Below are 72,089 nucleotides of genomic sequence, written 5' to 3'. Positions count from 1 at the left end.
AGTCTGCAGTGGATTCCTGCTTCTTTGACACACTTGCCACATCAATGGCCAGTTCCTCGAATCATTTCAGAACTTCCAGCTGTGCCAGCCCCCCTTCCAACTGTTGTTTTAGTCTCCTGAACGTTCATCTCCCATTTTTACCTGCACAGTGATGTACAATACCATCAACACAATGGCTCTCCCTCTCTCCAGTGGCAGATTTTCATTCACATACAATATTACAGACTTAACTCCAATCTCCTGACCAGCAGCGCCATGGTCCCTTTGCTTATGGATCATACCTTGCTCGCCCACAATGAGGAGACCTCTATATGCCCTCTCCTTGGCACTCTGGCACTGCTGACCAGAAGGCAACCTTGGTCTCTCCTGCCACTCACCTTGCCAAACCATTGAAGTGGTTTCGGCACTTTACTCAGTGTCTCCTCTGCTGCTGACCTCATGTGCCACCTCCAGCCATGCCCTGTCGGTCAATCTTGAGGGCCTCCTGTTACCACTGACTGTCTTGTGCACACTCGCTGCCTATAGGAGGACCTCCAGAAAATAGTCTGTGAAACAAAATGGGCTGGAAGGTGTGGCGGGGTGGATGCTCAGATTATTTCTCCATTTTGTGGACAACCAGCATCCTCAGTTATTGCTACCACTCACCTTTTAAACTGAACCTCTTCAAACTTGGTCCGACCAATTTCCAATGTCAGCTGATGTTAATTACGTGAATTTAGCACTTCGCATAAGAAAATTGCAGGGTGCATTTTTTGGTCAGTGTGGAACCAGGCCCAGATATCATTACGTCTTTTGTATTCTGCCCTCAGAATTGAAACCCTACCTTCAGTAACAATACACAACACCCACTACCACTCATTCAATTTTACAGGAGCTCTTTGAGATCATTGGTTGTTGACATGAGTTTAGCTGTACATTTTCAGATTGACTGATGGAGGCACTTCCCACGAGCAGAATATCTGCGTTAAGGTCAGCAACCGGTTCTAATGATATAACTTAATAATTCTGATAATTGCTCAATAATTTATTTATTTTTAAATTTAGAGTACCCAATTCATTTTTTCCAATTCAGGGGCAATTTAGCATGTTCAATCCACCTAGCCTGCACATTTTTTGGGTTGTGGGGGCAAACCCCATGCAAACATGGGGAGAATGTGCAAACTCCACACGGACAGTGACCCAGGGCCAGGATCGAACCTGGGACCTCGGCGCCATTAGGCAACACGGCTAACCCACTGCGCCATTGTGCTGCCCACATAATTGCTCAATAATAATCTTGGCAAATTGTGCATTTATTTTAAAGATGAAGTGAGAGTGGAATGAAAATAATAAATATGTAGGCCGGGATTCTCCCGCAATCGGCGGGGAGGGCCGTACCGGCGCCAAAAAGTGGCGTGAACCACTCCGGCATCAGGCCGCCCGGAGGGTGCGGAATCCTCCCCACTTTCAGGGGCTAGGCCGGCGCTGGAGGGTATGGCGCCGCGCCTACCGGCGCTGTTGGGCGTCCGCCAGCCGGCACGAGTTGCCGCATGCGCAGGGGGTGTTTCCTGCGCATGTGCAAGGGGTTTCATCTCCGTGCCAGCCATTGCAGATCCTAACAGAGGCCGGCGCGGAGGGAAAGAGTGCCCCCATGGCACATGCCCGCCCGCAGATTGGTGGGCCCCGATCGCGGGCCAGGCCACCGTGGAACCCCCCCCCCCTCCCCCCGGGGCCGGATCCCCCCGCACCCCCTGAGGACTCCACAGGCCGCCCTCCAAGCCAGGTCTCGCTGGTATGGACCTTGTCTAGTCCACACCTGCGGGACTGGCTGAAAATGGGCGGCCGCTTGGCCCATCAGGGCCCGGAGAATTGCCAGGGGTGCCCTGCCCAAAAACTGGCACCGGAGAATTTGGCAGCCGGCATTGGAGCGGTGGGGCGGGATTCACGGCACCCCCCGGCAATTCTCCGACCCGGCGGGGGGTTGGAGGATATCGCCCATAGTGTTTGTTTTTTATACAAATAACTATATTAATTAAAGCTTTTAGCACAGCCAATTAATTTCCACAGCCTCTAACACTGTGGACGGGATTCTGCGATCCTGAGGCTCAGTGTTGATGCCGTTGTGTTTCTCGATTGCGTCAACATGGCCTCAGGATCAGCAATTCTGGCCGCTACAGAGGGCCAGCATGGCACTGGAGCGACCCACGCCGCTCCAGCTGCTGATCCTGGCGTGAACTGGGCGCCGCAGGGCCCGCGCATGCGCAGTGGCACCGGCACAATTGCACGCATGCGCAGTGGCTCCCTTCTCCACGCCAGCCCCAAAGCAACATGGCGCAGGGCTACAGGGGCCGGCACGTAGGAAAGGAGGCCCCCAGCCAGAGAGGCCGGCCCGCCGATCGGTGGGCCCCGATCGCGGGCCAGGCCACATCGAAGGCCCCCCCCCCCCCGGGGTCGGACCCCCCTCACCCCCACCACAGGCTGCCCCCGGACCCTTCCACGCTGAGGTCCCGCTGGCTGCGAGCAGGTGTGAATGGCGCCGGCAGGACTCGGGTTTTTTACGACGGCCGCTCGGCCCATTCCAGGCCGAGAATCGACGGGAGGGCCCCGACCAACGCCGCACCAACCACGCTGGCCCCAATGGCGCTGATCTTCTGCTCTGCGGAGAATCGCGTCCCGACATTGGGGCGGCGTGTTGCAATTCGCGCAGGTTGCGGGGATTCCAGGGTTGATCCCAGAGTTGAGGGGATTAGATTATGACGAGAGGTTGAGTAGACTGGAACTGTACTCATTGGAGTTTAGAAGGATGCGGGGGGATCTTATTGAAACATATAAAATTATGAAGGGAATAGATCGGATAGATGCAGGCAGGTTGTTTCCACTGGTCGGGGAAAGCAGAACGAGGGGGCATAGCCTCAAAATAAGGGGAAGTAGTTTTAAGACCGAGTTTAGGAGGAACTTCTTCACCCAAAGGGTTGTGAATCTCTGGAATTCCTTGCCCAGTGAAGCAGTTGAGGCTCCTTCTTTAAACATTTTTAAGAAAAATAAAGGGATTCGGGGATATGGGGCGTCATTCTCCGCCGGCGGGAGTCTCCGTTCTGCCGGCGCCGGGGGTTTCCCGACGGCGTGGGGGTGCCCCACAATGGGAAACCCCATTGACCGGTCGGTGTTACGGAGACTCCCGCCGGCCGGTCGGCGCAGAAATGTGGCGGGGCGGGTAGGAGAATTTCGCCCATGGTGTATGGGCCGGAGAGTGGAGCTGAGTTCACAAAGATCAGCCATGATCTCATTAAATGGCGGAGCAGGCTCGAGGGGCCAGATGGCCTACTCCTGTTCCTAGTTCTTATGTTCTTATGATTCTCCGGCCCGGCCTGTGTCCCAATTGCCTGGAACTTGCCCACTAAAATGTTAACCATTTGATCCAATTGTTTGAATGCATTAACTTTGTTTCTATTTAAATTTCAGGTACCCACACCTTCTACAGGAACACAGAGGTCAATTTCTAAATTGATCCAGGATAGCGAGGTGCCTTAGACAAACAAACAGGAACATTTTATGTTCGAAAGGTGACAGAATAGGTTGAGAACATGGTTAACAAAGCATACAGCAGGACGTCCGGTGGCGGCTATGAGGGAGTAAGTCGCACATTTGGTGGCTCCCGCTCTGGCCGGGCTTTTGGACCTTTTCCCCTGACTTTTTCATGGCTTTGAATTTTGGTTTTGAAAGTGCGGACAGTTAGGCACTGGATCCACACAGTGGTGCATGGAACGGAGAACCCCAAGGGACCGTAAAGGAAGAAATAGAAAGATAAGCAAGGGCTGGGTAGAAGTGGCTGCTGAAGGTTACATGGCCGATGTTCGGACCCCTGCTGCGACGGCCCAGCCATCGATGGAGGAGCTGATGCAGGCCATCCAAGAGGGCTTTGCCAGACAGAAACAAGATTGTCTCGATCCAATAAAGGAGTCAGTCGATCGGCTGGAACGCAGGCTGGATACCCAGGATTGGACGATCCAGAAGTTGGAGAAAGCGTTGGCGGACCAGGAGGAGCACCAAGTGGTGGTCGAGCTGGAGGTGGGGATGCTGAAGGATCAGCAGAAATGACTGTTAGAAAAGGTGGAAGATCTGGAGGACAGAGCGCGCCGGCAGAATCTGAGAATTGTCGGTCTGTCTGAAGGGGCTGAGGGGGCTGATGCGGGCGCTTTTGTGGTAAATATGTTCCAGAAGCTTCTGGGGGAGGGGGCTTTTCCCCGGCCATTGGAGGTGGACAGGGCATACAGGCGATGGCGAGGAAGCCACGGCCGGGGGACCCCCCAAAGGCGATGGTGGTTCACTTCCACAGATTTTTAGATAAAGAGTGTGTCCTCCAGTGGGCCAAACGTACCAGAAGCTGCAAGTGGGGCAATAGCATATTGTGCGTCTATCAGGACATGAGCATGGAGGTGGCCAGAAGGAGGGCAGGCTTCAGGCAAGTGAAAGTGATCCTGTTTAAGAAGAAGGTGAAATTCGGGCTCCTCTACCCGGCGTGCGTTTGGGTCACACATGAGGACCAGCACCACTATTTTGAGTCGCCTGAAGAGACGATGGACTTTGCCAAGAAGAAGGGTCTGGCCCAGAACTGAGAACTTTTCGGACTTAAGCGGCAGTCTCTTTCTCTTTTCTTGAACAATGTATATATGGTTTGATTGTTACCTTTTTTCTGTTTTTGAAGTTTGGGTGAAGATGGGGGAGTAAAAGTTATTCGTTTTTTGTCGGATTTTTTGGTGTTTTGATGGGGGTGGTTGGTGTGGGCTTTTTATTTTGTATTACTTTAATTTGCACTATTGAGGGGGTTCTTTGTGGGGTCTCTGTCTGTTTTGGGTTGTGTCCTATGATATTTAGGAGATTTTTCGGTTTTGGTTTGATGAGGGAAGTGGTTTCAATGGGCGGGGGGGGAAAGGATTGGGGAACAATAGGTGGGAGACTTTTCGGCACCAGAGGTGAGGGTCACCAGGCTAGCTGGGTGAGCTAGTCTATCGAAGCACAGTGTGGGGGGGGGGGGTGTATTGGTTCAATACAGGGCTGGGGTTGGGTTATAGGGTGATGTTGCTGGGGGTGGGGAGGGGGGAGTTACTCTGCTGACGAGGGAGACAGGGAGGAGGTCGGGGGTGGGGGCTACCTGGAGGCAGGCAGATGGAGGCAGTGGTCAGAGGGGAGCTGATCTGAATCCAGGCTCATAGGGACAGGATGGATAGGGCAGAGACGAACCGACTGATCAAGGAGATCTTACGGATAGATAGGAGGTATGCGGTGACACCAGGGTGTGGAACTGTTAAGGGAATGTCGGAGGCTGCAGGCTGAGTTTGGGGTGCTGTCCACGGGCAAGGCAGTGGAGCAGCTTAGAAAGGCGAGGGGGACGTTGTATGAACATGGGGAGAAGGCCAGCAGAATGCTGGCACAGCGGTTGAGGAAGAGGGAGGCGGCCAGGGGAATTGATAAGCTGGTTGACAGAGATGGGAACCTGGTAGGGGAATCGGCTGGGCTAAACAGGGCGTTCAGGGACTTTTATAGCGGACTCTATCGCTCGGAACCCCCCATGGGGCCTGAGGAGATGAGACGCTTTCTGGACGGGCTGACTTTGCCAAGGGTGGGCAGGGAGCTGGTGGATGGGTTGGGGGCTCCGATTAGGGCCAAAGAAATATCTGAGGGCTTGAAGGCAATGCAGTCGGGTAAAGCCCCGGGGTCGGACGGGTTCCCGGTGGAATTTTGCAAGACATTTTCGGGGATATTAGGGCCGTTGCTGGTCAAGGTTCTTAACGAGGCGAGGGATAGAGGGGTGCTGCCCCCGACGATGTCACAGGTCACCATTTCGTTAATATTGAAGCGGGACAAGAACCCGGAACTGTGTGGGTCCTATCGGCCGATCTCGTTGCTTAATGTGGACGCTAGGTTGCTGGCCAAGGTGTTGGCCTCCAGGATTGGAGATTGTGTGCCAGAGGTGATTATGGAGGACCAAACGTGATTTGTCAAGGGTAGGCAGTTGGTGGCCAATATAAGAAGGCTGCTTAATGTGATTATGATGCCCCCGGAGAGAAGGGAAGTTGAGGTAGTTGTGGCCATGGATGCGGAGGAGGTGGTCGACCGGGTAGAGTGGGACTATCTATGGGAGGTGCTGGGACGGTTTGGGTTTGATAGGGGCTTTATCGACTGGGTCAGGCTGTTGTACCAGGCCCCGGAGGCTAGTGTAAGGACGAACAGGACGACCTCGGACTATTTTAGGCTGCACCGGGGGACAAGACAGGGATGTCCCCTTTCCCCATTGCTGTTTGCGTTAGCCATAGAGCCGCTGGCAATTGCTTTGAGAGCTTCAAGGGGTTGGAAAGGGCTGGTTGAGGGGGGGGGGGGGGGGGGGGGAGCATATGGTATCGCTATACGCGGATGACCTACTCCTATATGTAGCAGATCCAGGGGCAGGAATGTGGGAGATTATGGCGATTCTGGGGGAATTTGACCGGTTTTCGGGATACAAACTGAATATGACGAAGAGTGAGATGTTTGCAGTCCAGATATGAGGTCAGGAGGGTCGGCTGGGGGAGTTACCATTCAGGTTGGTGGGGGACAATTTTAGATATCTGGGGATACAAGTGGCGCGCGACTGGGGCTGGTTACACAAGTTGAACTTGTCCCGGTTGGTTGAGCAGATGAGGGGTGAGTTTCGGAGATGGGATGCGCTTCCGCTGTCACTGGCGGGGACGGTGCAGACGGTTAAGATGACAGTATTGCCGAGATTTTTATTTGTGTTCCAATGCCTCCCGATTTTCGTCCCGCGGTCCTTTTTTAAGAGGATCAACAAAATCATTTTGGGCTTTGTTTGGGCGAGTAAGTCCCCACGGGTGAAAAAGGTGATGCTCGAGAGGAATCAGGGGGAAGTGGGCTTGCCCTGCCAAAATTTTGTAATTATTACTGGGCGGCCAATATTGCGATGGTAAGGAAGTGGGTTGTGGGGACGGGGGCAGCTTGGGAGTGGATGGAGGCAGCTTCATGCAGGGGCACCAGCTTGGGGGCGCTGATAACGCACCTTTGCCGATCCCACCGGCGACATATTCCACCAGTCCCGTGGTGGTGGCGATCCTCAGGATCTGGGGTCAGTGGAGAAGGTACGTTGGTGCAGTGGGTGCATCGGTTTGATCCACAATATGTGACAACCATCGGTTCACTCCGGGGAGCCTACATGGGGGATTTCGGTATGGCAAAGAGCGGGGATTGAGAAGATGGGGGACCTGTTTCTGGAAGGGAGCTTCCCTAGCTTGAGGGCGCTGGAGGAGAAGTTTGGGCTGGCAGCAGGGAATGACTTCAGATATCTACAGGTGTGGGACTTTCTGCGCAGGCAGGTATCATCCTTCCCACTCCTGCCACGAAGCGTGATTCAAGATAGGGTAGTGTCTCGGGGCTGGGTGGGGGAGGGGAGTGTCTCGGACATCTAGAAAGAATTAATGGGGGCGGAGGAGATGCATATAGAGGAGCTGAAGTGTAAGTGGGAAGAGTAACTGCGGGGTGAGATAGAGGACGGCCTATGTGCAGAGGCATTGAGCAGGGTCAACGCGGCCGCTACATGCGCAAGGCTTAGCTTGATCCAATTTAAGGTGGTGCACCGGGCGCACATGACAGTGGCCCGGATGAGCAGATTTTTGGGGGTTGAAGACAAGTGTGTCAGATGTGCGTGTGGACCAGCGAACCATGTCCACATGTTCTGGGCATGCCCAAAACTGAGGAGTTACTGGCAGGCGTTTGCGGATGTCATGTCCAGAGTATTGAAGACAAGGGTGGAAATGAGTTCAGGGGTAGCAATTTTTGGGGTGTTGGAAAACCTGGGTGTCCAGGAGGAGAAAGAGGCAGATGTTCTGGCCTTTACCCCCTTGGTAGCCCGGCGACGGATATTACTGGCTTGGAGGGATTCTAGGCCTCCGAAGCCAGAGGCCTGGTTAACCGACATGGCGAGCTTTCCCAGCCTGGAAAAGATCAAGTTCGCCTTGAGAGGGTCGGTGTCAGGGTTCGCCCAGAGGTGGCAACCATTCATTGACTTCTTTGCGGAGAATTAATCGTCAGCAGGTGGAGGGGGGGGGTTTAGGGTAGCATAGAATAGGGAGTTAAATAGGCGGGCCTTGGAGGGCCGGATGTCGGCGGTTGCATTATGACTATTGTTCTTTGTACTCTATTTTTTATACTGTGGTTGTTTGTAATGCCAAAAATACCTCATTAAAATTGTTTGTTAAAGAAAAATAAAGTGTACAGCACCTCAGGCTTTGTTAATTGGTACATGAGAGCAAGGAGGTTATGTTAAACTGATATGGAACAATGGTTTGGCTTCAGCCAGACTATTGCATCCAGTTAAGGGTGCCAAACTTGAGGAAGGATGTGAAGGCATTAGAAAGAATGCAGAAAGGATTGGCGAGAATGGTTCCAGGAATGAGGAACTTCGGTCACTCAGATTGGAGAAATCAGGATTGTTTTCTTTGGAGAAGAGAAGGCTGAGAGATTTGATAGAGACGTATTTAAAACCACAGTGGGCCGAATGGCTTCCTTCTGTGCTAAAACAATTGTGTGATTTTGTGAAGGTTAGTTATCCAATGTAAGCTGGAGATGGATGAGGTCGCCGGGTCCCTCGTGTTTACTTGGGGAAAGTTAGACTACAAAATCAATGAGAAAGAATATAAAAATTAAAGCTAAATATAAAAAGACAGCATGAAATTAAACTTAGGACAAGGACGTAAGAAAGAGCCTGAGAGACATTTACAGATTTGTTTAAGTAAAAGTGTATAAATGAATTAATTATGACAAGCACTTGTGGAGCAAATGCAGTCCTTTCACTTGTAATTGAGAAATTGTTAAAAGGCTTAATGATATGTGTTCACTGTATGGTATGTGTTCACTGTAACAATATTACAACTAAACCTATACGGACATCTCACTGTCGTCAGTGATATTAGTGTTTTATAGGCCTGAATTTTAGTCACACAGCAGAGTTCCCAATTACATGGTTCATATCCAGGGATGATGCTGCCTTGGTCTTCTGCAGAACCCAAGGTCACATTTTATAGGGGTCAGGCAACTAATTGGTTACTATTGTGGCTGCCTTCGCTTTCAAGGATCACCACAAGGAGCTGTTGGACAATCAGAAACTGGCAGCCTAGCAGTCTCAACAGCACCACCAGGAGGCCACCAAGAAGAAAAGGAAGACAGTGAAGAATGCTGCCCTTCCAAACAGTTAAGTAGAGTCTGGGAGTGCTGGGGAAAGTCAAGCTGGCCCCAGTTGTAGGAGGAGGTTTGGTGAGAGCAGATGGTGTCGTTGCCATGGGAATGACCATTGCCACCCAGAGGACCCCTCGTATCCATTGGTGGGCCCCTCCCCACATCAAGTTTGCTGGGAGGCCATTAGGTAAAAATGCCAATGGAGGCATTCATTGATCACATCAATGGTTCAATTGGCCTCTGGACTTGGAGACTGTTCTCCACCTTCCCTGCCAGTGGTAAAATGGCACGCGAGCACCCCCACCCCTCCCATCCACCTCCCAACCCAGAGGTCTGGTAAAATCCAGTTCATAATATCAGCAGATGTGTCATTAGATGGGGCAAGCCAAGGAGCACCCTGGAGAGGTGAAACTCTAAAGTTATACATGTGCGAACCGCAGTGTTAAACCTGATGGAGGATTGTCCTGGTTGGAGACACTGAACGTCCTGTCAGCTCTTCTCGAATCAGGGACAGTATTTGAAGATGGGAAGGGCCCCTGTTGCTGATTTTCTCCTTGGTTCAATTGCTCTGTGTTATTACCTTTGCTCTCGAGTTGTTAGGTATCATAGAATTTACAGTGCAGAAGGAGGCCATTCGGCCCATCGAGTCTGCAATGGCTCTTGGAAAGAGCACCCGACCCAAGGTCAACACCTCCACCCTATCCCCATAACCCAGTAACCCCACTTAATGCCCATAACCCAGTAACCCCACCCAACATCCAGTAACCCCACCCAACACTAAGGGCAATTTTGGACACTAAGGGCAATTTATCATGGCCAATCCACCTAACCTGCACATCTTTGGACTGTGGGAGGAAACCGGAGCACCCGGAGGAAACCCACGCATATACGGGGAGGATGTGCAGACTCTGCACAGACAGTGACCCAAGCCGGAATCGAACCTGGGACCCTGGAGCTGTGAAACAATTGTGCTATCCACAATGCTACCGTGCTGCCCATTGCCCGTATCTTTATGATACCGCCACGAGGTTCAAGTCCGAGTAATGATCAATAATCCAATACACCGATTAGTAAGATTTAAATCAAAACACATTTATTATACACAGTAATCGCTACTCATGCACAAATTCTACGTCTAAGCTACTTCTACAACTAACAGGCCTATACTTAACTTTGGACTGGCTCACCAGGCCAGGGGAACAAATGGCCTTTCATTCGGGTTATGAGCCTGCGGGATTCGACGTTGGTACGGATTGGTAGCTAGGAGCGCCTATCTCGTAGCGAGCGTTGAATTAAGACTTACGATTGTTGGTCTTCACTGCACCGGTCACGGTCAATGTTGGTTCGTGTTGTTGGGTGACCCGGGCAGGAAGAAGAGCTGAAGAGGAGCTGCTGAAGAGTGAAGAGCTGAAGAGTGAAGAGAGCAATTTGAACTTGGGGCTTAACTCTTATAGTCCCCAGGGGCTTCCCGCCTTTCGGGGCGGACCCTGTACCTGGTCCCAAGTGATTGGACTTTGTCCCAATCGCTTGGTTCGATTATCTCCTTTGTGTTGGCTCCTGCTGGCGCCAAGGAGTCTGGCTTTGCTTTGTGTGTCAAAAATGTTACTTATTGTTCCCGGGGATTGCTCATCAGTATGCAGATGACTGTTACTTTGTTATGCTGATGGTCGCTGGTATCGATGTTATCTGATTTTTGCAGAGGTAGTACGTACTGCTCTTATGTAGAACAAAGATTGGTGAATCAAAGAATCAACAGAAATCTAGAAATAAATGGACCCACCCTGTAATTGTGAGCTTTGGGCTTCCAATCTCTAATTGATCTGGCAGTCAAAGTGTTCAGCATAGTAGGTATTGGAACACAGAAACAGAAGCAAGTCATTCAGCCCATCTAGTTTGTTACACTACTTGAACTGTCTTTTAACTCCATCTACCCGTCTCGGTTTCATTACTCTTAATATCCTTGCCTAACAAAAATCTAGCAACCTCAGTTTTAACATTGCCAATTCAACTAGCCCCAACAGCAATTTTTGGAAGGGAACTAGGTCCATATTTCTGCCACCTTTTGTGTGAAGAAATGCTTCCTGTAGTATTAGGATGTTAAGGGTTGAAAGGGTTAAGGTGTGGGACTGGAGAAACAGTACAGCCCACATGTTGACGTAAGAGTCACAGGACCAAGGCTCAAGCAGTGTACTAAAAGAGATAGCTGAGGACATTGTGGAGGCATTGGTGGTGATCTTTCAGGAATCACAGAAGGTAGGGAGGGTCCCAGAGGACTGGAGAGTGTAAGGTAACACCGTTGTTTAAGAAGGGAGGGAGGCAGAAGATGGGAATTTATAGACCGGTTAGCTAGCCTTTGGTCATTGGTAAGATTTTAGAGTCCATTGTTAAGATGAGATCGCGGTGTACTTGGAAGTGCACGATAAAATAGGACTGAGTCAGCATGGCTTCGTCAAGGGGAGGTCATGTCTGCCAAATCTGTTAGAGTTCTTTGGGGAGATAACAAGGAAGCCAGACAAAGGAGAACCAGTGGACGTGATTTAAATAGATTTCCAGCAGGCCTTCGACAAGGTGCTGCCAAGGTGACTGTTAAATAAGTTAAGAGCCCATTGTGTTAAGGGTAAGATCCTGGCATGGATAGAGGATTGGCTGACTGGCAGAAGACAGAGATTGGGGATAAAGGGGTCTTTTTCTGGCTGGCAGCTGGTGACAAGTGGCGTGCCTCAGGGATCGGTGCTGGAACCACAACTTTTCACAATATACATTAATGATCTGGAAGAGGGAACTGAAGGCACTGTTGCTAAGTTTGCAGATGATACAAAGATCTGCAGAGGGACAGGTAATATTGAGGAAGGAAGGGGGCTACAGAAGGGCTTGGGCAGGCTAGGAGAGTGGGCAAAGAAGTGGCAGATGGAATACAATGTGGAAAAGTGTGAGGTTGTGCACTTTGGAAGCAGGAATGGAGGCAGGGACAATTTTCTAAATGGGGAAATGCTTCAGAAATCAGAAGCACAAAAGGACTTGTGCGTCCTTGTTCAAGATTCTCTTAAGGTTAATGTGCAGGTTCAGTCGACAGTTGGGAAGGCAAAATTTCTTTGTATCTGGGTCCTTTCAATGTGGCATTAGTGGTATATGTAACATTTCACAGAATTCTGCCAGGATCTGCATTCACCAGGTAACTAATGGAATTTATCGTAGGTTTTCGGAGCTTATTAGTTTTGACACATCACCTGTGAAGATGAAGGAGAGGTCCATTGCATTCCGCAGGATTGTTGGTTTCACAAAAGTAATCGGGGCTGTCGATGGAACACATATTGCATGAAAGACGCCAAGAAATGATACTGTTTCATTCATCAACAGGAAATGGTTCAATTCTTTAAAAGCTATGATCGTGTGTGATGCACAAATGAGGATCCTCGCTGTAAATGCAAACAACCGGAGAAGTGCCCATGCCTCTTTCATCCTCGAAAACCCAATGTTACACCGGTCCATGATAACATCACCACGAATTACAGAGTGGCTACTGAATGATAAGGGATTCTCACTGAGAGAATCCCTACAATGCAGAAGGGGGCCAATTGGCCAATGGAATCTGCACTGATCCTCCGAAAGAGCACCCTACCTATGCCCACGCCCCCAACCTATCTGCGCAACCTAACCTACACATCCTTGGACACTAAGGGGCAATTTAGCATGGTCAATCCACCTAATCTGCACATCTGGAGGAATGTGGGAGGAAACTGGAGCACCCGGAGGAAACCCATGCAGACAATTGCAAACTCCAGACAGTCACCCAATGTTGGAATCGAACCCCGTTCCCTGGCGCTGTGCCATGGTGCTGTCAGCATGGCTTATGACATCATTCTGGAGGACCAACAATGAAGCACAGGAATGATTCAACCATGCACATGTAGCAACACGTCAGTTGGAGGAGAGGTCAATTGGTGCTTTGAATTCACGTGGGCAGCACGGTAGCATAGTGGTTAGCACAGTTGCTTCACAGCTCCAGGCTCCAGGTTCGATTCCCGGCCGGGTCACTGTCTATGTGGAGTCTGCACGTTCTCCCCGTGTCTGTGTTGGTGTCGGCTGGATTCTCTGGTTTCCTCCCACAGTCCAAAGATGTGCGGTTTAGGTGGATTGGCCCTGCTAAATTGCCCTTAGTATCCAAAAAAGTTAAGTGTGGGTTACGGGGATAGGGTAGATACGTGGGCTTGAGTAGGATGCTCATTGTAAGGGCCGTTGCACACTCGATAGGCCGAATGGCCTCCTTCTGCACTGTAAATTCTATGTTTTCCATTTCTGGTCAGGTCAGGGAGCACTTTACTGTATGCACCAGAAATAGTCACAAAGATTGTTGTAGTGTGTTGACCAACTTTTCCCTCAGCATAGGATTGAGCATGCACCCTGAAGATGACTTGCCACCAGAAATGGAAGAGCTAAAGGAGTGAAATATGGAGCCTGATAGCAGGTGTGCAAGCCCAGGCGCCAGGTGATGCAAGGGCAGTTCAAGACCGCTTGGCAGCTGCTGCTTTTGGACATTGAGCTTGTAAAATTGACAATTGATATGTTCACTCCCTCCCTCCTCACCTCCTGCCCAGATTCCTCCACTCCCTCCCTCTGCCTCAGCTCCCTCCTCCCCATTTACAAGAAGACAATAGAGCTGTTGTGTTTTGAAAAAATATATTTTATTGACCGCTGTGTTGAAGTGAGAAGATATATTTTATTACAAGAAATTTGGTACAGTTGAGGTAGTTATGTCATGCTGCAGCTGCTAAAGTTAAACATTAAATGTGTACATGGTTTCATAGTTCAGTATTTATAACATTAATTTTGTTAATAAATGTTTTCTATTAAACTTTGCAAACTTCTGAAAATGTTTTATTCAAACATCAAAACACAACATTTAAATATGAGATAATTATTTTTTTTAAAATAAATTTAGAGTAGTCAATTATTTTTCTTTCTCCAATTAAGGGGCAATTTAGCGTGGCCAATCCACCTAACCAGCACATCTTTGGGTTGTGGGGGTGAAACCCACGCAAACGTGGGGAGAATGTGCAAACTCCACACGGACAGTGACCCAGGGCCTGGAATTCGAACCCGGATCCTTAGCACCGCAGTCCCAAAGCTGACCACTGCGCCACATGCCGCCATAAATATGAGTTAATTATAGCAAATAACATAATTGAGGTAAACAAGACAGAAATATAATAATTATTAACACAAATCAAAAAGAAAATCAGGGGAGGGATTCTCCGGCCTTGCAGCCCCAGGTCTCTCAGTGGTGGGAGGCAGCACGCCATTCGCTGGTGCCGGGATTCTCTGTTACCTCTGCTGTCAATGGGACTTCCCATTGAAGCCACCCCATGCCGCCGGGAAACGTGTGGACAGGGGTGCATTGCCAGGGGGATCAAAGAATCCCACCTCCAGCGAACAGCTGGAGAATTCTGGTTCAGATGTTACAATACACACATCTTACATCAAGTTGGTGGCAAACTGCCACTTTCTTAATTATCTATTGAAGATGCTAATCTTGCCATCTCAGCAGCTCAGTCTACTGTAACAAAACGTCCTTTCACTGAAATGAAATGTAATTTTGCTGTGTCACCAGCTCATGCACTTGCTGAGAAGTCTGCATGTGCCGAGCATTGACCTCAGCGACTCTTTGGAGCTGCTGGGAGACTTTAGTTAACGATTCATCTTGGGTCCTTGTGCTGACCTCAAAACACCCAGACACTTTCGTTACAACGTCACACATTTGTCGAATGAGCAAGTCATCAGTGACATCTGTCCGATTTGCAAATTGCCGTTCAGGAAGTGCAGGGCCTTCCACTGTCAATGCCGAAGGCTCCTCACCTCCTGAAGGCTCTGAATGCTCTTCCTCCGACACAGCAGTCAAGTTATCGGAGGCCTCCCTGTCCTCCACCACTCTATCTCCCTAAACACCACAGTCAAAGTCTGAAATATCAGCCTGCTGCAAGGCCTCAGCCTCCTCTGCTGCAGCTTGAGCACTGCACTGCTACGATGCACTCGCTTCCATCAAATCTCGTGCAGGCATCGCTGCTGCTGCATAATAGTCACTTACATTCTGCTCTGTTGTCACCACGCCACCAGTGAAGGTTAAAGAATACACAATTATTTTTGCATCAAAATAACTGTCATCCTGAGAATATGATCAATTAACTTCTTACTTGACTTATCCCCAAATCTCCAGCACTCCTTGCTATGAGCTTTGACAGACCAAATGATAGCCAAGCAGGGGCTGTTTAGCACAGGGCTAAATCGCTGGCTTTGAAATCAGACCAAGGCAGGCGAGCAGCACGGTTCAATTCCCGTAACAGCCTCCCCGAATAGGAGCCGGAATGTGGCGACTAGGGGCTTTTCACAGTAACTTCATTTGAAGCCTACTTGTGACAATAAGTGATTTTCATTCATTTCATTCATTCATTCCTGTGGGGGGAGCTTCTTCCATTATAACACAAGACCAGGTCAGAACCATCTCCAAGGAAATAGCATTTTATGGCACGTAAGAAGGTTTTGAAAGAGACAGTCTCATTTACATTGCATATCTTTTATCAAAGCAGCCCCAAATGTGTACTGTTTTTCTGAGACCTTCTTAACTTTTGCATGCAAATTTACGTTTTAACAATTAATTTACTACTCTGGCTGAACGGAATAAATGTTTAAGTTTCCTTCTGGGCTGTCCTGGGCACGTCACAGCTGCTGACAGAATTTCCGATACTTGCTTCCGAGCCACTGATTGAACTTTCCTAGGAGGCTTAGGTTTTCCACGGCCTAGAATTTGAGCTTTCCTCTGTTCCACCTGATGCAGTGAGGTACCCAGGTCGTTGCCCATGAGGTGCTGACTTCTCGGGCAGGATTCTCCACCCCGCCAGCCCCGTTGTCCTGCACGGCACGCCCCCGCCAGCAGCAGGATTCTCCATTCCCGAATCGGCCAATGGGGTTTTCCATTGTGGTCACCCCACCCCATCAGGAAACCCGCAGATGTGGGTGCACTGCTGACAAAATGGAGGATCCTGCAGTCGGAGAATCCCGCTTCTCTTCTTCACAACCAAATTCTCAGTTGTCATATTTTGACATAAAGTATTCAAACATTTTTAAGCATGTGACACGTAAAGTCTCGAACAGCTATGTGGATACTGTCGGGGGAAATAGCCTATCAGGGGAAAACAGCAGCAGCCAGAGCAGTGGTACCACGGCTGGCTCTGATGTTCAGCAGGGAGGGTCAAAGCGCAGAAGAGCAATAGTCATAGGGGACTCTATAGTCAGGGGCACAGATAGTCGCTTCTGTGGATGTGAAAGAGACTCCAGGATGGTATGTTGCCTCCCTGGTGCCAGGGTCCAGGATGTCTCAGAACGGGTAGCGGGTATCCTGAAGGGGGAGGGCAAACAGGCAGAGGTTGTGGTACATATTGGTACTAACAACATAGGCAGTAAGGGGGATGAGGTCCTGCAGCAGGAGTTCAGGGAGCTAGGCAGAAAGTTAAACGACAGAACCTCAAGGGTTGTAACCTCGGGATTATTCCCTGTGCCACGTGCCAGTGAGGCTAGAAATAGGAAGATAGAGCAGCTAAACACGTGGCTAAACAGCTGGTGTAGGAGGGTGGGTTTCAGTTATCTGGACCACTGGGAGCTCTTCCGGGGCAGATGTGACCTGTATAAGAAGGACGGGTTGCATCTAAACTGGAGAGGCATAAATATCCTGGCTGCGAGGGTTGCTAGTGTCACACGGGAGGGTTTAAACTAGTAGGCAGGGGGGTGGGCCCTGGAGAAATAGGTCAGAAGGTGAAAAAATTGAGGAAGAACTAGGAAATAGGGCCACTATGGCTCTGAGGAACAGCAGACAGGGAGATGTTGCTGAAAACAGCGGGACTGGTGGCCTGAAGTGCAGATGTTTTAATGCAAGAAGTATAACAGGTAAGGCAGATGAACTTAGAGCTTGGATTCGTACTTGGAACTGTGATGTTGTTGCTATTACAGAGACCTGGTTGAGGGAAGGACAGAATCGGCAGCTAAACATTCCAGGATTTAGATATTTCAGGCGGGATAGAGGGGGAGGTAAAAGGGGTGGAGGAGTAGCGCTACTGGTTAGGGAGAATATCACAGCTGTACTGCGGGAGGACACCTCACAGGGTTGCGAGTCTATATGGGTAGAGATCAGGAATAAGAAGGGTGCAGTCACAATGTTGGTGGTTTACTACAGGCCACCCAACAGCCAGTGGGAGATAGAGGAGCAGATAGGTAGACAGATTTGGGAAATGGGTAAAAAAAACAGGGTTGGTGTGGTGGGAGACTTTAACTGCCACAATATTGACTGGGACTCACTTAGTGCTAGGGGCTTGGACGGGGCAGAGTTTGTAAGGAGCATCCAGGAGGGCTGCTTAAAACAATATGTAGATAGTCCAACTAGGGAAGGGGCTGTACTGAACCTGGTATTGGGGAATGAGCCCGGCCAGGTGGTAAAAGTTTCAGTAGGGTAGCATTTCCGGAACAGTGACCACAATTCAGTAAGTTTTAAAGTGCTGGTGAACAAGGATAAGAGTGGCCCTCGGGTGAATGTGCTAAATTGGGGGAAGGCTAATTATAACAATATCAGGCGGAAACTGAAGAACATAGATTGGGGGCGGATGTTTGAGGGTAAATCAACATCTGACATGTGGGAGAATCTCAAATTCTCAAAATCTCAAAATGTGGGCAGCACGGTAGCACAAGTGGATAGCACTGTGGCTTCACAGCGCCAGGGTCCCAGGTTCGATTCCCCGCTGGGTCACTGTCTGTGCGGAGTCTGCACGTTCTCCCCGTGTCTGCGTGGGTTTCCTCCGGGTGCTCCGGTTTCCTCCCACAGTCCAAAGACGTGCAGGTTAGGTGGATTGGCCATGCTAAAAAAAAAATTGCCCGTAGTGTCCATAAGGGTTGGGAGGGGTTATTGGGTTGCGGGGATAGGGTGGAAGTGAGGGATTAATGTGGGTCGGTGCAGACTCGATGGGCCGAATGGCCTCCTTCTGCACTGTATGTTCTATGTAATCTATGTAATGTCAATTGAAAGGAATTCAGTACCGGCATGTTCCTGTGAGGAAGAAGGATAAATATGGTAAATTCCACGATCCTTGGATAACGAGGGATATTGTAGGCCTCGTCAAAAAGAGAAAGGAGGCAAATGACAGGGCTAGAAGGCTGGGAACAGACAAAGTCTTTGTGGAATATAAGGAAAGTAGGAAGGAACTTAAGCAAGTAGTCAGGAGAGCTAAAAGGGGTCATGAAAAGTCATTGGCAAATAGGGTTAAGGAAAATCCCAAGGCTTTTTACACGTACATAAAAAGCAAGAGGGTAGCCAGGGAAAGGGTTGGCCCACTGAAGGGCAGGGGAGGGAATCTATGTGTGGAGCCAGAGGAAATGGGCGAGGTACTAAATGAATGCTTTGCATCAGTCACCAAAGAGAAGGAATTGGTAGATGTTGAGTCTGGCGAAGGGTGTGTAGATAGCCTGGGTCACATTGAGATCCAAAAAGATGAGGGGCGCTATTCTCCCCCCCACGCTGGGTGGGAGAATTGCCGGGGCACCGCGCAAATCGCGCCACGCCGCCCCGACCTCCGCACGCGATTCTCCCACCCCCCGGAAACCAGCGGCGCGCGATTCACACCAGGCCGCTCGGAGAACTGGCGAGTGGCGATTCTTCCCGCCGATGCCGTCCATCCCTGGTCGCTGCCGGTGGGAACTCTGCGGGAACGCTGGGGGGGGGGGGGCCTGTGGGGGAGGGAGGGGGGCTCCTTCACTAGGGTGTCCTCCGATGGGGTCTGGCCTGCGATTGGGGCCCACCGATCGGCGGGCCGGCCTCTCCCCCCCCCCCCCCTGTCTACCTCCTTCCGCGCGTGGCCCCAGAACACCGGCCCCATGTTGGTGAGGGGCCGGCGTGCGTAAGACGTTCCCCGCGCATGAGCAGGATGGCGCGGCCCAACTGCGCATGCGCAGGATTGCGCTGCCCCAATTGCGCATGCGCGGGTTGGCGCGGCGCCCATTTGGTGCTGCGTAAGGACGCTGGAGCGCCGTGAACCGTTCCAGCGCCGTGCTGGCATAGGTTGTGCCCAGGCCCTGTTCGCGCCATCATGAAATGCGACGGCGTTCACGACGGCGCGAACACTTGGTCTCCATATCGGAGAATTGCCCCCTTAGTGTTGGGCGTCTTGAGAAATATTAAGGTGGATAAGTCCCCACGGCCTGATGGGATCTACCCCAGAATACTGAAGGAGGCAGGAGAGGAAATTGTTGAGGCCTTGACAGAAATCTTTGGATCTTCATTGTCTTCAGGTGATGTCCCAGAGGACTGGAGAATAGCCAATGTTGTTCCTTTGTTTAAGAAGGGTAGCAAGGATAATCCAGGGAACTACAGGCCGGTGAGCCTTACGTCAGTGGTAGGGAAATTACTGGAGAGAATTCTTCGAGACAGTATCTACTCCCATTTGGAAGCAAGGGGTCGTATTAGCGAGAGGCAGCATGGTTTTGTGAAGGGGAGGTCGTTTCTCACTAACTTGATAGAGTGTTTCGAGGAGATCACAAAGATGATTGATGTGGTAGGGCAGTGGATGTTGTCTATATGGACTTCAGTAAGGCCTTTGACAAGGTTCCTCATGGCAGACCGGTACAAAAGGTGAAGTCACACGGGATCAGGGGTGAGCTGGCAAGATGAATGCAGAACTGGCTAGGTCATAGAAGGCAGAGAATAGCAATGGAAGGGTGCTTTTCTGATTGAAGGCTGTGACTGGTGGTGTTCCGCAGGGATCAGTGCTGGGACCTTTGCTGTTCGTAGTATATATAAATGATTTGGAGGAAAATGTAACTGGTCTGATTAGTAAGTTTGCGGACGACACAAAGGTTGGTGGAATTGCGGATAGCGATGAGGACTGTCAGAGGATACAGCAGGATTTAGATCGTTTGGAGACTTGGGCGGCGAGGTGGCAGATGGAGTTTAATTCGGACAAATGTGAGGTGATGCATTTTAGAAGGTCTAATACAGGTAGGGAATATACCGTGAATGGTAGAACCCTCAAGACTATTGACAGTCAGAGAGATCTTTGTGTACAGGTCCACAGGTCACTGAAAGGGGCAATACAGGTGGAGAAGGTAGTCAAGAAGGCATACAGCATGCTTGCCTTCATTGGCCGGGGCATTGAGTATAAAAATTGGCAAGTCATGTTGCAGCTGTATAGAATCTTAGTTAGGCCACACTTGGAGTATAGTGTTCAATTCTGGTCAACACACTACCAGAAGGGTGTGGAGGCTTTAGAGAGGGTGCAGAAGAGATTTACCAGAATGTTGCCTGGTATGGAGGGCATTAGCTATGAAGAGCAGTTGAATAAACTTGGTTTGTGCTCACTGGAACGAAGAAGGTTGAGGGGCGACCTGATAGAGGTCTACAAAATTATGAGGGGCATAGACAGAGTGGATAGTCAGAGACTTTTTCCCAGGGTAGAGGGGTCAATTACAAGGGGGCATAGGTTTATGGTGTGAGGGGCAAGTTTAGATTAGATGTGCGAGGCAAGTCTTTTGCACAGAGGGTAGTGGGTGCCTGGAACTCGTTGCCGGAGGAGGTGGTAGAAGCAGGGACAATAGTGACGTTCAAGGGGCATCTTGACAAATACATTGAATAGGATGGGAATAGAGGGATACCGACCCCGGAAGTGTAGAAAATTTTCGTTTTCGACGGGCAGCATGGTCGGCGCAGTCTTGGAGGGCCGAAGGTCCTTTTCTTGTGCTGTACTTTTCTTTGTTCTTTGTTCTTTAATATAGCGCATATTTAAATAGTAGTTTCACAGATTTAAAACAAATAACAAAATCTATGTCCACTTATAAATCTTACGTAAAAATCATCATAAATCTGGAAAAATAGAATTAAAAAATTACACTGGAACCGAACCAATAACAATTACCTTAACTGCTTAAAAGAAATAACAAAAAAGTTAAAAAGAAACTTCAACGTACCTTTAAAACAGCTGGAAGATCTGTTGCTTGCACTGTGTTCAATACAAACCTGCAGTTTAAATCCCTGCCCACAATGGATGTTCCCTTATTGCCACCATCACAAGGCCGCATGGCAACATTCAAACTGCGCTGCACTGGGGCCTGTGCTGTGTGCCCCAATGCAGGCCCAAGGCTGATGCTGGAGTCGGAAGCTTCATCAGGCTTTTTAATCGCTTGTGAGTGGGCAGTTTTTTCTACCCCAGTATCGGCGAGCTATGGATTCCCGCCAATACACGGGAGTTCTGAATTAACGCCTCAATGCAAAATGATCACATTGAAATCGCAATTCAGCACAATCAAACAGAGCATTCAATGGAATATTACTGAATAAAACCATCCATGTGACTACTCAGTTTGCAGCCCTGCTGATGTTCTTTTTTAACTCCATCATTCGAATCAGAAAACGAATGCAGGGCTCAGAATGAGGGTAGAGTATTTGGATTAGCAAAGAACGAGCACTGACAAAATGGCTGAATGATTTCATTTTGTGGTGTAAACGTTCCATCATTCAAATATATAAGGCTGAATTGTTCCTTTTATAATGATGGGCCAGCTATGTGGCTCATTAGGAAGCGATAAACTGTGAGGAGTGGGATTTGAAGTTTCTAATTTTTGGAAAAGCGATTGCTTTCAGTATTAGAAACTTAGTAACCCGAAGCCTCCTAATTGCCCGCGTGAATCATGTACCAACTGGTTACAAAATGGGAGAAGGTGAAGAAGAGTTCATCTGTGAACTCTGTTGGTTAAGTAATGGTGGGGATAAAATTGGCCTTCAGCGAGGGTTAAGAATAGATGTTAGTGGATTGACTACATGTTTTTTATACTCTGCTGGACCTCCTGCCCTTTGATTTATAAATGGCCATCGATCTGTTAACCTTTTTCTGCGGAAATGTATTTTTACCCCCAGTGCTTAACCTTTCATAGGAACTAGGGGAACGTAGGCAATTCGGCCCTTCGAACCTGCTTCGCCATTCAATTAGATCATGGCTGATCTCTTCCTGGTCTCAAATCCACCTCCCCAACCTGTTGCACATATCCCTTTAACCCATTTTTTCAAATCAGAAATATATCTATCTCTAGAAGAGTAAATAAATTGATTGTAACAGAACCAAAGACAGAAATATCCAAGCTGAACTTGTAGTGACACCACATCATGGTCAAACCTTCTTCATCCCGCATAAATGCATTTGCTATTGTCCATCTTATTTTCTTCTGACTCTATCCATGTCAATTTCAAGAAGGTTTTAAAAATGTACCTGGACATTACAGTCCTCTGTTGCCTTTGCTGGCGGAATGGTGTAATATCTGTGATGCTCAATGTTGTCCGAGATATCAAATTTGAACTCAAATTAAGTACTTTCCTGGCTTGCTCTTACCAGATGCAGGGACGGTACAAACACAAGGGCTTGCTGTTGAGCCAGACTCAGTATTAAATGAACTAAACATTTGTATAATCAAGAAGGACGTGTTATCAACTATGTAAAAATCATTAACTTAATCGTCTAAAATGCAAACACATGTTTTGAAATCGTTCATGCGTAAACTCATCAGCTGCCAGAAATATTTTATTTTGGCAAAAAACAGCAAAAGACTTTTCCAATAGTTTCATTATTTGTCATGTACTTCAATCACTTCATAGCTATACTTATAACAGCATTGTTGTCGGAGGATTACACTCTGACCTCTGTGGCAGAGAATGTCTTGGAAATACGTTTTAAAATGTCATTTTAAAGCTATTAGGGCAAAAAAAATGAACCGGGTGATTTAGTGAGGCACTATTCTGGAGCATTTTGATGATGAAGGACAACAGCAGCAATTGAATGTTATTGTTATGTAGCCAAGGAAACGGCATATCAGTCTAATCCCAAACAAATGATTTAAGTGCTGTGGCAGAGAGCTGAGCCGAACTTTAAAGACATTCAGCAGGATTCTCCGTCAGTGGGATCCTCTGCTTCGCCGGCAGCGTACTCACGCCCGCGGAATTCCCGACGGCATGGGGGAGCCCAAAATGCCCCCCCCCCCCATTGGCTGGCTACCAGGATGGATGATCCCGCTACCGGCACTGACGCGCCGCGCCAGAAAATGAGTGGGGTGGGACGGACAATCCCGTCCAAGTTGCTTGTGGATATGTTGGAAGATGTTATAAATCAGTCCGGTCAGTTCAGAGTGTTGATTTTACTATTTGCTAATGGATGGCAGTGAGCCCAAGTTACGCTTGTGGGATTCTCCACACAATGGGCGGACTTTTCCATGTTTGGGGCTAACTGCCATGGCGGGCAGGTTCCGAGTTTCCCGCTGGGTGTTGTGACAGGAGATCACTTCCGATTGCACCCTTGAAAACTCATTAGTTTTGTGCAGACGAGTTTCTCTCCGAATCATGTGGCAGGTCGGGAACTGATTCATCCAACCTGCCATCACCTAATGGGCTCAATGTTCCGGGAGCCACTCCCTCCAGCACAGCTTTGAGAAGAAGACATTTCAAAATAGCCTCGTCAAAGAAGAGAGAGCTCCAAAATTTAGCAGTGACACCCCAGAGGTGCTCACCAATGCTGAGTGTGGCAACAACGAGATATCCTCCATCTCAGGAATGACTCCAGGAAGCCCATCAACCTTACCATGCCAGCCTGGAAGGCCATTGCAGGGGCTGACAGCACCCTGCACAAATGCCCTAAGAACACCATCTAACATACAAAGAGGATAAATGATCTCACCCGCTCCATCAGGGTAAGTCAACCTTCAGCTCATTCCAGTCTCACACTCTCATAATGATATCATGCACTCAAAGGGTCACAATGTGCTTAGGGATCTCACATAATATTAGAGGGGAACACATCACCTCTGATTGTCCCATGGGCACTTTAACATCACCAGCATCTCATCTATCTCTCATGCCGTGCAATCTCCACCCTCAACCCTTAATGGGGAGTGCTCAGCACACACAGCAGGCATGCATGCTTCCCAAATTCTGTTCCATCCCTTCCCATCACATTCCCTCCATTTTTCTTCATTGAGGCCAAGTTTGCTCAAAACAAGAGTAAGAGATCCCAGACTGGAGGAGAGAGGGCTGACATCGTGGAGCATTTGAGGGAATACAACAGACTTGGCAGGGGGTATAGTGATCACTGCTGTGGGGAAGGCAAGATTAATTTCTCTCAGCAAGCCAATACGGGTGAACCCTCCAAGAATTCAACACCTCTTGACATTCTCAGTGAGTGACTTGCAATGTTGTATTCAGTTTGTTCCTGAGGTAAACCTATCTGTTCTCACTTAGAGGCACCAGTAGGTCCAGGCATGCCTCTAGACACAACATAAGCCCCAGCCCCCAGGCCATGTCCAATGAGGAAGCTGAAGACCCATTAGAAGAAGACCCATCACTGCATTCACCTGTATCCTTCACCAACTCAGAAACACACACCCTGGTGAGTCCTAGCTGTGGAGTGCTTTTTTGAGGGCATCCTCATATGGAAGCTGACCCTCATCTTCCAATTCAGGTTCGGGGTCTTCCAGCTCTTTAGCATCTGAGGAACCCTCAGCCTCCTCCATGTCTCCCTCTGACAAAGGCTTCCCTCCTTTTAAAAGTGCCAGGTTGCGAAGGGTGTAACACACCACAATAATGTGGGACACCCTCTCTGGAAAGTACGACACCCACCTGAGTGGTTCAAACATCAGAAGCACATCTTCAGGATACCAGTGGTCTGCTTGATGATGCATCGCGTACCTTGTACCTCCATTGTGTCACTCCACTGAGTAAATCAGAGGACAACACACTGGTGTCATGAGCCATTGCTTCAGCTGGTTTCCCAGCTAACTCTGCATTCACTAGCCCATTGAATATGTGAGGCCTTTGGGAGTGATTCAGGATGTATGAATCATGGGGACTCCCAGGATACCTGTCACAAATGTGCATGATGTGCTTCTGATAATCTCACACCAGTTGAATGTTAATGAAGTGGAACTATTTCCTGTTAATAAACTTCAGAGGCTGCTGATATGGTGCTCTCAATGCCATATGAGTGCAATCGATTGCGCCTTGAACTAGGAACGCCTAATTTAGCAGCAAACCCCTGAAATCTAGCAATCTGTCGAGGTTCATTGGGCAGGATTCTCCGTTTTAGCGGCAGAGGGTTGACGCCGTCGTAAACGCCGGAGCGTTTTACGACGGCATCAACTGGCCGCTAGGAGCAGCGATCCCCCAACCCTCGGGGGCCAGCATGGCACTGGAGGGCTTCTCGCAGCTCCAGCTGCCGGTATGGGTGCCAGCACGGGCGGCGCAGGTCCGCGCATGTGCGTGTGTTGTCTTCTCCGCGCCGGCCCCCAGGCAACATGGTGGAGCCCTACACATAGGCCCCCCCGGAAATAGACCGCCTGATGATCGGTTGCCCCTGATCGCAGGCCTGGCCTCCGTTGAAGGCCCCCCCCCCCCCCAGAGTCAGATCGCCCCTGCCCCCCACCAGGACGGCCCCCGCAGCCAGAACGCCGAGGTCACGCCGGGTAGGACCACACGCGAACGACACCGGTGGGACTCGTGCGAACTCGGCGGGCATTCGGCCCGTCGAGCGCGGAGAATCGCCAGTGGGGGGGGGGGGGCGCGTTGAGCAGCCCACGACCGGCGCCGCTGCGGCCGTGCCGGCGGCGATTCTCCGGTCGCCGAAGAATCGGCAGCCCGGCGTCGGAGCGGCATTGCATGGTTCGCGCCCCCCCGGCGATTCTCCCACCCAGCGTGGGATCAGAGAATCCCGCACAATGAGTGTGATGTTCACATAATGATGAGTCCTATGGTAGAGGGCATCTGACACCTCCTTGATCTATTTATGTGTTGAGGACAATGAGATGACACATAAGTTCTCTGTGGATCTCTGGATAGATTTACAGGCAAAGAAATTGGTGCAGCGGGGACCTTCAGTGGCACTGGCATGGGATGTGCTCTCAGTCCATGGGATGTTAGATCCTTCTGAAAAATGTAGCAGGTATGATCCACCACAATTCTTGATAAGCTCAGACAGGCTCAGCATTGTCTGTTACTCATCTCCGGTTAGCAGATTCTTCTTTGGTAGGCCCTTGGTCGTGTGACTCACCTCCTTGAATGGGTCCAATCTCCTCATCCTCTGGTTATTTCTGGGGCTCCCCTGCACAATGCACCTCAGGCCAGGCCTCTTTTCAAAGCAGGACTGGGTGGCACCGAGCCCTTCTCCTCCTCTTCAGCCAGATCAGTGCCATCAATAAGGCTGCTTTGACCACAGGTTCGATGATCCAATCCTCCTTCTCCCTGGGGAATGTTGAATGCAGAGATTAATGAACACTGGGCAGATATAGTAGATCTCCCACTAATGCACAGAAAGACAATGTTGTGCCCCAGAGCTATCCCCTATCAACCTGTTCCAATCTCACACACACCTATCATCTTGTTCCATTCTCACACACGTCTATCAACTTGTTCCATTTTTACACTCACCTATCAACCTGTTCCATTCTCGCACACACCTATCAACTTGTTCAATTCCGCACACCCCTATTTACTTGTTCCATTCTCCAACACACCTATCAACCTGTTCCATTCGCACACACACTTAACAACCTGTTCCATTCTCACACACAATTATCTACTTGTTCCATTCCCGCACACACCTATCAACTAGTTATATTCTCCCACACAGCGATCAACCTATTCAATTCCGACACACATCTATCAACTTGTTCCATATTAACATACAACTATCAACCTTTTCCATTCTCAGACACATCTATCAACTTGTTCCAATTTTACAAACACCAATCAACTTGTTCCATTCTCACACACACCTATCATCATGTTCCATTCTCAAACACGCCTATCAACGTGTTCCATTCGCACACACACATAACAACCTATTCCATTCTCACACACAATTATCTACTTGTTCCACTCCCGCACACACGTACCAACTAGTTCCATTCTCAGACACAGCTATCAACCTATTCAATTCCTACACACATCTATCAACTTGTTTCATTTTAACACACAACTATCAACCTATTCCATTCTCAACCACATCTATCAACTTGTTCCATTCTCACAAACACCTATCAACCTGTTCCAATCTCACACACAACTATCAACTTGTTCTATTCTCACACACACCTATCAACTTGTTCTATTCTCACACACACCCATAAACTTGTTCCATTCTCACACACAACTATCAACATATTCCATTCTCCCACACAGCTATCAACCTATTCAATTCTGACACACATCTATCAACTTGTTCCATATTAACATACAACTATCAACCTTTTCCATTCTCACACACATCTATCAACTTGTTCCAATTTTACAAACACCAATCAACTTGTTCCATTCTCAAAAACGCCTATCAACCTATTCCATTCACGCAAACACCTATCAACCTGTCCATTCTCACACACACCTATCAACCTGTCCATTCTCACACAGACCTATCAACCTGTTCCATTCGCACACACACGTAACAACCTATTCCATTCTCACACAAAATTATCTACTTGTTCCATTCACGCACACACCGATCAACTAGTTCCATTCTCACACACAACTATCAACCTATACCGTTCTCCACACACCTATCAACTTGTTCCATTCACACACACAACTATCAACATGTTCCATTCTCACATACAACTATCAACCTATGCCATTCTCCACACACCTATCAACATGTCCCATTCTAATACAAACATATCATCTTGTTCATTCTCACACACACCTATCAACTCATTCCATTCTCACACACACCTATCAACTCATTCCATTCTCACACACACCTATCAACTCATTCCATTTTCACACACACCTATCAACCTGTTCCAATCTCACACACAACTATCAACTTGTTCTATTCTCACACACACCTATCAACTTGTTCCATTCTCACACACATCTATCAACTTGTTCCATTCTCGCACACAACTATCAACTTATTCCATTCCCGGACACACCTATCAACTATTTCCATTCTCACACACACCGATCAACTTGTTCCATTCTCACACACATCTATCAACTTGTTCCATTCTCGCACACAACTATCAACTTATTCCATTCCCGGACACACCTATCAACTATTTCCATTCTCACACAGACCTATCAACCTAATCCATTCTCGCAAACACCTATCAATTTGTTCCATTCTCACACACATCTATCAACTCGTTCCATTTTTCCACACAACTATCAACCTATTCCATTCTCTCACACACCTATCAACGTGTTCCATTCTCACACACACCAACAATTTGTTCCATTCTCACACACAACTATCAACTAGTTCCATTCTCACTCAACACTTTCAACCTATTCCATTCTCACACACACCGATCAACCTATTCCATTCTCACACACACCTATCATCTTGTTCCATTCTCACACAGATCTATCAACTTGTTACATTTTTACAGACACCGATCAACTTGTTACATTCTCAGACACACCTATCAACTTGTTCCAATCTCACACACACCTATCAACCTTTTCCATTCTCACAAACACCTATCAACGTGTTCCATTCTCACACACACCTATCAACCTGTTCTATTCTTGCACACACCTATCAACCTGTTCCATTCTCACACACACACCTATCAACATTTTCCATTCTCGCAAACACCTATCAACCTGTTCCATTCTCATACACACCTATCAACATTTTCCATTCTCACACACACCTACCAACCTGTTCCATTCTCACACACACCTATCACCCTGTTCCATTCTCACACACACCTATCAACATTTTCCATTCTCATACACACTTATCAACGTGTTCCATTCGCACACACACTTATCAACCTGTTCCATTCTCACACACAATTATCTACTTGTTCCATTCCCGCAAATGCCTATCAACTAGTTCCATTCTCACACACAACTATCAACCTATTCAATTCCTACACACATCTATCAACGTGTTCCATTTCAAAACACAACTATCAACCTATTCCATTCCCAACCACATCTATCAACTTGTTCCATTCTCACACACACCTATCAACTTGTTCCATTCTCACACACACCTATCAACCTGTTCCGTTCTCACACACAACTATCAGCCTATTCCATTCTCACACACACCTATCAACTTGTTCCATTCTCACACACACCTATCAACCTGTTCCGTTCTCACACACAACTATCAGCCTATTCCATTCTCACACACACCTATCAACCTCTTCCGTTCTCACACACAACTATCAGCCTATTCCATTCTCACATGCACCTATCAACTTGTTCCATTCCCGGACACACCTATCAACTAGTTCCATTCTCACACACAACTATCAACCTATACCATTCTCCACACACCTATCAACTTGTTCCATTCACACACACAACTATCAACGTGTTCCATTCTCACACACAACTATCAACCTATACCATTCCCCACACACCTACCAACCTGTTCTGATCTCACACACACCTATTAACTTGTTCCATTCCCACATACACTTATCAACCTGTTCCATTCTCACACACAACTATCAACTTGTTCCATTCTCCCACACATCGATCAACCCGTTCCATTCTCACACACATCTATCAATTTGTTCCATTTTCCCACACATATCAACTAGTTCCATTCTCACACACACATATCAACTAGTTTCATTCTCACACACACATATCAACTAGTTTCTTTCTCGCAAACAACTAGGAACTTGTTCCAGTTTCGCACACACTGTCAACCTGTTCTATTCTCGCACACACCTATCAACATGTTCCACTCCCATACCCACCTACCAGCCTAATCCATTCTCGTACACACCTATCAACTTGTTCCTTTATCACACACACTTACCAACCTGTTCTATTCTCACACACCTATCAACCTGTTCCATTCTTGCACAAAACTATCAATTTGTTCCATTCTCATACACACCTATCAACGTGGTCCACTCCCGTACCCACCTATCAGCCTAATCCATTCTCGTACACACCTATTAACTTGGTCCATTCTCTCACAGACCTATCAACCTAATCTATTCTCGCAAAAACCTATCAACTACTTCTATTCACACACTCAACTATCAATCTATTCCATTCCCACACACATCTATCAACTTCTTCCGTTCTCGCACACAACCATCAACTTGTTCCATTCTCACATACAACTATTAACCTGTTCCATTCTCACACACAACTATCAACCTAATCCATTCTCGCACACACCTCTCAACTAGTTCCATTCTCACACACACCTATTAACCTGTTCCATTCTCACACACACCTATCAACTTGTTCCATTCTCGTACAGACCTATCACTTTGCCTGACAGGTGGATTTTATGAAGGGCAGTGTGTAGAATTTTCACCCCACCTCGAAGAAAAGTTGGACGGTAGCCGTCACACTAGGAATGACCTAGCTTGGCAGCCGAACGCATCGCCAGCTGGCTAAAAAACTCACAGTGGGACATCCACCCCTCATTGGGCAGCAGGTTTCTGCCTTGAGAGCTGCCTGTGAATCTGGTTGGCCTGCAGCTCTGGCAGTCCCAGTCGTGCTGGAGTTCAGCAATAGGCACTACTGGGACTACAAGAAGGAACAAGAAGAAGAGGAATGCCAGCCAGAGACAAATATGTCCCAGACTTTCAGGTAGAGAGGGATCTGAGAGTCCAGGAAACGGGGAGCTAGAATGGTGGGGTGCTGGGTTTCGGAGGGCAGATGGCAAGGAACGGTGTGGGTGGGTGACAGCTTGAGGGAGGTTCCCTGGTTTTGCTCAGGGCATCCATGAATGATGTACCTTCCGATTCCTTCACCCTATTTTCAACTCGGTGTCAGAAAATGGACTGCCCACTCTTGTCTGCCAGCCCACACCAATTGTTTTATTGCATGAACGGCATACTATCACAATCAGTTGCCTTGTCTTCAAGTTAAATCAACCTTTAATTATTTGTTTAACTTTGGCGGGCAGACCACCCATTTTCGTGCCTGCCCACCTACCATATTATAGGGAACAGCTTGGGGGTGGGTGGGTGGATGCTGGTATGGGCATCTTTCATTTTCCACATGCCTCTCTTCTCATACTGAAAAATGTCCAGTGGCCGGCCTTCGACTCCAGCTCTGAGAGAGGCCAAAAAGAGGTGTATTTATCTTCCATTTGGGAAAGGGATTGATGCATGACCTGGGTGAATGGAAAGCATCAATATCAGGGGAGAAGCAGTTAAATACAGCGAATAATAGGCTAGATGAAGCTGCCATTTTTCTCTTTCTATTACTCCCCCCTGTACAAATGAACAGATAAAAGTCAAATTCTGGCCTTCAATAAATATAGTTGCTACTTATTGGTGTATAATATCCTGCTCTTTGACCCTTGGACTTGCTTTTTCTTTCTAGCCTTCCTTAACACTATCATTAATAAAGCTCTGGGGTTTTGTGCATTCTTGATTTATAGGCACCTTTTGCAATTCCTGTAAGAATAAAAAAATGTCCACACAGCGTACATCAATGAGGGTGTTAGAAGATACTGCACAGAACACATTACGATACCAAATGAAGCATATCAGAATGTTAAGGATGTTCCAGGAGACTAAACTGGAAAATAAATCATGTTAAGTTGAGGCAGTGGACTGAAGTCCTTGGAATAGAAAATTGGGCTGCATATAAAACGTGCCACCTATTCACACTTGTCATTCAGTGCGACCACCCAAGGTCAGTTTCACCCTCCAACCTTCCTATATTATTCACTATTATTCCAATGCAAAGCATTTTCTGGATGAATAGCTCTCCCCATAAATAATTTTCTCCTCATTATCTTTAGTGACAAATTTGAATTGATATTTTTTCATTGACTCCCGAAATAATAAGAAATAATGAGCAAGATTTTCCAGTCCGCCAGCCGCGTTTTCCAAGGTGGCGCACCCCCGCCGGCAGTGGGCTTCTCCATTCCTACCACCTGCCAATGGGATTTCCCATTGTGGCCACCCATGCCGCCAGGAAACCAATGGAGAATTCTGCTGGCGGAGAATACCACTGAATATATCCCTACTTCCCCTAAAAAATCAATTAAAATATTAAAATCCATTATTAAATCTCCCCTTAGCAATCCCTAATCTAATGTGAATTAGCATCTCAAGACTTAATTCATAACTGTATTTTCTTATCACAAGCATCAGCTGAGCAGTGTGAGTGCTCTTCACGGTTTTAAAATTCTTTCCATAGAAGAGTACGAAATAATAGCATCCCTAGAGTGCAGAAGGAGGCCATTCGACACATCAGGGGCGAAATTCTCCGTTATCGGCGCAAAGTCCGCCGATCGGCGCAAAAAACGGCGCAAATCCGACTTGCGTCACGTCGGTAAAATGGGTTGAAAGTCTCCGGCCTGAAATGGGCTAGCAGCGACGTAACGGGATCCGCGCTTGCGCACGTGGTTCACGACGTGCAGCGTCATACGCGCCGCAAGGCATGACGGCTCATAAGGCCGCGCTGCTCCCCCCTCCCGACCGGAACACCCGACTGGATGGCTGGCCGCCGCTCAGCCCCGAGATTCGAGTCACAGGATGTGGAGGTGCTCCTGGATGCAGTGGAGCAGAGGAGGGACGCCCTGTATCCCGGGCACGGCCGGCGTCTGTGGAGGGAAGTGGCAGAGGCCGTCACCGCTGCGGCCCTGACACCACGGACAGGCACCCAGTGCCACAAGAAGGTGAACGACCTCGTCAGAGCAGGCAGGGTGAGCCTCCCCATATCCCCCCTCCCCCATATCCCCCCTCCCCCATATCCCCCCTCCCCCATATCCCCCCTCCTCCATATCCCCCCTCCCCATATCCCCCCTCCCCCATATCCCCCCTCCCCCATATCCCCCCTCCCCCATATCCCCCTCCCCCATATCCCCCCTCCCCCATATCCCCCTCCCCCATATCCCCCCTCCCCCATATCCCCCTCCCCATATCCTCACCTCCCCATATCCCCCTCCCCAAAATCCCCCCTCCCCCATATCCACCTCCCCATATCCCCCTCCCCATATCCCCCCTCCACATATCCCCCCTCCCCCATATCCCCCCTCCCCATATCCTCCCCTCCCCATATCCCCCCTCCCCATATCTCCCCTGCCCATATCCCCCCTCCCCATATCCCCCCTCCCCATATCCCCCCTCCCCATATCCCCCCTACCCATATCCCCCCTCCCCATATCCCCCCTCCCCCGAATCCCCCCACCCCATATCCCACATATCCCCCCTCCCCAATATCCCCCCTCCTCATATTCCCCCTCCCCCATATCCCCATCCCCCATATCCCCCTCCCCATTTCCCCCCTCCCTCATTTCCCCCCTCCCCATATCCCCCCTCCCCCATATCCCCCTCACCCATCTCCCCATATCCCCCCTCCCCCATATCCCCCCTCCCCCATATCCCCCTTCCCCCATATCCCCCTCCCCATATCCCCCCTCCCCCATATCACCCCTCCCCAATATCCCCCCTCCTCCATATCCCCCCTCCCCATATCCCCCTCCCCATATCCCCCTCCCCCATATCCCCCTCCCCATATCCCCCTCCCCCATATCCCCCTCCCCCATATCCCCCCTCCCCGATATCCCCCTCCCCATATCCTCCACTCCCCATATCCCCCCTCCCCAAAATCCCCCCTCCCCCATATCCCCCTCCCCATATCCCCATATCCCACCTACCCCATATCCCCCTCCCCCATATCCCCTCCCCCATATCCCCTCCCCCATATCCCCTCCACCATATCCCCCTCCCCCATATCCCCCCTCCCCCATATCCCCCTCCCCCATATCCCCCTCCCCCATATCCCCCTCCCCCATATCCCCCCTCCCCCATATCCCCCCTCCCCATATCCCCCCTCCCCAATATCCCCCTCCCCATATCCCCCTCCCCCATATCCCCCCTCCCCCATATCCCCCTCCCACATATCCCTCCTCCCCATATCCCCCCTCCCCCATATCCCCCCTCCCCCATATCCCCCCTCCCCATATTCCCCTCCCCATATCCTCCTCCCCATATCCTCCTCCCCCATATCCCCCGCTCCCCCATATCCCCCGCTCCCCCATATCCCCCGCTCCCCCATATCCCCCACTCCCCCATATCTCCCCTCCCCATATCCCCCTCCCCCATATCCCCCCTCCGCCATATTCCCCTCCCCCATATCCCACCTCCCCCATATCCCCCTCCCCATATCCCCCCTGCCCCATATACCCCCTCCCGCATATCCCCCCTCCCCCATATCCCCCCTCCCCCATATCCCCACTCCCCAATATCACCCCTCCCCATATCCCCCCTCCCTCATATCCCCCCTCCCCCATATACCCCCTCCCCCATATCCCCCTCACCCATATCCCCCCTTCCCCATATCCACCCTCCCCATATCCCCCCTCCCCCATATCCCCCCTCCCCCATATCCCCCTCCCCCATATCCCCCCTCCCCATATCCCCCCTCCCCATATCCCCCCTCCCCATATCCCCCCTCCCCATATCCCCCCTCCCCATATCCCCCTCCCCATATACCCCCTCCCCAATATCCCCCCTCCCCCACATCCCCCCTCCCCCACATCCCCCCTCCCCCACATCCCCCCTCCCCCACCTCCCCCACATCCCCCCTCCCCCACATCCCCCCTCCCCCATATCCCCCCTTCCCAATATCCCCCCTCCCCAATAGCCCCCCTCCCCATACCCCACTCCCCCATATCCCCCCTCCCCCATATCCCCCCTCCCCCATATCCCCCCTCCCCCATATCCCCCCTCCCCATAACCCCCCTCCCCCATATCCCCCCTCCCCGATATCCCCCTCCCCGATAACCCCTCCCCGATATCCCCCTCCCCGATATCCCCCCTCCCCATATCCCCCTCCCCCATATCCCCCCTCCCCCATATCCCCCCTCCCCCATATCCCCCCTCCCCCATATCCCCCTCCCCCATATCCCCCTCCCCATATCCCCCTCCCCATATCCTCCTCCCCATATCCCCCGCTCCCCCATATCCCCCGCTCCCCCATATCCCCCACTTCCCCATATCCCCCACTCCCCCATATCTACCCTCCCCATATCCCCCTCCCCAATATCCCCCCTCCCCAATATCCCCCTCCCCAATATCCCCCTCCCCCATATCCCCCTCCCCATATCCCCCCTCCCCATATCCCCCTCCCCATATCCCCCCTCCCCATATCCCCCCTCCCCATATCCCCCCTCCCCATATCCCCCCTCCCCATATCCCCCCTCCCCAATATCCCCCTCCCCAATATCCCCCCTCCCCCATATCCCCCTCCCCCATATCCCCCTTCCCCATATCCCCCTTCCCCATATCCCCCCTTCCCCATATCCCCCCTTCCCCATATCCCCCCTTCCCCATATCCCCCTCCCCATATCCCCCTCCCCCATATCCCCCTCCCCCATATCCCCTCTCCCCCATATCCCCCCTCCCCCATATCCCCCTCCCCCATATCCCCCCTCCCCCATGTCCCCCCTCCCCATATCCCCACTCCCCCATGTCCCCCCTCCCCATATCCCCCCTCCCCATATCCCCCCTACCCATATCCCCCCCTACCCATATCCTCCCCTCCCCATATCCCTCCCTCCCCCATATCCCCCCTCCCCTATACCCCCTCCCCAATATCCCCCCTCCCCATATCCCCCTCCCCCATATCCCCCCTCCCCCGCCTCCCCCATATCCCCCCTCCCCAATATCCCCCCTCCCCCATATCCCATATCCCCCCTCCCCATATCCCCCCTCCCCATATCCCCCCTCCCCCATATCCCCCTCCCATATCCTCCCCTCCCCATATCCCTCCCTCCCCATATCCCCCCTCCCCCATACCCCCTCCCCATACCCCCTCCCCCATACCCCCTCCCCAATATCCCCCCTCCCCCATATCCCCCTCCCCCATATCCCCCCTCCCCCGCCTCCCCCATATCCCCCCTCCCCAATATCCCCCCTCCCCCATATCCCCCATATCCCCAAGTGAATCCAGCCCTAACCTTAACCTCTCCAATGCACGCGCAACCGATGGCATGCATTCATATACCTGCCTAACAGTGTTGCCTTTTACCCCTGCCAGCACCGCCCCCCCCTCCCTCCCCCGCCCCCCCCCACAGGAGAAGCGAGCACACAACAATAGGGAGCATGTGAGGACTGGAGGAGTCACCGCTGATGAGAGGCCACTGACCGAACACGAGGAATGGGCCCTGGAACTGGCTGGCGGACCTGACGACCGGGAGGTTGCTGATGCAGAGGTCGGGGGCGTACTAGCAAGTGGGCCACCGACAGCCCGTCCCCATATTCCCCCTCCCCTATATCCCCCTCCCCCATATCACCTGATCACTGCCTGCGTGTCTAAAAAATGCATGCTTCATTGTGTATCGCAGGAGCAAACGTCCAGGCACCCATCCCCGCAGACGCAGACCGCCTGCAGGATGCCCCTCGGAGGCCACGGGAGACGGAGAGACCCGGACCCTCCAGCATGCGACGCCCGCAGGATGCCCCTCGGAGGCCACGGGAGACAGAGAGACCCGGCCCCTGCAGCATGCGACGCCCGCAGGGTGCCCCTCGGAGGCCACGGGAGACAGAGAGACTCGGACCCTCCAGCATGCGACCCCCGCAGGATGCCCCTCGCACACCACAGGAGACGGAGAGACCTGGAGCAACAGGGAGACGCCATCCCCGTCACGTGCGGGAGCGACCACCCAGCGACGAGGGGGGCAGCCACACGCCCCCGTCACATCCGAGCCAGGACACCACTACCCAGGACACCACTACCCAGGACACCCCTACCCGGGACAGCACTACCCAGGAAGACGAAATACCGGACAGTGACTCAGAGTGGATGGGTGGAGACGAACCCCCACCCCAAAGTGCCATGGACTCAGAGTGGGACGAAGAGCACGACACAACGCCACTGCTGTCACCAACACCCTCCACCATCGCAGAAACACTCACCTCGGTTGGGCACTTTAGTGATGAGGCGTCTGGTACACTCACTGGTGCGCACAACACAGCCGTCCCGGTACAGCAGGTGGAGGTAGGAGCAGCAGAGGGGCCGGGCGGTCGGAGGGCAGCCCAGCCCAAGCGAACATCTGCCGCCCAGATGGATCCCGGGTTCCTGGAGTTACCACACCCACACATAGATCCGATGCAACCACCGACCCGGAGACGAGCGAAGAGGGTGACGGCCGGCTTGCGGCGGCTGCAGTCGCAGGTGGAGGAGTCCACCCGCGTCCAGGAGCTGGGAGTGGTGCCGGTCATACGTGCCACCCAGGCCGACACCGCACGGGTGGCGTCCGCGGTGGAGGCAATGGGTGCGACGGTGTCAGGCATGGGGAACGGTTTGCGAGGCCTGGGGCTTTCCGTGCAGGCGGCGTCTGTGGCCCAGGACATGGCTGCCCTCTCACAGGAGGCCATGAGCCAGTGCCAGCGCCAGATGGCAGAGGCGCTCAACACCATAGCCCAGTCTCAGCAGGCCATGGCCCAGTCTCTGCAGGCCATGGCCCAGTCTCTGCAGGCCATCGCTGAAGGCATCGGCGCCATCGGCCATGTGCGAGCCAGCGTCGCACTGTCACAGACAGGGTTTGCAAAACCCCTGGGCTCCATGGCTGCAAACCTGCAGACCCCTGTCGATACCAGCACGGGCCTCCAGGACTGGCAGCGCCAGATGTCGGGGGGGCGACGGATGGCCAGTCCGTTCGCATCCCCCACCCATGTAGAGGCCTGGGGGCCATCGGGCACCCCGAGGGAGGAGGAGGTGGTGTGGTCCGTCCCGGCTCCCCCTGTAGGGGAGGTCCCGGAACACCGCAACACCTCGGACTCCCCCCCCCCCCCTTCCATCCCAGGTGCATCGGGTGGGCAACGGGCAGGACAGGCTGGCAGCTCGCCATCCCAGTCGCCCGGGCCGCAGCCTGGCCCATCTAGGCCAGGACGCCCCAGGAAACGGCCGCCAAAGGGATCCTGTGTCAGAGGGCAGGAATCACAGGAGTCCACCTCCAGTTCTGCTGTACCGTCTGGGGAACCACATAGACGTAGTCAAAGGGCCCGTAAGGCCAAACAATTAGACACTGAGTAAGTTGGCACGGGTGCAGGGCACAGATGAGTTTTAGGGGCTAGGGCACATGCATGAACTCCTTTGGTTATTAAAGTCAATGTTACACCTACAGAAGCTGCCTTTGTGCTCTGTCCAAAGTGTGCGGGGGTGTCATGTACGTTGAGCGCATGTGTGTGTGTGAGGGGTGGTCTTACCTCAGCCCCAGGTGAGTCTGCCCCCTTCCCCCTGGGCTGCCATCAACACCCCCCCGGGCAGAGGACGGGACCGTGCGCTGCAGTGTCACAGCCGCATGCAGGGATGGTGCGGGTGGATGGTGGTACTGTGGCCATGGGTCAGACATAGTCCAATGATGTGGAGCCAGGAGCTCACCGCAGGGCGGGTTGTCATCATCCTCCATGGCCTGCAATAGACACGCGTCCACCCGCAACTGTGTGAGCCCGGCCCGTTGTGCCGCAGGTGGATCGGCAATGGGGGGGTGGTGTGCATGCGGGTGGGGTGGGTGGGGTTGGGGAGGGGGGTGAGGGTGCTGGGTGGGTGAATGGGTGGGGGGTGTGGGTGGTCGGCTGTTGCCATGGTGTGCGGTCTGTGGCCATACTATCCGATTCCCACGCTCATCTAGTCAGTGAAGCGGGCGGCTATCAGCCTGTCCCGTGCCCGCTGGGCCAGCCGGTAACGGTGGACAGCCACCCGCCTGTGTCTACCCCGTCTTCCCTGACCATTACCCCCATCCCCCTCATCTGGGAGGACTGCGCCTCATCCTGCTGCTCCTCCACTCCGCCCTCCTCTGCCTGCGGCACATCGCCCCTCTGCTGGGCTATGTTGTTCAGGACGCAGCACACCACAATGATGCGGCCGACCCTATCTGACCGATACTGGAGGGCGCCCCCAGAGAGGTCTAGGCACCTGAAACGCATCTTCAGCACGCCAAAGCACCTCGCTATCACTCCCCTTGTCGCTACATGGGCATCATTGTAGCGGTTCTCCGCCTCATTGCGTGGCCTCCGTATCGGCGTCATCAGCCACGATCGCAATGGGTAGCCCCTGTCGCCCAGCAACCAGCCCATCAGCCGGGGATGGCGTCCCTCGTACATGCCGGTGATGGATGACCGCGACAACACGTATGAGTCGTGTACACTGCCTGGGTAACGGGCGCAGACATGCAGGATCATCATGCGGTGGTCGCAGACCACCTGTATGTTCATCGAATAGGTCCCCTTCCTATTGGTGAACACGGCCATGTTATCTGCAGGTGGCCGCACGGCGACGTGCATCCCATCAATCGCGCCCTGGACCATGGGGAACCCGGCCACGGCAGAGAAGCCCACGGCCCGGGCATCTTGGCTGGCCCGGTCCACAGGGAAGCGGATGTAGCAGTGCGCCATGGCATATAGGGCATCTGTCACTGCCCGGATGCACCGATGCACCGATGTTTGCGATATGCCGGACAGATCCCCACTCGGTGCCTGGAATGACCCCGTTGCATAAAAGTTCAGGGCCACCGTAACCTTGACGGACACGGGGAGAGGGTGTCCCCCGCCAGTGCCACGCGGTGACAGGTGTGCCAGCAGGTGGCAGATATGTGCCACGGTTTCCCGCCTCATCCGGAGTCTCCTCCTGCATTCCCGGTCCGTGAGGTCCTGGTATGACTGCCGGGGCCGGTACACACGGGGCGCCCTCGGGTGCATCCGTTGCCGTGGGGCCGCGACGTCCTCCTCCCCCTCCTCGTCCTGTCGGTCATCCAGGGCAACATAGACATTAGCGGCTGCCGCCACGGCGGCCAACATCGCTGGATGATCGGAAAACATGACGGCCTGGTGGGGGGGGGGGGGGGGGGGGGGGGTGTGGTGGGAACGACGACATGTCATCATTGCCCATATCTCCTCCTCCACCCAGCCAGGTGGCATGGACCGCATGGGTCCAACTGTTGGAGGCTGGCACCTGGCCAGGTGGACCAACTCACTTGCCCTCGCATCCCCCTCCCCGGCACGGACCCCCCATCCCCCTCCCCGGCACGGACCCCCCCAACCTCCTCCCCGGCACGGACCCCAACCTCCTCCCCGGCACGGACCCCCCATCCCCCTCCCCGGCACGGACCCACCCCAACCTCCTCCCCGGCACGGACCCCCCCCAACCTCCTCCCCGGCATGGACCCCCCCAACCTCCTCCCTGGCACGGACCCCAACCTCCTCCCCGGCACGGACCCCCCATCCCCCTCCCCGGCACGGACCCCCCCCCCCAACCTCCTCCCCGGCCACGGACCCCCCCAACCTCCTCCCCGGCCACGGACCCCCCCAACCTCCTCCCCGGCACGGACCCCCCCAACCTCCTCCCCGGCACGGACCCCCCCATCCCCCTCCCCGGCACGGACCCCCCCCCAACCTCCTCCCCGGCACGGACCCCCCCAACCTCCTCCCCGGCACGGACCCCAACCTCCTCCCCGGCACGGATCCCTCTCCCCGGCACGGACCCCCCCCCCAACCTCCTCCCCGGCATGGACCCCAACCTCCTCCCCGGCACGGACCCCCACAACCTCCTCCCCGGCACAGACCCCAACCTCCTCCCCGGCACAGACCCCCCATCCCCCTCCCTGGCACAGACCCCAACCTCCTCCCCGGCACGGACCCCCCATCCCCCTCCCCGGCACGGACCCCCCCCCAACCTCCTCCCCGGCACGGACCCCAACCTCCTCCCCGGCACGGACCCCCCATCCCCCCCCCCGGCACGGACCCTCCCCAACCTCCTCCACGGCACGGACCCCCCCAACCTCCTCCCCGGCACGGACCCCCCCAACCTCCTCCCCGGCACGGACCCCAACCTCCTCCCTGGCACGGACCCCCCATCCCCCTCCCCGGCACGGACCCCCCCCAACCTCCTCCCCGGCCACGGACCCCCCATCCCCCTCCCCGGCATGGACCCCCCCCCAACCTCCTCCCCGGCACGGACCCCCCATCCCCCTCCCCGGCACGGACCCCCCATCCCCCTCCCCGGCACGGACCCCCCCAACCTCCTCCCCGGCACGGACCCCATCCCCCTCCCCGGCACGGACCCCCCTCCCGGCACTCCCCCGGAGCCCAGCCCACTCTAACCACCCCCCCTGCCGCACACACACACACACACACACCCGAGACACACCTCTCCTCACACATTCAGACTGCGGCCACGCCATCGCCTGCCCAGAGCCAACCCCCCAGGCCGTCACTCACCTCCACGCTGGTTGGCGTGAACCTGGAGCACAGGGTCACGCCGATGAAAAGGAGGTTTAATTTACGTCGACGTGAACGGTCATCACGTCGACGGGACTTCGGCCCATCCGGAAGGGAGAATATCGGCAGGCCGAAAATCGGCTGCCTTGCGCAGACCCATGCCATTCTCCGACGGCAGCGGCGCCATTAACGCCCCGCCGACTTTTCTCCCTTTGGAGACTTCAGCAACCGGCGGGGGCGGGATTCACGGCGGCCAACGGCCATTCTCCGACCCTCTGGGGGGTCGGAGAATGACGCCCCAGGTCTGCACTGACCTTCCAAAAGAGCACCCTATCTAGGCCCTCTCACCCTTCAACCCTGTACCCCCACCTAACCTGCACAACTTTGGACACTATGGGGCAATCCAGTCCACCTAAGCTGCACATCCTTGGACTGTGGGAGGAAAACAGGGCACTCAGAGGAAACCCATGCAGACACGGGGAGACTGTGAAATCTCCACATGCAGTCAGTGAAATGTGTACCCATCTCTTAGCTGGGAAAGGCTGCAGTGGAAGAAGTAGATAATTGAAAGCAGGGAGTAAAACATTATTACAATAATTATTGTTTATTGTCACGAGTAGGCTTCAATGAAGTTACTGTGAAAAGCCCCTAGTCACCACATTCCGGCACTTGTTCAGGGAGGCCGGTATGGGAATTGAACCCACGCTGCTGGCATTATTCTGCATTACAAGCCAGCTGTTTAGCCCACTGTGCTTAACCAGCCCCTATGGGTGGGAGCGTGGGAGATTTTAAACTCTAGCTTTTGGGGAAAGGATTGGCAACAGGAGCAGGATATCCCACAGGAGTCCCAAAACACGGCTTAGGCTGGCAGAATTACCCATTCCGAGTGTTCCCACCCCCAACAATGACGTGACTCGTATAATTCACTGTCAGGACCCCCATTTGAACACATTGTAATGTAATTATCGGTCCTTTACATCTGAGAATGGCCACTACCGTTAATGTGAGTGCAGGCTGACAAGAAATCTGAACAGGTCTTCCACGGCAGGCACCTGGCGAACAGAACCCACCAGAGGAGTTCAGATGACTGCTTGACTCAGGGTGAGAGTGCCAAACGTGGGCACTGTCCCTGGCATTTCCCCTGGTAGTCCCCAGGCACTGCCTGAGCAGTGGGAGGAGGCATTGCCATGGGGCAGTGCCAGGGGAATGTTCCCTAGGTGACAGATGATGTTGCGTAGGTGAATGATGTTTTGTGGTGGTGAGATCTGTTGGCCATGGGGGTTCATTGGAGCAGGGGTGTTCCAAGTGGGGGGGGGTTGGTGTAATGGGTGGGTGTTAAGGGTGTGGTGTAATAGGGGGGTTTCTATTTTAAATTCTTCGTATTGGGGTCCCTCTAAAAAAGATCTTTTTGAATCGAATTGCTGGTAGGGCAGGTTCAATCAGAGCCCGCCCCATTAATATGATGTCATGGGACCCTCCCCTTGGAATTTTTTTTGTGTGTCTCACAATACGATGGAGGAAGCTGTCATTGGAGCTGACAGCTTCTGCGCAATTTTTCCCGCCTGCTGCCACACTCGATAAAAGAGAACGAGAAACTTCATCCTTTTGTATTCACATCATCACCAAGGGGGCAGATGTTAAACAGTCCTCTGGAAATGCATTTTGGTGCTATTCCAGCAGAGCCAGTAACTATTCAATAATGAATGTTAACGGCTCCATTAAAAGAGCAGAGACAGGAATTTCAAGGGAATATGGTGCAATTGAAGGCTTAGCAAAAGATGATCATTCTGTTCAAAGGCTCCTAATTCGTTTGTGTCGACATGTACTGTATCTGAACTTGAGAAGCCAACTTAACAATGGCAAAGGCGTGAAATCCTTTCTAGTTGCTGCCCAGCCGAGATCAAGATCTTGGCTTGAAAGTCCAAAGCAAAAGAAAAAATGTTAAATGGAACAGGCAGAACAAGCTGCCACATTTAATGAGCAGCCGTCTGGAGCAGCAGATCATATAAAAGCCGGCTTGAAGTAGTCCATATGCTGGCTGAATGAAGTGTAAACTGAGGCATGAACTAAGAAGTTGGAATGCTTGAGCATAATGTCAGTGTTGGTTCGTGTTACATCTGCACTTAATTTTCAGGAGAAGTGCCCTCCTTTTTCAAAGCAGCTGCCGTCTGAGACGAAACATGTTTTAATATGCTCAAACTAACTAGGAATTTAGAGCATGGCATGTGGTGCAAATAATCATCTTCATATGCAGACACAACTGCTGCCTTTCAGACCCAACTGAAGCTGTACAATGTTACATATTTGTTTCCCCCCTGCTTACCTTAAATGAGTAGTTTGATATAAGTTGTGAGGACGTGAAATTTTTAAAACAAAATGCAAGTACTTGTAAGCCTTTCAGCTGACAAATGAATGGTTCGAGGACAGGTTTTATTTATTATTTAACTGCAAATGATCATATTTTTTCCAAGGTTCTCTAGAGTCATGTGCACAGTAGACTCTGCAATCTGAAAGATATGTCTAAATTACCAGAGACCCTCCCCCTATCTACGGAACCAAACATTTAGTGTGTGGCAAAGTATTGGCAGGACAGGAAATTCCTTTGGGCAACCTGATGCCTTCATATTTCCCAGTTTCTAAATAGCAACCATTAAAACATATAAACTATCATAAAAGCAACCAAGTCAAACTATGTTCTCCAACCGCCCCAATATGTACTCCCAATTTACAGCTAAATAAATACATTCAAAATGATTTTGGAAGATGAAACATAATGCGAAAATCCACAATAAAAGCACCCATTATGTTTTCCAGTGTGCAAAATAATTCTACTGCCTAATCATCCTAGCCACAAAATTCAGCTGCTGGTTTCAGTGATACAGATGCAGGCAGCTGACATAGATCATGGTGGCTACACTGCTGATGATTTCTGCTGCAGCCCATGCCACTCATCATACCTTGAAGGGCAATAACGCGGGCACCCTGTGCATGAGAAGCACCCAGAGCAGACAGGTCATGACAAAAGACATTTGTCTATCGCTGATTTGGTGCGCCACCTTCCATCTTGGGCCTCACATTTCAGGAGCTGTTAACAGGCTTTCTTGACCACTCAGAGCTGGACAAGCATTCAGGCCCCCCCCCCCCCCCCCCTCCTCACCCTGTCACTTTTAAAGGAATGACCATTCAACTTTCAGATGAGGTATTTCTGACTTTGTTGCAAAGTAAGTGGGAGTAATATGTACTGTGTTGTTCGGAAAGGTTACAGAAATTGATTCAGTCAGAATGGTGTGGTGCTGGACGTTTGAAATGAGTGGTGTGGGCATGTGAGGTCTCTGAGCAGAAGGTCTGCTTGCATTCACAGAGCTTCAGCTCTGCATCATTCCTCTTGGGCTGCAACCTCACGGGTGATGGGGCAAAAGCAGTGTGGAGGATGAATCTGTTAACAGAGGGAGAAGGGGGAGGGCTCTCAACACAAGGCTTTAGCCACACATCTGAGGGTTTTCAGAGAGCACTTCATAGAATCATAGAATCACTGCAGTGTGGCCCATCGAGTGTGCACTGACCCTCTGAAAGAGCATCCTACCGAGGCCCACTGCCTCGCCCTATCCCCCATAACTCCACTGAAACGTTTTGAACACTAAGGGGCAATTAACATGGCTAATCCTCCTAATCTTTACATCTTTGGACAAAGAGGAAACCGAAGCATTTGAAAGAAACTCCAAGCAGACACGGGGAGAATGTGCAACTCCACATAGTCACCCAAGGTCAGAATTGAACCCGGGTCCCTGGCGCTGTGAGGCAGCAATGCAAACCATTGTGCCACCGTACCGCCCGTGCCACTTCTCGTACCTTTATTTTCTGTGACAGCTTCATCAAACCGTACCTCGCAGGGCAAGGACAGCGCTGCCAGTGGCTATGGGGTCACTGTGGCATTCAATTTCCACACCGATGTACCCGTCCAGCCGCATCAGGTAACCTGGGCAACGTTTCTCAGTCGCTGTGTAGCACTGCATCCAGGAAGTCGTTGAGGACCCATATACCAGGAGGGGGTCTTCACTGTTTTCTCTTTAAACAGAGAGTGGCAGGAGGAGGGTGTGTACAGGCAGCACATCTCAATGGTGTGATGTACCAAAACCACAAATAGTTCCACTTACTGGGCAGGCAGCTTTAGTGGCAGCAGCAGCGAAGTCTTCTTGCTGTGCAAGTGAACCGTTCCTGCCATCTTCAAGTCACATTGACCAAAGACTGGCTGCTCAGACACAAGAGCTACCTGCTGCAGATGTGGCTGATAAATCTCCTCTATCAGCCAATCACTCGTGGACAGTGTTCCTACAATGGCAGATGTTCCGTGACCAGGCATGCTGAAACAACGGTTCCACTGCCTTGCAGCCTGGGGCAGCCTTGCCGACCCATCAGAGTGTGAATTGTGGTGGTCTGCTGCATTCTACACATCATGAGGGCGCAGCCCTTTCCATCTGTGACCAACTCAGGACAAGGAAGAAAGGAAGGACCAGAGGAGGCATATCGATCTGGACGGGCTGTACGTGAGCATCTCTTCAGACTCTGGTTCCCCTGACAAAACTCCTCAGAGCTTTGACAAAGAGTCATCCAGACTCAAAACATTAACTCCCTTCTGTCTCCAAAGATGCTGTCAGACCTGCTGGGATTGTCCAATATTTTCCATTGCTCTAAATGTCTGCATATTATCATCTCTCTGTCATAAACCATCATACCATCCTCTTGGTCATAATCCTGAAATAAAAGACACCACAATTAAGGAACAATTCTATTCCAATTATATCCAAACAACACTTCCAGCAATATGTATAAATACACAACAATCACCCTTGTTGTTTCCCTTAGTGCCTGTCCTGGAGGTGCCTTTGCCTGTGCTCACACTCTTATGCAATGCTACCTCAACACGGCTGGTGGAAGGCTGCTGACTTTCATCGCATGGCCTCTCATCGGAGTCCTTTAAGGTAACTCACCTGCGATCTTGTCTTCACATCTAGGCCATGCTGCAGTCCGCTTGTGACCAGAGACTTAGCAGGAGCAGATGCCACCTTTATACCACCTAAGCGGTGCAGGCTAGCTTTAAAGATTTGCACAAAAATGGACCCTCTGCTGATGTGCAGCCACTCAGCAGTGCTGTTAGTGTTGGATTGCTTGGCACTATCATGGGGATCAGCTCCATGTAGTTTGTGTGCTGCCTGCCTCACCTCCATCAGGTGTGGAGTAACAGCGCATCGTGATTGCTGCACTCGCAAAAGGGCCTTATCCAATTTTTAGCCCCTTATTTCACAGCCCCTTTTGGCTTTGTCTCTTGCTCCATTCCTGGACTTCACATTCTTTACTTCAGAATTTAGTCTTGGTTGCCCTCCAACTCCTCAGCTTCTCTGGGTACTTCACAATTATTTTGATTGAATGTAAGAATCGCAAGGGACCAGGAGACTTTAATATGCCAGTGTTGGTTCAGTGACAGTATTCTTGCCTCAGAACCATAAAACAAAACATTCTAGCTCACTCCAAGGACTTGACTCTATAATCTAGGCCCACATTTCGATGAGGTTCTAAGGGGGAAATGCACTGTTGAAGATCCAATATTGAGGTGTTTAACCAAAAACCAATTTGATATCTCAAAGTGGATGTAAAAGTTCCTATGGCACTGTTCAAAGAAAGAGACTTCTCCTTGTGCCTTGTGTCTTGGCCAACATCTATCTCTCAAACATAACATAGACCTGGTTATTGATTGTTTGCCATTTGTGGGACTTTCCTGCTCGCAATTTGGCTGCCGTACATCCCGTTGTTGTCGGGGTTGCTACACGTGGCTGTGACGCATGTTAGGATTTCCTCACCGCACGTAATGCACTGTGAAAATCTAAGTTCCTCTTCTTTTTTAATTCAGAGGACCCAATTAATTTTTTCCAATTAAGGGCAATTTTGCGTGGCCAATCCACTTACCCTGCACATCTTTAGGTTGTGGGGGCGAAACCCACGCAAACACGGGGAGAATGTGCAAACTCCACAGAGACAGTGACCCAGAGCTGGGATTGAACCTGCAATCTTGGTGCTGTGAGACAGTAATGCTAACCACTGCGCCACCATGCTGCCCTTAAATTCATCCCAAACTCGGGGGTCAGTCAGACCGGTGTGTGCGTGTGACTGCTCTGACTGGAAAGTGTGAGTATGAGCTTTGTTCTGACTATTGTTTGCATTTAAACAGCACTTCCCGCATTGCAGAACACCCCAACACACCTTACCGAGGCACCGGTGGACACAAATCAAGAAGTAGGGTAGAAGGTATGGGGATTATAATCAAAGTTAAATTGAAAAAAGTAAAATTTAAAGGAATATTTTGAAGCAAGGTATGAAGTAAAGAGGTTTAAGAAGAAACAAAGGAAGATGCTGGAAAATCTCAACAGGTCTGGCAGTATCTGTAGGGAGAGAAAAGAGCTAACGTTTCGAGTCCGATGACTCTTTATCAAAGCTAACAGACAGAGAAAGTGGGAAGTGGAGTGAGAATGAAAGATGAGTCATAGCCACAGAAACCCAGGGAAACCGGGTGCTAATGGCCACAGAAACCAAAGGGAAAGAGTGCTAATGGCAGTCCCCAGAGTGAACAAAAGGTGTGAAAGGTCAAACAGCAGAGAAACTACCATCAGACGGTGAACTGAAGATGTGGGGGGAGGGGAAGGGGGGAGCAAAGAGGAGAAAGGTTAAGGAAAGGTGGATAAGATTGTGGGGGGGGGGGGGTTTAAATATAAATTCAGAAAGAAATGGTAAAAGACAGTTAAAATGAAATGGGATGAAAACAAATGGGTCGAGGTGGGGTAGAGCTAATCATCTGAAGTTGTTGAATTCGATGTTGAGACCGGAAGGCTGTAGCATGCCTAACCGGAAGATGAGATGTTGTTCCTTCAGTTTGCGTTGAGCTTCACTGGAACATTGCAGCAGGCCAAGAACAGCCATGTGGGCATGGGAGCAGGGTCTTTTGTTAAAATGGCAAGCAACGGGAAGGTCAGGGTCCTGAATGCGCACAGACCGAAGATGCTCAGCAAAGTGATCACCCAATCTGCGTTTTGTCTCTCCGATATAGATGTAGACCAAAATGGACGAGATGCAAGTGAAATGCTGCTTAACCTGGAATGAGTGTTTTGGGCCTGTGATGTTAAGCATGGAAGAGGTAAAGGGGCAGGTGTTACATCTTCTGCGATTGCATGGGAAGGTGCCATGGGTGATGGGAGAGGTACTTGGTATGGTGGAGGAGTGGACTAGATTATCTCAGAGGGAACGGTGTCTGCGGAATACTGACAGAGGGAGTGAAGGGAAGATGTGTTTGGTGGTGGCATCACGCTGGAGTTGGCGAAAATGGCGGAGGATTTATGCTTTGCATACGGAGGCTGGTGGGATGAAATGTGAGAACGAGAGGGACTCTCGTGTAGGTTTAGGAAGAAAATCCTTTTGCCAGGGTATTGAACTAAAGAATCAATACCTGATAGTGGAACAGAGGATAAACCTAATTTGCCTTTGATTCTCCCTGGGGAACCTTAGTCGGCCATGTAAATGAAGCAATGCTAGTTTAACTGGGCCTGTACCACATTTGGCTGTTGGATCACCAAGCGAGCACCAATTTGGAGTGACACATAGAAGTATTGTTAGGCCTTGCACCCAGCCTCTACAGAGCATGAAGGGTCTGAGAGAGGCTGATAGCCAAGCTCAGGAGCCCCAAATCAGAAGTAAGTGGAGATGTTATTATAATGCCAGTTCATGACCATCAGGATAAGAGGCCATCAGGCTGGTATCTTTTAAAACAGCTGCCTGTACCAGCCCTAAGATTTTTGCCCTCAGTTCCTACTGCAGGGTTTGCCAAAGGCCTTGCCTACAGTAAGATGAAATAATATGAATCTTACAAGTTCAGGCAGATTCAGGTCAGGTTCAACAGAGCGCACTTTGGGCATTCCCCACCTGACTGGTCACATTAATTGGTGGAAGGGTATCAATCAGTCTATCTGTGAACAGCACATGGGGGTAAAGTAGAATGGCTGTAATAAGCGAAGTATAAAAGCAGGATTGTTGAGTGAATTTAATATTCTAAGAATCTGTTTCAGACATCCGTTAGTGAAAATGACAAGCTGAATAAAATTTGGCATATAAAATGTACAGAGAAGTGTTAATATAGAGTGAACTATAAAATAAACTCGGGGAATGCCAAGAGAATACTAAGAGCCATGAAGAGAGAACATGAGAATAATTTAGCAGACAATATAAAGTTTGATAGCTTAAGCTGACAAACCAATAATGGCCTCTTGTCCCAAACCTTTCCCACCACCCCCACCCACCATAGCTCCCCCCCCGCCCCCCCCCCCCCCCCACTGATGTATTAGTCTGCAAAAAAACCCATAAAGCACAGAAAAATTTGCACAGCAGCAGATGTAGATTTCAATGTAATTGGTTAACTTGCCTGACGACTCCACAGTGCAGCAACTCATTTCAATCTATTTCTGTATAAATCACTTAAAGTTGCAACCCCATGAGGACAGCTTTGTTCTGCCAAAATATTCATACAGCTGCAAAAAGGCACTAAATGTGTATTTGAGTTGAGGATCCGATTTTATCAGTTCTTGCCTCGATGGAACTGAGTTCTTGTATCGCACGTGAAACCGAGACATTTAAATGTGTTAACTGTTTGGGGCAGGACAGTGGCGCAGTGGTTAACACTGCTGCCTCACAACATTGAGGACCTGGCTTTGATCCCAGCCCTGGGTCACTGTCAGTATGGGGTTTGCACATTCTCCCCATGTCTGCATGGGTCTCACCCCCCACAACCCAAACTTCTGCAGGGTAGGTCAATTGGCCATGCTAAATAGTCCCTTAATTGGGAAAAAGGTGTTCGCTGTTGGGAAGTAAGAGCAGGTTTTCCTGGGTTTTCGTCCAGATGCTTGGATACTTTGGATTCCTGCTTGAGCTCAGTGAATATTGATTAATCACAGGAGTCAGACACACAGCCATACAGGTAGCTACCTGTTTCCCTGCCATCACTTTAAAGGTAGGACAATCGAGCTGGTGGCTATACGAGCGTGTGCCCTGATCTGCCTGATAGCTTAGTATTTTTTTTTCAATTCTTTCGTGAGATGCGATGTCTTTCTCAGTCTTTCCAGCTCGGTTTGAGTCCTTCGGTGTCTTTGCCATTCTTTGCTGTTCAAAGGAAACGACACCACCATTTCAGATTATCCCCAGGTAGTTTTATTGGTGCATTATTCTCTCAGTCCGTGCTAGAAATGCCATATTTCAGCAGGTCGTCTTCAAGGGGTCCTTGAACATTAATCTCAGCCTACCTCACAGGCAGCATCCGCATTTAAATTTACAATACTTGACCACCCTATGGATATTCTTGTCAATAATACATTTGTGCTCTTTGAAGTATTTCAGTGTTGTTGAAGTTGTCTTCCCATTTGATGCCCATGATGTTCCATCACATGTAGAATCTGTCCAACTGCTTAATATGGCTGAAGGCAGTAGTCCATGTCTCAAACGCATATAGGAGGGTAGCTATTACCATAGCTTTGTACACAGCAAGTTTTCTGGTAAGTTTGATACCTCATTTCTTCCGCAATCTCTTGTGTAAATGGGTAAATGCTGAGTTTGTTCTGGCAATGTTGTTAGGCACCTCACAGTCAATGCAGACATTTCTGGAGATTGTGCTTCCAAAATAGGTGCAGTTATTTACAGCCTTCTGGGTTGTGTCATTGAAAGGTATAGTAGGTGGGGAATGATCGGAATTTTTTGGTGGAGTATCTCTGTCTTCCTTAAGCGGTTGGTCAGCCAAGAGTCATCAGCCACTTTTGCACTGAATATATCCCCAGAGAATCCATCTTACCTGCTAGTATTCGGAACTGAAGACTGATTGGGGAGTGAAGTACACTCAGGCGTCTCATGCATTACCTGCCAGGATCTCCTTATCTGTCTGGCAGTCACCCGTTCTTCCTTTGGCAGCACACTTTTAAACTGCAGGCATGGCTGTTTCCTAAAACTTGCCACCCATGTAGCTTTGACAAAGGATCATCTGGACTCGAAATGTTAGCTCTTTTCTCTCCCTACAGATGCGACCAGACCTGCTGAGATTTTCCAGCATTTTCTCTTTGGTTTCAGATTCCAGCATCCGCAGTCATTTGCTTTCACCCACGTAGCTCTTAGCTTCACTATTACGGTCCCAGACCAGACCCCCAAAATGGCTAGGAGACTTGATGGAAATTTTAATATTTTAGTTGATTTGAAAGACTGTGTGGAAAGAATGATTTGCTCCAGGAGTGAATACATGAAGAAATAGGACTTGGTTATTTTTTAAACAAAACTTTGTTGTAACTACAGTGTTAAACTTTTAACTTCAAACCCAAAAAGAACAGCTTACAATTTACATGCTACTTAAACACTACGACTCAATTTCCCATCACCATCATACAACAAGAAAAGGAACATACAGATCTCAATCTATCTTATTGTGGGAGAATTGTGTGCTCAGCATCAGGCAAATCAGAAGGCAACTCCTCTCTCCAAGGTTTCTCCACCAACTATCTCTCTAATGCTTTCAAAATGTCTCTCTGCCTTCCTTGGCTCCACCCAGAAATTACATCATATCCCCAAGCTGAAAAACAACTTGGCGGGATTTTCCGTCCCACCGCACCCATTTTCTGGAGCGCCGTGCTCCTGCTGGCAGTGGAATACTCCGTCCCGGCAGCTGGCCAATGGGGCTTCCCATTGTGGGAACCCTCATGCAGTCGGGAAATCCAGGGGCGCGAGTGCACTGCCAGCGTAGCAGAGGATTCCACCGATGGAGAATCCAGCCCCTTATCTCTGCAGGCCGCAAAGCATATTAACTCCCCAGGGACTTCCCTCAGTAAACCACTACGCATTAGCCCAGGCTGAAAAACACATTCCTTCATCAATTTCACCTGGTGGCTGCTAAAACCAACCAGGCCCCGCAGAACAGAATTCTTTTGAAAGAAACACGTTCTAACCCCTGGCTTTTAACCCTTAAATTGCCCACTACATTTATAATCCAATTAGCCGAATATCTTCCAATTGTCACCTCACCGGAGTGAAGCAGCTGCTGCTTAAGGTCCGAAAACTTGAGCTCAAGTCTACCCTCCTCCAGTTGACAACATTCGAATCCCGGCCCTGGGTCACTGTCTGTGTGGAGTTTGCATATTCTCTCCATGTCTGCGTGGTTTCACCCCCACAACCCAAAGATGTGCAGGGTAACTGGATTGGCCACACCAAATTTCCCCTTAATTGGAAAAAAAGAATAGGGTACTCTAAAAAAATTTTTTTTAAAATCATATCTGTAGAGTCATACTGACTCGAAATGTTAACTTTATTTTCTCTCCACAGGTGCTGCCAGACCTGCTGAGTATTTCCAACATTTTCTGTTTTGTGACAGCATTCCTATATCTGCAGTTGTCCCAGGACACAAGTATCCCGAAGTTTTCAAATGGCACCTGATGCACATTTGATGGGACTGAGGTGCCCACCGAACCTCCATTTATTAAATTGCTGTCTAGACTTTCCAGAAATAAACTTAAGACTTGTTCCTCTGTGCAAAAAGAAAGCACTCGCCAACTCCTTGCCTTATGCTGACATGACTTTAGGTGATTTTCCCTTTTCTTCCGAATGCTCGCTTATAGCTCCGACTGAGGCCCGGTCTCAGGGACCTGCTAGTTAGAACTCTCCTGCTGCTTTGCAACCGCACTCTCCCAGGTCCACATTCACTGATTGCCAGACTGTCCGAGAAGGAAAGATGCTGATTGGACTCCTGATTACTCCCCTTTAAGACCAACATATCTTTTTGATTTTAAAATTAAATACAAACCAGGCTTGCAGCACACAACAAACGGTACAGGGGCCCTTTCAACGTCCAATAAAATAATATTGTAATTTTATGTGAATCTGTGACGCATAAGTTTATTAATTTCATGCCACACCATTTGGCTTCAAGGAACTAACTTTAGAACAGTGGAATCTAACTGCCATCAAACTTAAATGCTCTCCTTTCACAGCAGAACAGGAGTGCTGAACTGACTGCAACACACACAACCTCGAGGGTTTTCCAGGAGTCAAATGTTTCCCTCTTAGTGATGCAGCCAAACTCAATAAAAACGTTCACAATCAAAATATGAACATTTCCTTTGTTAGAAAGGCCCTTACTCTCTAAATTATGTGCAATTTGTACTCTGACAAATGAACGGCAAGAAGGCCAGCTAACAGCATTGCATTGATTAACAATCTCCCTCACACCTTGGGCTCCCAATTCACAAAAAAATGTATCCTTTTTTTCACAATTACAATTTCCATTGCAGGAATGTTGGTGTATCGAATGATTCTCTGATTTGCAAACCATACACTCATCAAATCATAGAATTTACAGTGCAGAAGGAGGCCATTCAGCCCATCGAGTCTGCACCGGTCCTTGGAAAGGGGCACCCTACCTAAACCCACACCTCCATCCTTTCCCTACACATCCACCCTATCCCCATAACCCCAACTAACCTTTTTTTTTTGGATACTAATTATAATTTAGCATAGCCAATCCACCTAACCTGCACATCTTTTGGCTGTGGGAGGAAACCGGAGCATCTGGAGGAAACCCACGCAGACACGGGGAGAATGTGCAGACTCCACACAGACAGCGACCCAAGCCAGGAATCATACCTGGGATCCTGGAGCTGTGAAGTAACTGTGCCAACCACTGTGCTACCGTGCTGCCCAGAAACCAGAAAAATTTCAAAAAATAGTATAACAATGTAATGTAATAGGACACAATAAGACTTCTGGGGATCTTTAAAACTGGGTTTTCTGCAGAGAGGCCTTTCACTGCTGTTGTTTTCAATGGAGGAACCATAAGATTGGATACATTTATCAGATTCATTCTTCATGCCATCAACCACAGTTGTCAGATAGCAGGATGAGCTCTCCAGCCTATATTTCTCTCTGGTCTCCCCACCTAACTACTCAGCAAAGTGTTACGTATTTATATTGAGCTGCAGTAAGATCTGTGTATTAATATATACATGTCGTCATCGGAAGTGGCGTCACAGGTTCCTAGCCTGGGAAACTGCCAGAGTGAAGGAACAGCCTGTCATGAACATACCTTGTAAATTAACCTACGGCAGTTTTTGACCCCCTCTGCTTCCTCGCGTCAGTTCTGCACAGCACTGGAAAAAGTCAACAACATCCTCGCCAAATCAAGCTCCTTAAACGTAAAGCAAAGATGACAGCAAATAAGTACTGAGAAAATATTTTGTGTATCCCATCTGAGAATGCCGACCTGTTGCGGAGAGGAACATCTTCCCCTCGGCCAGTGCCTTGCATTAGTGAACAAGGCTTATTTCCCAGTGGATGGTAAGTCCATATTTTCTCCATCTCTGAATTAATTCTTTAAATAGGATATTTACAGATATCAGGAATGTTTTGGTGTACAATCTACTGCAGAAAGGTTTTGTGCATATCCTATTGCACTTATGCAGATTTCCATTTGATAGTACAGAACTTGAATGTTGTTGAAAAGAATAACTTGCTACCAAAGTTTTTTGTCTTGCACTCATCAGGACAATCACGAGAATGCCAAATTTCAAGAGAATGCCAAATTTCAAGTGATTGCCAAAATTTATACTACAGGATAAACGAGGTTGGATAACAAGTCATCTCTGATTGGCCAAGGCATTGCCATGGAGAAAGCAACAGGGAACTGTCACCCAAGCTATGGATAATTAAAAAAAGGTGCAAGGTTTGAACACAATTCTTTTGGTTGCAGAGAAATTATCCCTGAGTATGAATGTCTGTTGCTTCTATCAATCATGAATGAGTCACAATACCAGTCTCATATAACTTGGTTGGGCAAAACCCAATGCAAAGAATCAACTTTTAGATGTGATTTTCCGAATGGGCAGCGCCCGCTGAGCAATCCTGAGTGTACCAATAACTATCCTAGCAACCAATTTAAAATAATCAGTCATATGAACAAATAAAATATCCATTCAGCCCTTCAAGCTTGCTTTTATATTCAATAAGACCATGCCTGATATGTTTCTATTTTGAGTTTGACATTTCCTTCTATCCCTGATAACCTTTGATTCCTTTACATTACAAGAATCTATCTCCCTCTGCTTTAAAAATATTCTGTGACCCAGCTTCCACCACCACCTGATGCAAAGAGTTCCAAAGATGCAAAGCCCTCTGACAGTAAAACATCTCCGAACTGGAGGGCCTGTGAAAGTCTGCTGGAGGGTCACATTAACAAGTAAGCTTCTGAACATTTTCAGTTGAACATTAAGCTGTGCGCTCCACCTGACTGAACTACAGTACTGTTTGGTTCCCGGCTAACCACCTCCCAATCATTATCTCCCACCCACCCCAGACCAATTCCTGATTTCTGTGCACTATCCCCCCCCCCCCCCCCAACTACTAGGACTGTTATGGGCCAGGGTTTAGAAAACTCCAAATATTATCCTGGAGTTCACCTGATCCACGATTTTTAAGAGATTTTGGTTATGGGGAGAACAAAAGTCCACTCTCCAGGTGTTATGCAACAAAGACCTTCTGCATTTGTAAAATAAAATAATGTTTATTCTATGAACCTAGTCAACATTTTATAAACACACAGTAAACATCTTATCAACCACCAACATGCGTAACCCCACTGAAGGAAATCAACTATTTTCTGATAGGTAAAAGACTATTTTAATGTAAATATTAAAGCCCAGTTTTTAATACCCATTTTAAAATAAGGATTTCAGTATTCATAACCTTAGGTCATTACAAAACACATAACTTAAACAGAGGCACAAAGCCTGACACAGCCACAAATTAATTGGAGATAAAAACAACATTTTTGATGACAATAAGAGCGAACTATTATTCTAATGAACAGATTTCAAAGTTAGTTTCATATTAAGAAATGAACTGTACCAGTAATCAAGTTCAAGGTTGAAATAAGCACCATAGCAATATGAATAGCATTCAGAATATGGATAAAGTAAAGTCAGCAGAAAACCAGCAAAAACTAGTCTTTGATTACAGTACAAAATCGCATTCCATAGCATACACAAATATTCAAACATGAAACATTCAAAACTTATGTTGCACATTGAGGATTGACAGTTAACCATCGAATCAAACGTATTTGATTCTCACCCAAACCAAATTGGACGACATAGAGGTGTAGACAGATGGCTTCAGACTGATAACATTCTCCTTAAACATGAGGGTCCGCACAGCTATTTTATTCCGGGATCACTCTATACTTTGATCTAGCTACTCGCTGTCTTTATTTTCATATTTTCACTTTTCCACTCTAACTCTTGAAGTTCATGCAAGCTGTTTTGCCGCAAGCAATAAACTGTATTAGTTTGAAAGTTAAATTGTTTTATAAATTACTTCTCTTTAAGTCTTTTGCCAGCAAGACTTTATTGAGAATAGATTTAAGTTTCTCTCAATTGTAATCAAGTAGAGGCAATAAAAGATTCTTATTTGCATCCGAGACGTTTAACTCAAATTTCTACTGAGTTTTCATGTTGCGAGACTTCACTTGAACTGCATAGTAGATCTCTACACCCACAGATACAATACTCTATAGGTAACCCTTAATACCTTTCCTAGCAACATCCATCAGTTAAACCCTTTTTTTTAACAAAGACAGCGGATTTAAATTCTCTACAGAAACAGGTATTACTTTGAAATCATCAAGTGAGCTGAAGACATTCTTTAGCTTGCAGAGAGAGAGATTATTGCGCATCTGCTTGCTTTGAATACAGCTCTCCAACTCTGAAAACGAAACCATAAACAGAGCCACAAAGCAGCTTTACAGTTCAAAACAAAAGTAAAAGACAGAAAGATAGCCCAACTCCACCCACACACTGACATCACTGCAGCTATTTGATAAACACCCATTTCTTAAAGGTACATCTACCTGACAGGACCCATTTGAATCTAGCTGCCAAATCCAGTGGCAATTGACTGACTATCTTCCAGCATGCATTTGCAGATCAGCAGTTGCATTTAAAATTAGGCACGTGATGAATGTAATAAATTGATGTGTGTTATATTTTATATTCTGTTGCAGTAATGTTATGAGAATCCCTGGGTTCAAATACCTACAGGCTACGTCTACTAAAGCTGTAATTAAAGAGTTGTGAAGGATGATGTAATCATTAATTTCAACCACTTACTTGGTTGCCGATAAAGGGCTAATGGAATCATATTTTGATTGCTGGAGATTCCCTGGAGAGTCGATAATTTTTGAAGTATTGGAATTAGTCCTAGCTAAACAGGTCATGGAACCTAGTGGGATACAGATGATGTATTTAATGGGAGGAGCCAGGTCTGTCTGATGTTTTGCAGGCTGTTGTAAGATTTGAAGTTGAACAGCAGTTTGCCAAAGGATTAGAGTCTGACAACACAAGTGCCCTGGATATGCTCTTGAAAGGAGATCTCTCCAAAGGTGTCCACACAACTTAGCAAGTAACCTGTTTTGCTAACTTTATGTATAGTGTTGCTATCTTTACTTGCTATAAATATGGCACTCAATGAGGTTGCCGCCTTTTATCTAGATATTGATATGATATGCTTTCAGAGTCACCAGGTATCAAATGATACCGCCACAAGGTTCAAACGGGTATCGATCAAAGAGCCAAACAACCAGTTAGTTTGTTCAAGATCAATGATACTTTATTTATTTACAAGATTCACTTACACACGCAACATAAACACTACGAGCTAAACTACACCTAACAACTATGACAACTTGTACATAACTTCAGACACCCGGCTTAGGTCAGAGGAACAGTGGCCTTTGTTCGAATCTGGATCTACTGGGTCTGGAGAAGTAACTGCGGTTCAGCTAGGATCATCCGTCTGGTAGCGAGCGTTGAACTTGGACTTGCTTCTGGTCGTGGTGCTGCAGTTGGAGATGGATGTTGCCAGAGTGCCAGGTCCAAAAGAGATCGAACACATGGCAGTGTCTCTCTTTATCATTGGGGGTTTCGCACTCTTTTGGGCGGTCCTTAGGGTTGGACCCAATTAATTGGGCAGTTCTCGATCACTGCTTTCGATCTGAGCCAATAAAGGGGCCGGTGCCTTGATGGTTGGGCGTGTCCGAAGAGGTCATTGACCTTGCTGTTTATGCTTCCTGAGTAAAGGGAGTGGCGCCGATGTGTCTGGGATTATGCCGGTTACCTGAGTATCAGTCCTTTGTCTTACAGAGATGGGCCATTAAAATGCTAAACGGTTGGTGGGGGGGGGGGGGGGGGGGGGGGGTTGATGCTGTCTGGATTCTCTGCTCACGAATATACATGCAGGCTCTGTATATATATTCATATTTCCCTTTAAGCTTTGCGAACGTCCATGTTTCTTGTTGTAAGTGGCCATCCACATGGCTACAATAGGTGTCATTTGAACTGTATTGGGTTGCTTTACTGGAATTTGTAGCAGGTGTAGATAGTAAGTTCAATTTTCCCTTTTATGTAAGAATTGCTTAACTGTAAATGTGGTGAACTCTGTGTTTAAAGTATAGCTTGCTTTAACATTAAAAAAAAACTGTTGTTCAGAATCATCATTCCTGGGGTGAATAATCCTTTCCTTACAGTTTTACAAAAGAAACATTGTTTGGGGTTCTGGTCTTGTATCCAAACAAAGATTGAGATCTGATCTGGTATTCTAACAGGCTTGAGGTCCAATATCAGGTGTGCCTCAGGCTGATTGGTTGGGGCCCATGGATCACCCTTTCAGGGACCAATTTCTAGGTCAAGATAAACTCCCCCTTGTAGAATTACAGCGAAGTACTCATTACTGAACATATTTTTCTTTAATAAATATTTTATTGAAAATTTTTGGTCAACCAACACAGTACATTGTGCATCCTTTACACAATATTATAACAACACAAATAACAATGACCTATTTTATAAACAAAAATGAATAAATAATAAATAACAAAAATGAAAACTAACCCTAATTGGCAACTGCCTTATCACAAGTAACACTCTCCAAAAATATAATTTAACAGTCCAATATATAATTATCTGTCGCAACGACCTATACATATTATACAGTATATATTAACAACCCTGAGAGTCCTCCTGGTTCCTCCTCCCCCCCCTCCCCCCCCCCCCTCCCCCCCGATCCTGGGCTGCTGCTGCTGCCTTCTTTTTTCCATTCCATCTATCTTTCTGCGAGGTATTCGACGAACGGTTGCCACCGCCTGGTGAACCCTTGAGCCGACCCCCTTAGAACGAACTTAATCCGCTCTAGCTTTATAAACCCTGCCATGTCATTTATCCAGGTCTCCACCCCCGGGGGCTTGGCTTCTTTCCACATTAACAATATCCTGCGCCGGGCTACTAGGGACGCAAAGGCCAAAACATCGGCCTCTCTCGCCTCCTGCACTCCCGGCTCTTGTGCAACCCCAAATATAGCCAACCCCCAGCTTGGTTCGACCCGGACCCCCACTACTTTTGAAAGCACCTTTGTCACCCCCATCCAAAACCCCTGTAGTGCCGGGCATGACCAAAACATATGGGTATGATTCGCTGGGCTTCTCGAGCACCTCGCACACCTATCCTCCACCCCAAAAAATTTACTGAGCCGTGCTCCAGTCATATGCGCCCTGTGTAATACCTTAAACTGAATCAGGCTTAGCCTGGCACACGAGGACGACGAGTTTACCCTGCTTAGGGCATCTGCCCACAGCCCCTCCTCGATCTCCTCCCCCAGCTCTTCTTCCCATTTCCCTTTTAGTTCATCTACCATAGTCTCCCCTTCGTCCCTCATTTCCCTATATATATCTGACACCTTACCATCCCCCACCCATGTCTTTGAGATCACTCTGTCCTGCACCTCTTGTGTCGGGAGCTGCGGGAATTCCCTCACCTGTTGCCTCGCAAAAGCCCCCATTTGCATATACCTGAATGCATTCCCTTGGGGCAACCCATATTTCTCAGTCAGCGCTCCCAGACTCGCGAACTTCCCATCCACAAACAGATCTTTCAGTTGCGTTATTCCTGCTCTTTGCCACATTCCATATCCCCCATCCATTCCCCCCGGGGCAAACCTATGGTTGTTTCTTATCGGGGACCCCTCATTACTGAACTTATGACAGCCTCTCAGTGCTATTGAGTAAATATTGCACCAGAATGTATTGTAATCCTGTAGAGATATCATGGACATAAGTTACAAGAGGTAAGCCCATGTAACTTGATGGAGCATGCATTACTGGTGAGAAGTCACTGTTAGTACTTACAATTGTGATTGTTCATGAAATCAAAAAGAAATGTATATGGGTTGCTCGTGCTATGGAGACCGCAGATTGCCTTGTTAGAAAATAGTTTTTTACTTTTTACAATAGTTTTTCCATAATATAATATGAAAGAGGACATTAAGAAACGTAATGGTAATCGACCCAAACTATTCCATACCATATGTAAAATTGCCATGTTGTATTGCTTGAAAACATTTATAAAATTTTGCAGTTGTAACATTAATAATGTAGATGCATGTAATTAGCTATTATGGTGAAAACATTTGCTCAGTAGTAAGGTCCATCCTTTGCTATTGCTCCTGATGGTAAATATTCCTAAATAAGTAGATTACTGAGTGATTGATTTCCGATTGCCAGCTCAGACTCAGGAATTCAAATGATTATTAATAGTTTGCAAAATCCCAGAAAACTCTATAGTCTGATCAGTAATATAAACTCTGTACCAAATAGCTATTATAGTCAGCCTTACTACAAAACTGGCATGGGCAGCTTGGTAGCATAATGGTTAGCACAGTTGTTTCACAGCTCCAGGCTCCCAGGTTCGATTCCCGGCTTGGGATGTGGAGTCTGCAAGTTCTCCCCTTGTGTGCGTGGGTTTCCTCCGAGTGCTCCGGTTTCCTCCCACAGTCCAAAGATGTGCAGGTTAGGTGGATTGACCATTCTAAATTGTCCTTAGTGTCCAAAAAGGTTAGGTGGGGTTACTGGGTTACGGGGATAAAGGGGATAGGGTGGAAGAATGGGGCTTAAGTAGGGTGCTCTTTCCAAGGGCCGGTGCAGAGTTGATGGGCTGAATGACCTCCTTCTGCACTGTAAATCTATGATTCTATGATTTTAATTGCATTTTCAAGGTTGCATTAAAACTTGCAGTTAAGTAAAAAGCATAAGCTTATTGAACACTGATCCTGTTTTTGAGGGTCCTTCCGGTTTGTTCCCTGTTTATTCCCTTACTTTTTCCTTCTTTTATTTTACAGTTACATTTTTGATCCATTGATGATTCATGGACCGCTGACTTTAAGGCAAAGCAGCTTGTAAGTGGCCTGCACCTTTAAATTAAAGCAGAGGATTGCAGCAGCAAGAGAGATCAGGGATTAAAACAGGCAAACATTTCTAATAATACAGTCCATTTTAGTTCTTTGTCTTCCACCATCGAACCTGCTTCTTATCATCACATTCGTGACAAAGCATCGGCTATCACACTTTCTCATCCTGCCACATGTGTGTTTTAAATGAAATGGCTGTAATAATAAATTCCATCGAAACTGCCTGGCATTTTTATTCTTCAATTTCTCCAAAAACATCATTGGATTATGATCAGTAAATATAATTGTTTCAGACGAATTGCTGGTAACATGAATGTTAAAATGTTGCAAAGCCAGCACCAAGCTCAAAGTCTCCTTTTCAATTGTTGAATACTTCCTCTGGTGATCGTTTAATTTTTTTGAAAAATACCCAATAGACCGTTCTGCTCCTTTGTCATCTTTTTGCAAGAGCAAAGTGCCAACGCCCACATCACTCGTATCGACAGCCACCTTGAATGGTTTTGTGTAATTTGGGGTGGCCAACACAGAGCATTGGTTAACACAGCCTTCAGGCCAACAAATGCCAGTTGACACTCTCCCGTTCCACTGAAATTAACTACACGTCTTCCGCAAGTCAGTCAGTCGAGCAACCACACTGCTAAAATTCGGCACAAATTTACGGTAAAAATCACTCATGCCAAGAAACCTCATTATTTCCCTTCATGTTGAAGGTATTGGAAATTTCCCAATAACTTTTGTTTTCACATCCCGTGGGACCATTTGACCCTGTCCAATTGTATGGCCAAGGAAAGTGACTTGGGCTTTTCCAAATTCACTTTTGGCTAGGTTTACCACCAAACCCGCCTCTTGAAGTCGATTGAATAACTCCATCAGATGCTTCAAATGTTCTTTCCATGTCTGACTAAAAATCACCAGATCGCCTATGTACACCGCACAATCGGGTAATCCTGAAATGACTTTGTTCATTAACTATTGAAATGTGGCTGGGGCATTTTTCATGCCAAATGGCATAACTTTGAATTGGTATATATACCATCTGGAGTCACAAAAGCTGAAATCTCCTTCGCCCTTTCGGATAAACGTACCTGCCAGTAACCTTTAAGTAAATCCAGTTTGGAGATAAAAGTTGATTGTCTCACCTTCTCAATGCAGTCTTCCAACTGTGGGATAGAATAAGAGTCTGTTCTTGTAACTGCATTAACCTTTCTATAGTCCACACACAATCAATGGGTACTGTCCGGTTTTGGTACCATCATTATGGGTGAGTTCCATTGGCTGCAACCCAATTGAATTACGCTACTTTTAAGCATACTTTCAATTTCTTATTGAACCTGTGCCAATTTTACCTTTACCATGTGATAAGACAAAACCTTTCTTAAAGGTACACTCTCATGATAATCATCATAATGTTGTTTTACTGGTTTTTAGTGTGAATCATCATTATTTTGTCTCATTATCCCTAAGTGTGAATCATCATAATGTTTTCTCATTGTCCTTGTTATGAATCATAATATTATCGTCCATTGCCTCAGCGTGAATCATAAGAATGTTGTGTCATTGTCCCTCAGTGTGAATCATAATGTTGTCCCATCGTCCCTAATGTGTGACTCATCATGTTGTCTCATTGTCCCTCAGTGTGAATCATAATAATGTTGTCCCAATATCCCTGTGTGAATCATAATAATATTGTCTCATTGTTCCTCAGTGTGGATCATAATAATGTTATCTCATTGTCCTTCAGTGTGAATCATAACAATGCTGTTTCATTGCCTCACAGTGTGGGTCACAAAAAAGATGTCCCACTGCCTCAGTGTGAATCCTAATAATGTTGCTTCATTGTCCCTCAGTGTGAATCATAATGTTGTCCCTTTGCCCCAATTGTGTGACTCATCATAATGTTGCCTCATTGCCTCTCGGTGTGAATCATAATAATGTTGTCTCATTGCCTCAATGCAAATCATAAGACCATATGACATAGGAGTGGAATTAGGCCACTCGGCCCATCGGGTGAATCATAATGTTGGCCCATTGCCTCTAATTGAGTGACTCATCTCAATGTTGTCTCATTGTTCCTCAGTGTGAATCATTGTAATGATGTCCCATTGCCTCTCAGTGTGAATCATTGTAATGATGTCCCATTGCTTCTCAGTGTGAATCATTGTAATGGTGTCCCATTGCCTCTCAGTGTGAATCATTGTAATGGTGTCCCATTGCCTCTCGGTGTGAATCATTGTAATGCTGTCCCATTGCCTTTCAGTGTGAATCATGGTAATGGTGTCCCATTGCCTTTCAGTGTGAATCATTGTAATGCTATCCCATTGCCTCTCAGTGTGAATCGTTGTAATGGTGTCCCATTGCCTCTCAGTGTGAATCATTGTAATGGTGTCCCATTGCCTCTCAGTGTGAATCATTGTAATGCTATCCCATTGCCTCTCAGTGTGAATCATTGTAATGGTGTGCCATGCCTCAGTATGAATTACAATAAATATGTCCCAATGCTCGTCAGTGTCAATCACAATAATGTCATTGCATTACCCTTCAGTGTGCATCATAGTAATGGTGTACCATTGCCCTCATTGTGAATCATATTCAAGTTGCCTCATTGTCCCTCAGTCTGAATCATCAAAATATTGACTCATTGTCCCTCAGTGTGAATCATAATAATGTCTCATTACCCCTCAATGTGAATCATAATATTGTGGTCCCTTTGTCCCTCAGTGAGAATCCTAATAATGTCTCTCATTGCCCCTCAGTGTGAATCATAATAATGTCTCTCATTGCCCCTCAGTGTGAATCATAATAATGTCTCTCATTGCCCCTCAGTGTGAATCATAATAATGTCTCTCATTGCCCCTCAGTGTGAATCATAATAATGTCTCTCATTGCCCCTCAGTGTGAATCATAATAATGTCTCTTATTGTCCCTTAGTGTGAATCATAATAATGTCTCATTGTCCCTTAGTGCGAATCATAATATTGTGGTCCCATTGACCCTCGGTGAGAATCAAAATAATGTTGTCTCATTGGCCCTCAATGTGAATCATAATAATTTTGTCACATTTTACCACATTGAATCATAACATTGTTGTCCCATTACCCCTCAGTGTGAATCAAATAATGTTGTCTCATTACCCCTGTGTGAGTCATTGTAATGTTGTCCCACTGCCTCAGTATGAATAATAATAATGTTGTCCCGTTGCCCCAATTGTATGACTCATCATAATATTGTCTCATTGTTCCATGCTGTCTATCGCAAATTAGTCCAGTTGTTTCCAAATGGGTAGAAATCTTGTCCCTGAGAATTCTCTCCAAACTTACCTGCTACCGACGTGAGACTCGCTGGCCTATAGTTTCCTGAATTATCCCGGCTACCTTTCTTAAACAGCGGTACCACATTCGCTATTCTCCAGTCCTCTGGGATCTCCCGAGAGCCAATACAAAGGATACAAAGATGTCAGTCAAGGCCCCAGCAATTTCCTCCCTTGCTTCCTTCAGTATTCTGGAGGAAATCCCATCCGGCCCAGGAGACCTATCTACTTTAATGTCTTTTAGAATACCCAATACCTCCTCCTTTTTGATGTCAACATGTTCCAGACTATCCACACACCGTACCCAAGAATCATCTTCTGCAAAGTCCTTTACTTTGGTGAACGCTGATGCAAAATACTCATTTAGTAGCTCGCCCATTTCTCTGGCTCAACATATAGATTCTCCCCACTGTCCTTACGTGATCCAATCCTTTCCCTGACCACCCTCTTGCTTTTTACATATGAATAAAAAGCTTTGGGATTCACCTTAATCCTACTTGCCAACGACTTTTCATGACCCCTCCTAGCCCTCTTAATTTCCCGCTTAAGTACCTTCCGACTTTCTTCATACTCCTCAAGGGTTTTGACTGTCCCCACCTTTCTAGACCGTACAATAGCCTCCTTTTTCTTTTTGACGGTTCACAATATCCTCATTATCCAAGGCTTCCTAAACTTCCCATACTTATCCTTCATTTCCTCAGGAACGTGACTTTCCTAAATCCTAATCAACTGTCACTTGAAAGACTCCCACATGTCTGATGTTGATTTACCCACCAACAGCCGCACCAAATCCAAATTCTTCATTTCCTGTCTAATTTATCGTAATTCGCCTTTTCCCAGTTTGGCACCTGAACGCGAGGGTTACCCTCATCCCTATCCAAAAGGACCCTAAAGCTTATGGAATTGTGGTCACTACTCCTAAAATGTTCCCTTAGTGAAACCTCAACCACCTATCCAGGTTAATTCCCCAGCACCAAGTCCACTACTGCACCTTCCTAGTTGGACTATCTACATATTGCATCAAGACGCCTTCCTGGATACACCTTATAAACTCTGCCCTATCCAAGCCCCTAGCACTAAGTCAATCTCAGTCAATATAGGGGAAGTTATACACCCCTACCACAACAACCCTGTTATTTTTGCATCTATCCAAAATCTCTCTTACCTATCTGCTCCTCTATCTCTCGCTGGAGCTGGGAGGCTTGTAATAAACCCCCAACATTGTGATTGCACCCTTCCTGTTCCTGAGCTCTCCCCAGATTGCCTCTCAATTTTAGAGACCTCCGAGGTGCCCTTCCGCAGTGCAGCTATAATATTTTCCTTAACCAGTAATGCTACTCCCCCACCCCTTTTATCACTCCCTCCATCTCTCCTGAAGCATTTATATCCAACGTCAGCTGCCAATCCTGCCCTTCCTTTAACCACGTTTCTGTGATAGCCACAATATCATAGTTCCAAGTACTAATAGTGCTCTAAGTTCATCTGCCTTATCTACTATACTTCTGGCGTTGAAACAAATACACTTTAGACCACTGCATTTGAGCAGACAAGGTGTTGTTGGTGTTCTCTTACTTTTGTTGTCTATTTCCCCTTCAGTTATTATGCCTCATAAGCTAACGCTCTGGTTCCCACCCCCCTGCCATAAATCCTCCTGAGTGACACTAGCAAACATCCCAGCCAGGATATTGGTGCCCCTCCAGTTTAGATGCAACCCGTCCTTGTACAGGTCCCTCTTGCCCCGGAAGAGGTCCCAATGGTCCAGAAATCTGAAACCCTTCCTCTTGCACCACCAGTTTAGCCACATATTTAGCTGCACTATTCTCCAATTTCTAGCCTCACTGGCACGTGGCACAGGGAGATTACAACCCTAGATGTCCTGCTTTTTAGCTTACTGCCTAACTCCCACAACTCCTTCTGCAGGACCTCATCACTCTTCCTGTCTATGTCATTAGTGCCTATGTGTACTACGACCTCTGGCTGTTCCCTCCCCCCTTCCGGATGTCCTGTATCGTTCAGAGACATCATTGACCCTGACAACAGGGAGCCATCATGCCATTGTGTAGTCTCTTTCACGTCCAGAGAAGTGCCTACCTGGGTCCCTTACTATGGAGTCCCCTGTAACTATTGCTATCCTGCACATTGCCCCCCTCTGCTGAGCAGCAGAGCCAGTTCTGGTGCCACTGTTCTGGCTGCTGTTATTAAAGGGCTTGTCCAGGACTTGAACCCAGGAGCTCTCGCAAATTTCGAAACCACAACACCCAAAGAGAGAATCATACCCCTAATATGAATCATTGCCCCTCAGTGTGAATCATAATAATGTTTTCCCATTGTCCTCCTTCTGAATCATAATAATGTTGTCCATTGCCCCACAGTGTGAATCATAATAATGTCTCATTGTCCCTCAATGTGATTCATCAGAATGTCGTCTGATTTCCCTCAGTGTGAATCATAATATTGTTGCCTCATTGTCACTCAGCATGAATCATAATAATGCTGTGTCATTGCCCCTCATTGTGAATCATAATTGTTTTTTCCTCATTGTCCCTCAGTATGAATTTTAGATTTCATAGAATTTACAGTGCAAAAGGAAGCCATTCGGCCAATCGAGTCTGCACCGGATCTTGGAAAGAGCAACCTACCCAAAGTCCACACCTCCACCCTATCCCCATAACCCAGCAACCCCACCCAACACTATGGGCAATTTTGGACACTAAGGGCAATTTAGCATGGCCAATCCACCTAACCTGCACATCTTTGGACTGTGGGAGGAAACCGGAGCACCCGGAGGAAACCCACGCACACATGGGGAGGATGTGCAGTCTCCGCACAGACAGTGACCCAAGCCGGAATCGAACCTGGGACCCTGGAGCTGTGAAGCAATTGTGCTATCCACAATGCTACCGTGCTGAATCAGCTTCATGTTGCCTCATTACCCCAAATGTTAATCATAATAATTTTGTCACATTGCCCCGTAGTGTGAATCATAATAATGTTGTCTCGTTTTCCCTCAGTGTGAATCATAATAATGTTGTCACATTGCCCCGCAGTGTGAATCATAATAATGTTGTCTTGTTTTCCCTCTGTGGTAATCATTATAATGTTGTTTCATTGGCCCTCAGTGTGAAAAATAATAATGTCTCATTGCCCTCATTCTGAATCATAATGTCTCATTGCCTCTCAGTGTGAATCATAATTAATGTTGTCTCATTTCCCCTCAATGTTATTCATTATAATGTTGTCCCATTGTCCCTCAGTGTGAATCACAATAATGTTGTCTCATTGTCCTCAGTGTGAATCATAACAATGTTTTCTCAATGCCCCTCAATGTGAATCATCACAATGTTGTGCCATTGTCCCTCATTGTGAATCATAATAATGTTGTCTCATGGTCCCTCACTGTGACTCATAAGAATGTTGTCTCATTGCCCCTCAGTGTGAAAAATAATGTTGTCTCATTGTCCCTCAGTGTGAATCATCACAATGTTGTGCCATTGCCCCTCATTGTGAATCATGATAATGTTGTCTCATTGTCCCTCAGTGTAAATCATCACAATGTTGTGCCATTGCCCCTCATTGTGAATCATGATAATGTTGTCTCATTGTCCCTCAGTGTGAATCATCACAATGTTGTGCCATTCCCCCTCATTGTGAATCATAATAATGTTGTCTCATTGCCCCTCAGTGTGAAAAATAATAATGTTGTCTCATGGTCCCTCAGTGTGACTCATAATAATGTTGTCTCATTGCCCCTCAGTGTGAAAAATAATAATGTCTCATTATCCTAATTCTGAATCATAATAATATCTCATTGCCTCACAGTGTGAATCATAATAATATTGTCTTATTGCCCCTCAGTGTGAATCATGATAATGTTGTCTCATTGCCCTTCAATGTCAATCATCATAATGTCCCATTGTCCCTCAGTGTAAATCTTTATAATGTTGTCTCATTGTCCTTCGTGTGAATCATAATAATGTTGTCTCATGGTTGATGCTGGAATCTGAAACCAAAGAGAAAATGCTGGAAAATCTCAGCAGGTCTGGCAGCATCTGTAGGAAGCCAAAAGAGCGAACATTTCAAGTCCAGATGACCCTATGTCAAAGCGCATGATGTTGTCTCATTGCCCCTCAGTGTGAATCATAATGATGTTGTCTCATTGCCCCTCAGTGTGACTCATAATCATGTTGTGTCATTGCCCCTCAGTGTGAATCATTAACATGTCATGGTGTCTTATCACCCCGCTGTGTGAATCTTAATAATGTTGTCTCTTTGCCTCTCAGTGTGAATCATGATAATGTCTCATTGTCCTCAGTGTGAATCTTAATAATGTTGTCTCATTGCCCCTCAATGTGAATCATGATGATGTTGTCTCATTGTCACGCAGTGTGAATCATAATAATGTTGTCTCATTGCCCCTCAGTGTTGCTAACTTTGGTTGGCTCTTAATTTGTTGCCCGTTGTGTCTTTACTTAATTTGCTCTGTTTCTATAATCTTTGCTCTAGAGTCGCCAGGTATCTTTATGATACCGCCACGAGGTTCAAGTTCAAGTGCTGATCAATAACTCAATACACCAATTAGTAAGATTCAAATCAAAACACATTTATTATACACAGTCAATCACTACTCATGCATAAAACTCTACTTACTAGACTATCTCTAACACTAAAAGGCCTATACTTAGCTTCGGAACTGGCCCACCTGGTCAGGGGAACAAATGGCCTTTTGTTCGATTCTGAGTCTGCAGGATTCAAAAGCTGGTATGGACTGGTAGCTAGGAGCGCCTATCTCGTAGCGTGCGTTGACTGGAGACTTACTTGGTTGATGCGGCAGCTAGGCAGGTCACTGTCAAAGGTTGTTTCGAGCTGCTGAGTGACCCTGCCAAGAAGGACGAATTGAACTTGGGGACTCTATAGTCCCCAGGGGCTTCCCGCCGTTCGGGGCGGACCCCATATCTGGTTCCAAGTGATTGGACTAGGTTCCGATCACTTGGATCGATTTCTCCAATTCTGGAGCTGTTCCCTGATCGCTGGGCAGTCCCTAAGTGTCCGTTGGCCTTCCTTTGTCTTGGCTCCTGCTGGCACCGAGGAGCCTGGCTTGGCCTTATTCACCTTAAATGTTTCAATTGTTCCTGGGGATCACTCATTAATATGGAGATGGCTGTTGGTTTCAGTGCTGTCTGGGTTTCTGCAAGTTCTAATACACAGGAATCTTTGCACCTGCTAGTTTTTCCTGGCTTGACTGAATTTCCCTGCATTCTTTGCGGATCTCCATTTTAAGTCAGGAAGTGACCAACCCAGGTGACTACACACCCTCCTTGTGATCCCTAATGCAAAGCGTGAAGGATCACATAACTGCGTCGTCTTCACTTACTGACCCAGCGAGCACTCTTCCATGGCCTCTACACTAACCATAGCTATGCAAGAAATTTTTAACTGACAGTTCTACGTGGCGCTATGTCACAACAGGGACATGCATTACAACATATATAAAAACGGTACCTCTAACTATCTTCGATAAACTACACTCACTTAAACATCCAATCATACTAACTTCCTAACAATACAAAAATAATAGCAGCATTCACATTTTCCTCTGGCTTGGCGGTCAAGCTCAGAGTTGTACAATCTTTCAGTTGTCTTTATTCACAAAATGACGCCAAACGAATGACCTTTATTGTAGATCAAGGGGTTCGGGGGCCTGGTGAAAACTGAAAATAGGGGATCTCATCCTGTATACCAGGTGCGAGAGTGGTAGGCTCTCCTTTGCCATTTTCTCATGCGGATAGTCTGCACGATGCTGCAGAATATCGCCAATACTAAAAGGGATTCAATTACGTATGAAAGGGAGTACCATGTTATAAACCTATCACACCATGATGGTGCGTTGTTACTTGTCACTGGGCTCTGGGTGCTATGGGGAAGTGAATCATTGACGGCCGGGGGGGGGGGGTTTGGGGTCAGGGGGTTCGCGTCTGCGCGTAACCGAATACAAATTACAATAACGAAAAACACGTATGACGTTTTCATTGTTCTCTTCGTTTTTCTTCCTTTTCATCTCTTCGCTCTTCCTGGAGTTTCTGGAATTCTGTAAATCAAGCATAGTTTCTGTTACTATCTTGTTTAATATCTTGAACGTTAGCATGTTTGTCTTTTAGTGCCAATTTCCCTTTATAATTGGTCACCATGTGTGACTCCCTCATTTTAAAAAAAAAACGAATATTCGTTGAATAAAGACATCTAAGAAAATACTGCCATACTGCGAGCCGTCGCGCAGCCTGTGTGATTTACCATCCCAGTGTTTGAGGATGTAAATAGCATAGGGAAGCAATCCTAAGGGTTGCTAAACCAAACAAAAGAATTTTGAATGTAATCAAGTAAAATGGGGTGTGTATGGGCTGCGGCGGGTAAGATTTGGATGGAATCCCCGGGTAGGACGGTGATCAATGCCGTATGTGCTCTACCCGAGCGTAGTTGACCAGAGGGGGGTCCTCAGGCAGGGCGGAGACCAATGCCGTTTCTCCACTGCCTGAGCAACCGGCAAGAACGGGTAAGAATGTGGTCGTCATGGGGGGCTGCCTCTCGTGATTACATTCAAATCAGGAGAGTAGTTATGATTGTTGTCTGCCGACAGACTAGTTCCTCTGAACTGTTGTCTGGGACAAACTAGATCCTCTAACAATTTTCTGTCAACAGACTGGTTCCTCTGAACTATTGTCTGGGACATACTTGTACCTTTAACCATTTTCAGTCGACAGGCTAGTTCCTCTGAACTGTTGTCTGGGTCAGATTTGTTCCATTAACAATTTTCTGTCGACAGACTAGTTCCTCTGAACTATTGTCTGGGACAGACTTGTCCCATTAACAACCGGGCGTCAACGGAGTGGTGGCGTGAGGCCGTGAAACTTCCGAGTTTACAAACAACACTTAACGATAACATTAACGAACAAACATTGAACAAACATGCTGCAGGTTCCATCAGAAAGGACACCGTTTCTCCCAAGCGGTTCCT

The 72,089-nt window shown here is 48.5% G+C and overlaps 1 long non-coding RNA gene across 2 annotated transcripts; it reads left to right on the top strand.

Moving 5' to 3' along the window:
- Positions 1–54,329: 54,329 nt before the first annotated feature.
- LOC140387702 (uncharacterized) lies at positions 54,330–64,257 on the top strand. Of its 2 annotated transcripts, none has more exons than XR_011933961.1 (3): positions 54,330–54,822; positions 55,029–55,200; positions 61,705–64,257. It is a non-coding gene; the product is annotated as an uncharacterized lncRNA (long non-coding RNA). The 2 variants fall into 2 exon arrangements; XR_011933962.1 differs by having other exon boundaries at positions 55,029–55,207.
- Positions 64,258–72,089: the final 7,832 nt, after the last annotated feature.

This window comes from Scyliorhinus torazame, chromosome 13 (genome assembly GCF_047496885.1).
Source record: "Scyliorhinus torazame isolate Kashiwa2021f chromosome 13, sScyTor2.1, whole genome shotgun sequence".
In the NCBI taxonomy this organism is placed as follows: domain Eukaryota; kingdom Metazoa; phylum Chordata; class Chondrichthyes; order Carcharhiniformes; family Scyliorhinidae; genus Scyliorhinus; species Scyliorhinus torazame.
Note: the sequence above shows the minus strand (reverse complement) of the source record. Positions and strands in the feature narration are given on the sequence as shown.